Raw genomic sequence first — 60948 nt, 5'->3', positions numbered from 1 at the left:
TCTTTAGACCTCTAGTTCAATAAATCTAGTTTGTCTTTTAGTTTGAGTTGGTTATCAGTGACTATTTTTATAAAAACATTTTTATGTCTTTCTCTTTGTCTCACCTACTGAGACCCCTGTAATAGGGATTTTCTTTCTCTTTAGATCACCCCAGTGGGCTCTTACATTATCTTCCTTTTTATTTTTTATTTATATTTTCATCTATGTAATTTTTTTCCTCTTTGTTGTCTATGTTTTCTGATATTGTGCTGTCAAGGTCACTAATTCTCTCCATTGTTTCCATTTGTTTGCTGCTGATGCCTCCTTGCATTTTTTAATTTAGACTTCTCTGGGTATTTTGTTTGTTTTATTGTTGTTGTTTTGCCCTAGCATTTATGATACGTTCTTCTCTCCATTCTTAGTTTTTATGAACTGTAATAGGGATAGACTTTCACATTGCTGCCTGAGTCTCTTCATAGAAGAGGCCATTTCATGATCAATTTTATATATTTGGAAACTCAGATTCAAGTCAGTAATCCTCATTCTACATCCCTGCTTCTATAGCTTCCCCAGTCATACACACCTCTGTTTTAGATGTCAACTCATATATCCTCTTATCCAGCACAGTGACAGATCTCCAAATTCCCCCAGGTGGGCATGTGCCCAAATCAACAATAGGATAAGCTCCTTAGAGCAGCTGCCCTTCCCTTTTGTTAGTTAGATTGCCCTCATTACTACACGGTTCAATTAAAGTTTTTCGTACCCCTTTCTACCAGACCATTGCTCCTGGTGTATCCTGTACTCATCTATTCATATTTCAGGGATTGTTACTTGGTTCAATTACAATATAGTTGTAAATATATGGAGGTGAGCCTGGCATCTTTACTCTGACATCATCTTTCAGACTCCAAGCAAGACTTATTTTAATGGACCTTTATTACACAGATTCCAACAAAATGCTGTGAAGTACTAGATGCAGAGTTTATCACCACAACTTATACAATGACCATTTCTTATTTTCATTTTTTTAAATCTTTCTCAAGGTTTAGGAAACCTGACATAATGAGAGCAAGAACTGCATTACCATTAGTGTGGAAAAGGCAAGTGACCTTAGAAAGGATGTGTGTGTGTGTTGGGGTCCCTGGGAGCAGTAAAATGTAGACTACTTTGTTCTAAGGACTGAGGAAATCAGATGTTGAAAAATTTACTTTATCACATCTGTTCAATCTTATCTTACATAAAAAATAACTCTCTTCACTTTCACTTTCCCTTTTTCTCTGTTTGCCCAAGCTCTTAGGTTCTATACCTATTATGAATTTGTAAAAGACTGGGTTAGGAGGTTGGAAACAATGCTGAGTAGTGGTGAGTGTACTCAACAATGAAATGCTAATTTTAATTCATCAAATCTATTACCTTGAATTGTAATAATACTGTGTGAGGTGTTGGAATGAATACCCTAATTCACAGAAAGGAAATATAAATAGACAATACACTGAAAAATTTGATGATTTACTTTAAAAGTCTTTAAGGGCCTCCCTGGTGACCCAAGAAGTTAAGAAGAGCACTATGAAGCTATCCATAGCCTTTGCAGCACGAGTTCAATCCCAGGCCGGCCAGGGAGCTGCCCACATGGTGCAGCAGACCTCTCCTGTCTCTCCCACTGCTCCCCTCAGCAGTGTATTTTAGTGAGGCTGCCTGTTTTGTTCCCCACTCTGTCTCTGGTGAATCCTCTCACCCTCCTCCCCACACCTCTGGCCTGTACCCCAGTTCTTGTATGTATAAATAAATAAATCTTAAAAAAAGTCTTTAAAATATCCATGCATCATAACCTCTTAATTTTATTTTTAAGATGCACTTCTTCTTGAGGGCATAGTATGAAGTACAGACAAATTATGAAGAATGCATATAGTGGTGCTATTTATAGTGATAACAATTCAATAATTTAGTAAGTTAATAGTTAAAGGACTTTCAAATAAGTTTAAATGGCTTTACAAGGTTAGTTTTTATTACTAAGACAAAAAGCTAGCCTAAAATAGTACATGCCTATAAAATATGATTCTAATTATGTAAAAATGTCCATAGATAAAAAGGCTTACAGTATACTCCTCAATGTATTATACTTATTTCTAATGGAAGGAGTTTTGATGTTATTTCTTTGTCATTTTTATATTGTCAACTTTAGTAAATATATATTACTTTATAATTTTTTAATTATCTATTTCTCAAAGTCCCTTATATGTCATAATAGTTTATTTAAAATCTGTACCTCATCTTCAGTTATGTTCTAACATTCACAAATGTAGATGATAGCCATTGTGATCTGGTTAAACTAGTTGATTTCTATAAAATCTTTGTTTAAAATGGTATCTGTCATCTCTAAGTATTATTTTACAAGATTTATTTTCCTGAATTTCACTCAAGGAACATTTTAATATAGGTTTCCCCGCCCCTCTTTTAAACTGTTTTTCACAAATGATTTGAAGAAACCAGGGAATACAAGTGAATTTTTTACTTAATGAAGCATAAAATAAAAATTAAACATGGTTTAAATATGTAAGAGAAAGAGAAGGGGAGGGAGGGAAGAAGGAGGAAGGCAGGCAGAATTGGCAAACTTACATAGCCTTGCTGATACCAATGCTAGCAGCCACTATCTTGTAATACTTCCTGCAGCTTACTGGAAGTGATCCCCAACACAGCTAAGCTGGACTGACAGTCCCATCCACAATAACATCCAGACTTTAGAGGTGTGCAGTTACAACCCACACAGGGGAAGTACCTTGAGCACTTACAGTAGCACTAGTTTATCAGAGTGGAGGTATACCACACGGATGACCATATTTTGGGGTGGAAGGAAGCACAGTCTACTAAGAAAAATCCACTTGAAGAAAGAAAAAACTCGGTGAGGAATCATTTACACCTAAAAAGTATTAGTCAACTCCTTTTTTTTGAAGTCAGTAATGAAAACCAAACAGAAACCTTACATTGACTCAAAGCCTCTTTTTTTTTAAGCTTTATTTATTTATAAAAGAACGGGGTACAGGCCAGAGGCGCAGGAGGGTGAGAGGATTCACCAGAGACAGAGCCGGGAACAGAACAGGCAGACTGACTGAAATACACTGCTGAGGGGAGCAGCGGGCGAGACAGGAGAGGTCTGCGCACCATGTGGGACCCTCGCCGGCCGGCGGGGATTGAACCAGCGCTGTAGAAGCTGTGGACAGCTTCACAGCACTGCGCTCAATCACCTGCGCCACTATACCACTGTCTGTACATTCTATACAGCTGTCTGTATTGCTGAGGATAAACTCCAGGTGGGCTGGGGAGCAGAAAGAGGCAGAGGGCCACATAAAATGAGAGAATGATCTTATCACCATACATTGAATGTCACCTGAGGGATTTTTTATTATTATTTTTATTTTTTACATCATTGTTCATTTTTAAACAATATTTGCTTCCCCCCAACCCCTCAGGTGTAGTCCCCATAGAGTTTCCTTCACCAATGCACCCGTGCACCATCACCACAGTGCCCTGTGCTCCTCCCTCCCTCCCTCTGATCCCTCGCCCTCCTCCTCCCCTGCAGTATGTCTCTGATTTATAATTGTCCGTTGTTGCTTTGTTGTGTTTTGTACTGTTTTTGTTTTTTTACACTGATGTCTTATTTGGTTCTCCTGTATTCCTGCTATAAGTGAAACCATGTGATATTTTTCTTTTTCCTTTGGGCTTGTTTCACTGAGCATAATTCCTTCTAGCTCCATCACGTTGCTGCAAATCACCTGAGGTTTTCTGTGATTAAATAAAGTCAGTCAGCACTTAACTGTGTGGCAATGAAGTGGTGAAAGAACATAAAGGATGTAGATTCAGCTATCTGCAAACAGGTAGCTGTTTTAAGACTCTAACATGGCTGGAATAATGTTTTCATTTCCCTTTATAAATAATGTGAAACCTATTTACTGACCTTTTAAACCTGGGTTTGGTATAGATAATCAATTTTTTTGTTTAAAGTCTCAAATTAAACATAGAAAATAAAGTAGTGTTACAGCTCTTTGAGAGCCTTGGGGCCCTGGTCCTATGTAGATTCTTGGTAATAAGGTATTAAAAAAAATCACACATTCAATGAAAGTGAGAAATCAAATAATGATGCAGTATTAAAAAGTTTGTCTGAAAAATCCAGTTGGGATTGATTAAGTGAATCTGACAGTGTTTATACATAGGTCATTTATTATCAAAGGAGAAATAGTATCCAAAGTAAGCAATTTGTAATACTGTATGAAAATATTTTTATATACAGATATAGTGTCAATATTAAATACATACATTCCATTAATTAAAAAGCCATCATATATTATTCTCTGAAAAATATACTTCCCAAATTGCAAACTCATTTAGACAAGTTGTATTATACATAAATGACAAAAGTAACTCAGTACTATGGTTCCGCATCCTTAGAAGAAGTGATTTTCTATTTAGTGAAATGATTCCTTATCTTCATTTTAAAGTATTTGCTATACCATTTAAGAGGCACTGTGTTATACAATCAGGTTTAATTATATCCCTTGATATGTCTTAAGTATCTTGGACTCCTTTATGCTGTTGCTTCTTGAAAGAATGTGACTCTTGTTCTCATAGTCATTATCCATATCTCCCTGTTAACTCTAAAAGCATTCCAGCACAGAAGATGACAATTTCCATTCTTATCTCAGTTCATTGATGAATAGTGGGGCCACAAAATTATTTTGATAATAAAGCAATTATTTGCTTTCTAGTCTTAGCAATTTAGTTTTTAGTCTTTGTACCTTTATATGCTTCACAGATTTGATGTATTTTCCTGAAAACTTTAAACAGGTTTAAGTATTATTGCAAATGATGTTAAGTGAATTTTCTTATAAAAATCAGCACAGAATTAATACCGATGAATGTATGTCCACATACCAATGAAACAGTTTGTTGATTGCAGCATTCCATTTCCATTCTTTATGTTCATCTTTCAAGATTACATTGTAGATTTTTCAATTGCTATTAGCCATTTTTATCAGGATGCATTCAGTAACTTGTAGGAACCATTCTTACCCTCAAAATTGCATGAACAGATAAATTCCTAGAGGATATAAGTTCACATGGTTTAATATTGCTGCTCCATAATTTTCAGTGCATTTTAGTGTTCCCTCAAAATTTTATTCCAACAAGTTTTTATCTTTTGTAGTAGGATCTTTAGGAAACACTTCTGTTTATTCTGTTCCTTTAAATGTCTGTTCTCATCCTAAAGAAATATATATAAAAAAATTAAGTTCACATTTTTATAAAGATGCATATTGCAATATTCAATCTTTAATTTCCATCATCATAAGTTATATTGAAAATTTGTGCAATGAAAAAGAATTTTCCATCATATTTTTTAAACTATGATTTTTAACTATAATGGTGATAATTGACATAAAAAATTCAAGGTTGTTGTAGTTTAAGATATAGGATTAATTGAAGTGTTGTCAGATGGCTACCATTTCCACTACTGTGGCAGTGGCTATAATGCTGTTTAAACTTTTGGGGGAAAGAGATTTCTAGATTACTCAATTGAAGTTTATAATATAGAAAAAGGTATTTTCTGTGAAAGGAATAATGAACAATGAAAATATTCAGATTATTTTGGCAAATTTTGGTAGCATGGAAGATACCACCTCATAAACTAGCTTGCTGGCCCTTATGAGAATCTTTAAAAAGCCTACCGCAGAAAGTGGAGAAAGAGATACTTCACATGGAATAGACATATAAGGGAGTATATAAACCCTCCGATCTGGAAAATGAAATAATCACTGAGTTGAGCAATTCTTCATTTCGATAACTAGCAATTATTGGGTGTTTTCTAGGTCTGGTAATGTGCACAGACTCCATTTTTATCTAAAAATTCAATGAAATTGATCATTTCATCTCATTTTTTCATATGAGGAAGCTGAGCTGGAAAGAGGATAAGCTGCCATTTATCCAGGTATTAGTAATAACACATATCCTTTAAATAATACATTTAAAAGATTAAACAATAAATTTCAAAGATAAATTTGAAGGAGAATTTCTCATTTCTTTTTTTTAATAAAAGCCTCAGACATATTTCAAAAGTCAAAATCAAAGTGTACTTGACTAAGCAGATTTGAAATACATAGAAGTGAAAACTTCATGACATTTCCTGACAGTCCAAGACTGAGCATGTACCGAAAAGACAAAAATAGCCATGATTTACCTCATAATCCTTGGGAACATAAAAGTTATCTTGCTTTTCTAAATTTCTTTTCTACATTTTCTCAGCAGAGCGCTCAATGTATTTATATTTCTCGTGTATTTCACCTCTTTCTACTTTCACCTCTTCTACTTCAGGTGGAATCTGAATGGTTCACTGAGCCTCACATGTTGAGACTCATCCTGCTTCTCTAAGAGCAGTAAGGAATATCCATGCTCCCATACACTGATTGGCCAAACAGCATTATAATACTTATGGGTCCTCCTGGTGGCACACGGGGTTAAGCATGACACTGTGAAGTTATCAGCAGCCACTGTAGCACAGGTTCGGTCCACCGCCAGGGAGCAACACACATGGTGCAGCAGAACTCTCCTGACTTGCCCACTGCTCCCCTCAGCAGTGTATTTCAGTCAGTCTGCCTGTTCTGCTCCCCACTCTGTCTGGTGTATCCGCTTACCCCCACCCCGCAACTCTGACCTGTACCCCAGTTCTTGTATGCATAAATTAATAAATCTTTATAATACTTAAAAGTGTGAAGGAACCAATCACTCTCATAACATGATGCATTATTTTCCATGTCTCATCCTAGTTAATATGTCATTTTAAATACTTAATCAGACTAATCAAGTATTCTTTTTTTTTGAAGATTTATTTATTTCTGCATATAAGAACTGGGGTGCAGGACAGAGGTGTGAGGGGTGAGAGGATTCACCAGAAACAGAGTGGGGTGCAGAACCAGCAGATAAACTGAAATACATTGCTGAGGGGAGCAGTGGGGGTCTGCTGTGCCATGTGGGTAGCTCTCTGGCCAGGGATTGAACTCATGCTGCAGTGGCTGCTGATAGCTTCACAGACTGCATCTTAACACCCTGCGCCACCAGGGAGGCCCCTAATGAAGTATTCTGACTTATTCATTTATATTATCTAATTGCTATATAAATAGATACAAGATATAAGGATGTATCTATACTAGTAAACAGATAGAAAATAGATTCACTTTGGATTTGTTTACTATCTAGCCAGATGGACTTCTTTCTTCATATACTTGTTTTCTATATAAATGATATTTGTCCATATTTTTCCCTATTACATAACGATGTTTTATTTTTATTGCTTTTATTTTAAAAATGTGTGTTCTGTTATTTTCCTTAGCTTTCTTTTTATATTGAAAAATGCAGTTTAAAGGATCCAATTTCTAAGTAATACCTTCTTTCTCCTTTTGTTAACATTATAATGAATATTTTCAAAATCCAACATAAAAACAAAACAAAGAGAAAAACATTAAGTAATTCGTTGTATAAAAAGCTGATAAAGAAGAAAGCTATACAATTACTCTCACCAAATTCTTAGTGGATTGGGCTTCACCCTGCGAAGGTAGTTTTTTTCCTTTTACCTTAAAAAAAAAAGTCATATTTGAAACATTGAATATTACTCTTTTTTTGCATGTCACTTTAATGTAGTCACTAATTTTCACATTATTATCAGTTCATGTAACATATTTGAGAATCTGTTTTAAATTCTCCATTGTCAATGTGGCAGAGTACAAATATAAGGGAAAAGAAAGAAACAAGAGAAGTTAGTTTTCTGAATATTCCTGATATGTAAATTTTGCAGGTATGCCCAGCAATGTATTAATTACTATGAAGTATGAAACTCTATTCTAATCAGGACAAAACTAGACTTTAAATCAACATTGAAAATTGAGTTAACATTAAGCTCTTAAAAATCCTAAAAATAAATTCTGTTAAGTTTTATTCATCAGAAGCAAACAACAGTAAAAGGCTAGTAGCATGCCTGGTTTATGAAGAAAATTCAGTATAGCTGACTGTCTTTAATATCTTGATTTATCATTTCAAGAAAAAGGTAGACTCTATCACATTAGCTAATTTTGTAACAATTTTTATTTAATTTCAAGATCCGATGATTAGTGTTTTTTTTTTTTCTTTCTCTACAATTAGTTTATTTTGGAACATGATGATCCATACAAATCATACAAATCCATACAAATCACAACACTTGAGAGAAGTAATGGAAAGTATATACCAAACCTATAACTCTTACCCCTTCATAAGCCAGGAGGTCATTCTGCAATCTTTTCAATTGAGCCCTGACTTGAGGCTTATACTCAACATAGTGTTTCCAACAATTCTAAGCAACTGGATGTATATAAGTAACATGAAAACTATCCGCCTTTCTGCATTAGCTATAAATAAGGATTATTTTAAGATCACTTTTGTATACTTTAGGTGATAGGCTAGAATATGAAATCTTCATGAGTCTTGAACTTGACTATGAAAAATGCATAGAACAGGATAGATCAGAATTATAGAAAAGTGATAAACAGAAAGGTCATATAAAGGACTAGTTATCTAAATATGGAAATAATCCAGGACCCCAAGAGACTGACTGGTATCAAATAGATAATGTAAGGTTAATAATGTGGTCCAATTTCTATTATCTTTGTTTTCATCATGGCCAACAGGGCTCAAAGATAATCTTATCATTTTACCTCTGTGGACAATTATTGGCATTAAAAAACAAAATCACTTTTCCAACATAAAAATGTTAAAGATTTCTTTTAAAATGCATAAAAAAATTTTTGTTTTAGGTGGCACCCAGTAAATCTTTGAAGGTGGACAGTAACAGTATTAATAATAGCATTTATAGAAATCATTTTAGAACTAACCATTTTACATAAATTATAACATTTATGATATTTCAATATCCTACAATGTTTATAATACTATGATTATGATTTTACTCCATTTTGTCAATGGAGAAACTGTTGTCTAGTCTTCAAATGATGTCTTTCAAATTTTGTTTTGTTATTCACATTTCATAATTATGTAAACACATTGAAAAATTTTCTGGGATCCCACCCCTGATATACCAGGTAAAAGAGCAAAATTATCTTCACAGCCTCCATTCCATATGCAGAAATTTGCTGTCCAATAATAAAAATCAGTTTCAGCTTAAAAAAAAAAAAGGTTTAACAATGGGTACCCTACTTTGCATCTCTACAGTGAATGCATTAGCAAGGGAAAAAAAAATTAAATCTTGCATTGCTTTCCTATAACATCAGTATATCTTTAGGTCAATACAATTTAGATTATAAGCCGCTTCTATCAAGAATAATTATATACTTAATGTCAATGATTCACTGATTCCTACCTACATCAACTAAATTCAGACTTACATTTATTGTGACAGTTCTCACAGAGTAAATCTGTTGAACTGCTTCCTGGGCCATAATCCACACTTTTATTATCTAATAAACTCTTTGTCTAACTATTGTTGAGACTTTATTTTCAGTTAAAAACAGCTAGCAAAGAAGTAGAGAAAAAAATCTGTATAAAGATTATATTTATGTATAAAGAATACTAAAACAAAAAAATAAATTAACTGTAGGATAAACACAAGCACACCGACTTTTAACATACATAGTTGTTAAATATACTTGATTACCTGTTTTATTGTCTTGAGTTCTTATAAATACATATATAAATTATAAAGAGATAAAAATTTATTCCCCCCCCTTATCACAATAGACTCCTTGAAAGCTGTTATCCACAAAGAAATATGTACTCATTTGTTTTTACTTCTTTTTCATAAACTGTTTATTTCCCTTAGCAAAAACATGAATGGGTACACTTCAAGAGAAGACATTACTCTTCTAGAGGTGAGTGAAGGTATTTCAACTTTAAATTACAGTAAGAAATTAGAAGTCTATGATAATGGAGATGATCTCAGAGAACAGTAGTGTACTATAAGACAGCAGTTTGTATTTTTGTTCAAACTAGTTCTCTTCCCACCACCATCTTCCCTCTCCCATAGCCTCAATTCTGCAGTCAGATTTCTAGGGTTTGGGGTGAGCATGGGGATCAAAAAGGGAAGGGGGCCCAATGGACTATGGTGGAAGATTATGGGTGCTTTGGGGTGGCAGTGGTGTGGTGACATATAATTGAAGAGGTGTGAACCTGTAACTCTGAAGCATACACAGTATCATAAAACAACTTTATCTCAATAACAATATACAATGGAAGGGCGGGAGGGAAGACATGTAAATTAAACAAAACGAAAACAAAGGAAGCATTCCTCAGCTTACCTCTGAATCACTTCACTTTTGTAAACTGTTCGATTAAAAATACAGTGAAAAGGAAGGAGGGAGGAAGTATAGGAGGAAGGAGGGAAACGTAAGTGAAATAAAACAAAAGAAAAACAGTAAACGGTCCTCAGCATACCTTGGTGCAGTTCAACAGTTTTAATGTGCCTTGTGAAACTCTTGATAAATGGACTTGGAAATCCTCGTCGTCATTTATTTTAGGCAATTGCTTCAACTTCCGAGCAGCACGATTTAGAAACGTAGCTTCCTATTACAGGAAAAAGTCAGATGAGCTATGGTTCAAATAAAATAGTAAGAAATGATAAGCTTTCTTATTAAGAAGTCTAAAGTCAGAGCTGCATTGCTAAATAATGCCCCACCTCCACCCCAGCTTTCTGTTCCAGTTAATCACATGACTAACAAGTAACTAGATTGCACCCATTTAGTTCCTAGGTGAAAGCACCAAGTGCCTAGAACATGGTTTAATGATTATCTGACTTTTAAAATAGCTTTTCTCTGGTACATATGCACGATCTTATCACTTATGGGTGAACACATGACAAGCTTATTCAATTTTAAACAAGATAACCAAAGGAAAGGACTTCTGGAATCAACAGTAATGAAAGGTATGTGTAATTTGATTTATTATTATTTTTGTATTTTTTAAGCCATGGATGAATAACTGACAGTGTGCAAGTGAAAGGCTATATTCACATGTTTTTCAACAATTTAAATTAAAAAATGTAAAAAATTTATGTGGATATACTATAAGATGCCATGAGGTTAACTCTGTAATCTACTGTTTTGTAAAGTGCACCAATTAGAAGTGGTAGTGGTTTGAAGATAAGCAAACAGTGAAAAAAAAACTTTCAAAGTACCTACAACTCAGTTATGTCCATAACTTACGTTTATGTGCGAGCAAGCAATCACTCTAACAAGCATTTTTCCTACATAAGAATTTCAAAAATAATAGATATGTGGTCTTTGAATTCAGCAGTTATATTAATAGTTTCAAGGTAAAAAATAAAATGCTAAAATAGACTATCAAACCTAGGGCTATTTGTAAAATGAAAGTATAAAAGAAGACCATAGTGTAAATTAATAGATCATTGGGAATTGTCTAGCTAGAACTAAAACAGTAGGTTAGCAATATAATCAATATAATTATGTAACAGATACAAATATACACTTCTATGAAATCAAGCTCAAATGACATATAAACTCCAAACAATTATCATTACCTTATTATCATCACATGAATGTTTTTTAAAAAAGTTAGAATCATTATTCAGGCAATTGCTATCAATTTCTAGCATGCTGTCCTGTAATAAACAATATAAAATAATATGGTTAAACTGGGGACTTTTCTAATATGTAGTAATTACAAAAATAACAATATTATTATAATACTTGGTATTTGTATGTGCATTTTAAGAAAAATAACTTTAACCTGGCTCAGCTGGCTAGGCATGAAAAAAAGTTTGCTGTGCTTGAAGTATAAACAAGTCTATACACAAATCCTTACATATTTAGAGTCCCTTTCTCTCTGAGACTCCATGATTTAAACCTAGAAATCCTTGACAGAATCTGGCTTATTTGAGAAAATAAAAAGTACCTATTTTAGAAGTTATATAGACAAGGCATTATACATTTTGAAATCATAAAGATGAGATGCATTTTTAAGAGGTTATTTCGTCCAATTTTCTGCCACAAACACATAGCGACAAAGGGAATATACTAGAATGAGGGAAAGCCTTTTGACAGAGTAAAGTTCAAATTTTTCATTCTACAACTTCTTTAACAATTTATTTGTCTGGATGTTTGAGGCACTATTTTGCTGAGAAACAATGGGATTGAAAGTGTGTGTATCAAAATGTAAGAATGGAAGGTCAGGCAGGAAAATGCTTATTTTTCATTTCTATGGAATTCTGTTCATTTTCAACGATTCAGGTGGGGATTACTTCATTTAGTTGACCTGTTAGGAAGAAGTTCTCAAGGATTCAGATTCTCTAATGCACAAGGTCATTCTATTTCTGTCTAACGAATAAGCAATTCCATGCTATCAGAGGTTCTAGAAGGACTTCAAGAATTTTAGACTATATGATGTCAACAAAGAATGGGGATAAGGGACAGAGTAATGATAGGATTTAGTCATGTGTTTCTAATCTTCATCTGCCCTTGAGGAAAGTGTTTGTCACCTGTGAAAAACATAAATGATCTCAGGGTTTATCCTGACCTAAATGCATATACTGTTTACCTGAAGGAATTAGTGTCTGAAAACATTCATTTAACCATTCAGCACTTACTATGGGCCAATGTGCAAGGTCCTCTGCCAAGCCCTATGGGAAAAGAAAGATAAGAAAACAGAGTCCCAGTTTCTCATGTCATTTAATATCAAGGGGGTAGATATTATATCCCTTGGACAAATTTATATCACTTCTGATCTTTGTAAATCGAAGATTTGTGTTGCCAAGTACCTCCATCATATAACAAATATCACAAATTATTTTTTATAACTACCTTATGTTGCCATTATATTCATTGCTGAAAAGCAGATGGAGAAATAATATTTGCCTATTCCATAATTGTCTTGCTAACTTCCATTTAATCCCAAGAAGGACAATGAAGTATATATATTTTTTAGTTTGATAAAACAAAAAGCATTTCATTTTTGTCCTGCCCCCCCCAAAAAAAAGATGGACAAATATGCAGTTTATCTCATGATAATTTCCAATTTACCAAAAATATTTCATGAAAGTATGTCACAGAATTAGTACCCATTTCTTGGAGCATTCTAACCATTGTGTGACATGTGAATATTTGAATGGTGTATTCTTTGGTACAAAGAAGATGTTATGTCAGTTGATTTGTTTGTTCAAATGCTTGACACAGTACACAAAGATATTACTATACACTTAAAAGTTTAACTCCTGTAGAAGTCACCATTAATACTGACTTGACTTCAGTGCATTTTATAGATATATTTAACATAGAAGTACATGAATGCCAATCACATTTTTTGAAACTGTTTTCATTCCAGCCCTAGGGATGGATCAGATTATGATTTACAGAATCACATAGTTGGAAAGAATATTAGGGATTCATCTCTCAATTTGACAAATAGAATTATTTTTATCAAACAGTTTCTTACAGGTATATTGACATGTTTGAAGATGTCTTCATATTTATTATAAATATTGAGAATCATGCAGCTTTTCCCAGTACAAAACATGATGTTAAATAATTTGTTTTGAAAATATACAAAGTCCTTTCACTTTATAGAGTTACATCTTCTTTCATTTCAGCATGTATTTTTTTCTCATAATTTACCAGTAGAATTAATTTACCAATAGATTACCAATAGATTTTTTTCTATTGCATTTTTAACACTCCTCTTCAGAAATACTAATTGTAATACAGTGGATTTTTATATCACTTTTTGTTTTACATATTTTCTTTGATTTAAAAATATTCATTTTGTGTGGTTTTCGCCATTATTTCTTCAACATGTCTGTTCTAATGTACTCATTTTTGGCTTTTATTTTATTCTTTTATTACCCTATATTTAAAGGGATCATCTTTTTTTTTTTTTTTCTGTTATCACTTCTCTGACATTATATTTAGCTTTCTACTTTGGTTTCTTAGTTTTAAAAAGAAAATTTTTGATATTTTCTACTGCATTAATCTGTATTTTTCATTTTTGTTACATGTACCAATTTGCTAGTGAATGTTTTTAGTCATATATTTGTTTTATGGTAGAATCAATGCATGTTTTCCTTTGATTTTCTGGTTATTTTTTGGAAAGAATGATAAGGTAGATTAGATTGTTGCTCAGTCAGTTTCAATTTCTTCTCCTATCTCAAGACAGAATGCATTCATTTCCTAGGATTGCTGTGACAGATTACCAAAAGCTTAATTGTTCAAAACAACATAGGTTTATATTCTCAAAGTTCTAGAGGCAAGAAATCCATACAAAGGATGTCAGCAGGAGACTCTACAGAATTACTTTTTGTCTCTTCCATCTTTTGGTGGCTGCCTGTATTCTTTGGTGTTTCTTGGCTTGTGGCCACACCAGTCCAGTCTGTTCTCATCTTCATCACCTTCTCTATGTGTGTGTCAAGTCATTTTCTGCTTTTCTCTTTTAAGGACACTTGTTATGGCATGTGGAGTCCATATTGATAATACAGAATAATCTTCCCACATCAAAATCCTTAATTTAATCACATGTGCCAAAGACCCCCTTTTCATTATAAATTCCCAGAGATTAGAACCTGATGTCTTTGGGTGGCAATTATTTAGCTTACTCAGAGCAGTATTTTTCTGTCCATTGATGTTGAGTTTCATCAAAACTCTGCTTTGGGGCCTCCCTGGTGGTGCAAGGGGTTAAGATGTGGCACTGTGAAGCTATCTGCAGCCACTGCAACTCAAGTTCGATCCCCGGCTGGGGAGGTGACCCACATGGCTCAGCAGACCTCTCCTGACTTGCCCACTGCTCCCCTCAAGCAGTGTATTTCAGTCAGTCTGCCTGTTCTGTTCCCCACTCTGCCTCTGGTGAATCCTCTCCCCCCCACACACACCTCTGGTCTGTATCCCAGGTCTTGTATGCATAAATAAATAAACCTTAAAAAAAAAAAAACTGCTTTGGGGAGTGGATATTAGCAGACTAAACAAGAGGAGAGGCTTGAGTATACCTGCATAATTATGTCTGGTCCCTTGACCTCTGGTCTTTCAATATGAGGAGAGTAAGCCTCTGAAAATAGCCTGTGTTCATTATCATTTATGCATAGTAACTTCATCACAAAGTTTAGTAGTTTAAAATGACAGACATTTATCATTCTGCAGGTTCTTTCAGTTAAGAATTCGGGAAGAGCTTAACTGGGTGCTTCTGACTCTGGATCTTCTATTTAAATAGTTTGATAGTTGATCAACACTTTCTATTCCTTTTGTAAAAACATAATTACCAGTACCCAAAGCAAAACAAACACTGTCAACCAGTAGCCTAATACACTTACATATTTGCTCTCATTATCTGAATTGCATATTTACTAAGTTAATTCCTTAACACTAAGTTATACATAGATATTCTTATATCACTTAAATACTATGTAAGCCAAAAAAATATTACTATGAAAGCAGAATTGCTTGGAGGACTTTCAGTTTCCAGTCTGGAATTTAAGGAGCTTAATAGTCACCAATTCCATCTTAACAACAAGGAAAAAGCTGAACGAACTGACAAAACCAGCAACTCTTATATCCATCAGAGAAGTGAGGTCATAGGGCAAACTACTATCCCAGAAATTGGAAAGACAAGCAGATACAAATAATCACTTTTTTTTATAGGAGCAGATATGCAATTCAGATAGTGAGAGCAAATATATAAGTGTATTAGGCTACTAGTTGACAGTGTTTGGTTTGCTGTGGGTAATGGACATTATGTTTTCCCTTCATGGGAATCAGTGCTGGGTTAGGAAAACCTGAATGGTAATTTACAAGTATTGAATGGGAATTAAAACTCCAAGGGATGAGGGAGCCTCTCTGGGGGCATAAGGGTTAAGTCTCAGCACTAATACCACTGCAGCTTGAGTTTGATCTCTGGCCAGGGAGCTAACCCACTTATGGCGCAGCAGACCTCTCCTGTCTGGCCTACTGCTCCCCTCAGCAGTGTATTTCAGTAAATCTGCCTGTTCTGCTTCCTACTCTGTCTATTGTGAATACTTTCACCTCCCCCACCTCTGGCCTACACCGCATTTCTTCTATGCATAAATAAATAAAATAAATCTTAAAAATAACAACGAACTCCCAGAGGACCCTGTCATCAGGGAGTTCCAGTTTCTGAAACTTTTCTCCAGGAGGTCTGAGATTCTCACAGTGAATATGTAAGAAAATTACCTCATGATTCTGGCAGAGAGAGAGAGTAATAGGTATCATTTTGAATAGCCAGAGCATTATTTCCTTCTGAACAAGGTTTGTCCTCAATAGAAACCAGTCAACCAGAACTTAACCTGCTGGGGTTTTACTAGATAATAACTTCTCTGGGGTAACAGAAATGCCCTCTTCCAGGCCCTTGTAGCCATCTTGTGTCATTTAGGGTAGATGCACAATGAAAAGCACTAGTAAAATGTACATTCTAGGAACACAGACTCATCAAACTACTGAGACCTAATCATAGGATTATAAAATATTCTCTTCCCTCCAATCTCACTACTACACTACTACAAGTCCATTTACCACAGTTCCTTTTATCCAGTATATCATGTCTACCTTTTAACAAAAACCTAAAACTTCAAGGCATATTAAAAGATAAGAAACACAATTTGAGGAGACAAAGAAAACATCAGAAAGAGTCAGATCTGGCAGAGACAGATTTGCTAAGGATTTTAATGGACAAAGTTGATGGCATGTCAGAACAATGGATAATATAAGCAGAAAGATGGAAATTCTAATAAAGAACATAAAATGTGATAGATAAAACCAAATTAGACTAGACATAGTAAGGAAATAGTCTCTGAACTTGAGAATATGACAAAAGAAACTTCTAAACCATATAGAAAAAAATTAAAATTGGGCCTCCCTCCTGGCACAAGGGGTTAAGCACAGCACTAGGAAGCTGTTCACAGACTCTGCAGCTTGAGTTCAATCCCCCGCTAGCCAGAGAGCTGTTTACATGTCACAGCAGACCTCTCCTGTCTTGCCTGCAGATCCCCTCAGTGTATTTCAGTCAGTCTGTCCGTTCTGTTCCCCACTCTGTCTCTGGTGAATCCTCTTACCCCTGCACCTCTGGCCTGTACCCCAGTTCTTGTATGCATAAATAAATAAATCTTTAAAATAATTAAAATACAAGAAGGCAGAATGGAATATCCAAGAACTGTTAACAACTAACAGATATGTAAAATATGTATAATGGAAATATCAGAAGGAGAAAAGAGAAAAGAAAGAAGAAACACATGAACAATAATGACTGAGAATGTCTCTTAAATTAACGCCAGACACCAAATCACAGGTCGAGGAAGCTCACAGATCTCCAAGGATAAATGCCTCAATACCATACCCAAATTCATATTCAAATTTTCCATTATCAAAAATAAAGAAAAAATTTTGAAAAAAGCCAAGGGGGGAGAGGAACAATCTTATTTATAATGGAACAAAGATAAGAAAATCACACCCAACTTCTCTGAAATGATGCAAAGAGGAAGAGTGAAATATATAAAATTTTGAGAGAAAAAAATCCACCAACTTCAAATTCTGTATCCTGATAAATTTTCCTTCAAAAAGGAAGAAGAAATAAAAATGTCCTCAGACAAAAACTGAATAATTTGATGCCTGCAGATGTGCCTCAAAAGGAATGTTTTCAAAAAGTTATTCAGAGAGAAGAAAATGATATAGGCCAGAAACAGATCTGCATAAAGGAAGTGTATCAGAGAATGAATAAATATAGATAAAATCAAAAATTATTTTCTTATTCTTAATTGATCTAACAGTTTGTTCAAAATAATAGCAACAAAGTATTTAAACATATATAACATATATATGAAATGAAAGAAAGCAATGATATAAAGGACAGAAACGTGGCCTAAAGATATTATTTTAAGGTACTTGTACTATTAGTGAAATTGTGTAGTTTTATTTGAAATTACTTGAAATTTATTTGAATTACTATAAGTAATTCCAGCAAACTCTAATGCAACAATTTCTAAAACTAACAAGTATAATTCTATGCTTAGGTAAGAAAATGGAGTCATATAAAATATCAAAGCTACAAAAGGTGAAAAAAGAAATAATCATGGAAGACAGAAATACAAAGAATAATCACAAAATATAGAAAACAATATGGTATATTAATCAATTATATAAAAATCATTTAAAATGTCAGTGGTCTAAATACAGTAATAAAAAAACAAAGATTATCAGAATGGATTAAAAACCAGACCCAACTATATATTGTCTCAAAGGTACCTACTTTAAATATAAAGGCATGTAGATTAAAGTAAAGTGATACCATGCTAACACTAATAAAAGAAAGCAAAGAGTAGCTATGTTGAAATTAGAATATACAAACTTCAGAGCAAGGGAAGTTATCAGGGTTAAAAGTGTTCAATAAATGTGTGCATGTGTGTGATGTCCTTTTAAATTAATGTCTGCATTTCTGTAAATGGTTCCCAAAATTGAGATTTGCTGCAGAAAATGACATTTTCATTCTTTACATGATTCACATTTCTACCAGCAAATAAAGGAACCCATTTTGTCACATTCTTGCTAGCACCAGATGTCAACCTTTAACATTTTTCCAATCTTAATATATGAAAACTTGTGTCTCATTATAGGTTAAATTTGCATTTCCATCACAACTAGAAGATTAGTATAATTTTGTGTTAACAATTTGCATTTTCTTTTCTATAAATAGCCTTTTCTTATCCACTCTTTTTTTAAAGATTTTATTTATTTTTGCGTAGAAGAACTGGGGTGTAGGCCAGAGGTGCAAGGGGTGAGAGGAATCTCCCAAAACAGAGTGGGGAGTAGAACAGGCAGGTTCACTGAAATACTCTGCTGAGGGGAGCAGCAGGTGAGACAGGAGAGGTCTGCTGTGCTATGTGGGTTAGCTCCCTGGCCGGGGATTGAACTCAGGCTGTAGTAGGGAGGCCCCCCTTTTCTTAACCACTCTCTTAGGCTGTTTTCTTTTTATTGATCAGTTTATACATTTTATATTAGGATTTTTGAAAAAAAATGCTGTAATGTATCAGATGTATCTCTCATAAAATGCATTTCAGGTGAATCTCTCATATAATCCATATCATACAACTAGTCTTAATTTCAAAGTTTAAAATAATTGATGCTATTTGTCAGGTCTGCATTCATATTATCACTTCCTTGTGCCTATTTTCATTTGTTCAGTCATTTTAGTATGTAAAAATTTTGATATGTAAAATTTTGGTAGTATAATGGGTAATAAAGAGTAGTAACTAGATAAGAAATGCAAACTGGGAGAAGATTATGCTACCCAAATGCCCAAATAAGGTATTAGTCCTGGTTTCATAGACAATGAGTAAGCTATGGAAAGCCATTGAGCAGGGGTATGGTATGATTTCAACTCTGCTTTATGAAAATAAACACATGTTGGGAAGTATTCATAGTGTACTGCTCATGTAACACTTATCTACTTTGGCTGGGGAAGCAAATTAGATGGCCTATGGAATAAATTATAGGAGAAATACAGGGTGAGGAGTAATAAAAGCAGAAGTATCTAGGATTATAAGAATTCTGTCTCACTGGAATAAATTCAGCTGAATCAAGGTACTGACTCCAAATTGGAAATATCAGATTAGGTAAACAGACATTCTTTAGCTTGGAATAGTCATTGAAACAAGCCATAAATTAATCAATTCCAAACAGATAATCATATTCTACATTTTCTACCCCAAAGTGAGATATTTGTAGCACTGTTTTCCTGCCTAATATTTTGAAGATCTAATATTTTGAAGATCTCTTCAAAATATTCATGCTCAATGTACAGATTTTGAGAAAATAACAGATACTAATTCTTTGCAAAGGCTAAGAACATAAAATTGTATTCCCTGCCATGCCTTCTTCTGCTGCCCAGCTTGGTTAGGTTAACAAAGGGGGAAAAAGAATAGCTGAATTTTTTTGGTTTCAGCATACTTTGTTATGACAATGAATATATGTATTAATTATGCTCAGGTATTACAGACACAGGCAAGAGTTAACATACTGTTAGTAGCTAAAAGGTGTTTCCTTCTAAATTTTATGCTGAAATTCTAAGGTGAAGTAAAGAACTGTTGTTAAATTAATCAAAGTTCTCTGGCTGCCGAAGTGTGCGTATGTTAATTCCCCAGTCCTTCCTATGACTAAAAGTAGCTCAACTAAAGCAATCCCAATGAAATTTATTGTCAACTTGCACTCATAAAAGAGCATATTTTATATTGCTTGTTTCCACCGCACATAAAATTCCAGAAATACAAAGTCTTTCAGAAATTAATGGTAATCCACTGTTGAGAACATGCTAGGAATAAAAACAAAGACTATCAGTCAAAATAACATTGAAAATGACTATATTCTCAAACTTGTGTTTTAAAATAACACCCAAAAGGTTTTTGTTTATTAAGAGTGAGAAAAAAAAATGTGATTATGAGTTTCAACATATGAAAATACCTCTATATTTTTAATGAGGCTCAATTTAAGAAAAATCAAACATAAAATTTATTAGAAACATGGTATTATGACTATAAAACAAAGAGGACTATCACAAAACTGTAACAAATATATCTTAGTTGCTAAACCCATCCTTTAACTTTAGTAAATTTGTATATGCATTAGTTGTCTGTATATTTCTGCAGGCCTATATGTTTGTTTTTTTCTATTCATGGGTTGTCTTTTTAACACTACCGATGTATACGTGGTGTTAGATAAATAACGTGCTGTTTTGTTCATTTGTGTTAATGTGTGGTTGTGTAAGTTTGGGAATGAGAAATGGTGTACCGGGACTTGTATGATTCAAAATTGGCAGGTTTTCCTAAATATCATTGTTTATGTCAAACACTGCACAATTATTGAAACCTGTATCTCCTATTCTTGGTACAGTGTCATAGATCACAAAATTATGCATTTCCTACTCTGGGTATGTAGAAATGTTATTATGAGATAAATATAAAAATTGTATCAAGGGTTTCCACTCTGTGTTTCTTCTAAATAGATTATAATCCTACATCAGTGCAGTGGAAAGAACACTGACAAAAGCCACAAGCAGATATGTGGATAACTGTGTCCTGATATTTCCACTGTTGGTATTCAGTAATTTTTCAAAAGTCATGGACCTCAGAGATTATACAAGCCAAAATTCTAACTATGAATTAGAAAAGTGAGACTCTACAATAATTAACTTGTCTAAAGTCTCAAAGCCAAAGTGGCAAAGCTGGTTCTTTTTTTCTTTTTTTTTTTAAAGATTTATTTATTTATTTATACAAGCACTGGGCACAGTCAGAAGCGCGGGAGGGTGAGAGAATTCACCAGAGCCAGAGCGGGGAGCAGAGCAGGCAGAAGGACCGAAGTGCACTGCTGAGGGGAGCAGCGGGTGGCAGGAGAGGTCTGCGGTGGCCGGGGAGCAGCCGGGGATCGAACAGGCGCTGCAGAGGCTGCGGGCAGCTTCGCAACCCAGCGCTCAACCGCTGCGCCACCGGGGAGGCCCAAAGCTGGTTCATTTTCATTTCCAGACCAGTAATCTTGCTATAGTACTGTGACATGATGTAGTAGCGTCTCCTTGAGGTTCCTCGACTGTAGAATCTGATGTTAAACTTGAACAGTAGTTTTGACACACCATGTCCTGTGTAATCTTGAAAGTCCACAAGGTAGCCACAAGGTGACTCAGAATAGTTAGGCCTTACAGCCTTATTGGAGTTCTGCATAGAGTTTATTTGAGAAAAATGAATACTCATGGATAAATAAGCATTTGCAAGCTATGGTTGTCAACATATTTCTAATTTATATAAATGCAAAATCATCTTATATTCATATATATATATATTTTTTTTTAGAAAGCCCACTTTATATATTTTTTTAAGATTTATTTATTTATTATTTATAGAAGCACTGAGTACAGTCAGAAGCGCGGGAGGGTGAGAGAATTCACCAGAGCCAGAGCAGGGAGTAGAGCAGGCAGAAGGACCGAAGTACACTGCTGAGGGGAGCAGCGGGCGGCAGGAGAGGTCTGCTCGCCATGTGGGACCCTCCTCCAGTGGCCGGGGAGCAGCCGGGGATCGAACCGGCGCTGCAGAGGCCGCGGGCAGCTTCGCAACCCAGCGCTCAACCGCTGCGCCACCGGGGAGGCCCTAATATTCATATTTTAATAGAATTCCAATCTCATAAATCAAGCAATTTGTAGTTATGTAAAAATATTGTAGCTTTTTATTTGCTTCTGTTCTTAAGGATGCGAAATAGGAAATTTAAAAGGCATTGTTGCAGACACAGTAATTCTAACATGAATAATAGCATAAGAGCCATCACTTGTTGAATGGTAACTTAGTTCTAAGCACTTTTCAGGAGATTTACATATATTAATCCATTTAATCCTTATCATAACTCTATCATGGGTATTTATTTTAATTGCATTTTAGAATTATGAAAAATAAAGTAGGAAAAGATTAATTTATCGAACATCACAGAGCTAGCAAGTAGCTGATTAAAAGTTGGATATTCACACAGGATCCACAGGATCATGACATAAATAGGTTCATTATATACTGCTCACGCTCAGGTTAAATATATCTGTAGTCTTTTTGGTGCACAGAAGCCCTTTATTCTATAATTTAATTTCTAACATCATAGCCTGCAACACCTGTGTAGATCACTGAATTACGAACTGCATAAATAATCACCATTAATAGAGCTACAGCATCTTGACTGATTATCTGACTGAGATTCACTTTTAAATGCATATGTAAAGAAACCAGTTTAGACAGAACTTAAAATATTGCTAAACTTCATTATGACATAAATCTGGGATCAAAAAAGTTACCAATATAGTAATTCTCATAAAACAGTTATTAAAGCATGTGAGTATTAGGTCCTCCCCGGTGGCCTGGGGGTTAAGTCTAGTGCTACTACCGCCAAGGCCTGAGTTTGATCTCCAGCCAAGGAGCTAATCCCCTAAAGCACAGCAGGCCTCTCCTGTCTTGCCCGTAGCTCCCCTTAGTAGTGTATTTCAGTAAATCTGCCTGTTCTGCTCTCCACTCTGTCTCTGGTGTACCCTTTCACCTCCCCCACCCCCACGCCTCTAGTTTACACCACAGTTCTACGCAAAAAAACCAAAAAACCAAACAAAAAATTGTGAGTATTAGAATCACTATTGTTCTCAAAGATAAATACACTGACTTAATCATGGCTAGGAATGAGTAAGTCACTCCTATAAAATAATAGGCATCTATCAAAAGATAATTCTGAAGCAGGAACTACTCCATTACCATGTAAGTATAGTACCGCTCTAGCATTCATCTCATTGCCCCTAATTAGGAAAAACCTTTTATACTCCCCAGCTGGGAGGAGTTGCTCATTTACCATTAATTTAGTATTTATTGCTTTTTACTTAGCAGATTTTCCATTGCATTCTCATGTGATATAAAAAATACTCATTGGATGACAATATCACAAGTTAAGCACCCAAATTTGCATAGGATAGTAGCTGCCATCTGTAAGGTTTACTACAGTTTTTTAAAAAAGTAGCATGCCCTTTCCATTAATGACTCTACTAAAGTGTGAATGCTGAGATAACTTATTCTGAGATAACTTACGCTTTCCATCTCCAACTTATTTTATAGGTTATTAAACTCAGATATAATCCTACAATTCTGAAGTTTAGAAAGACTTCAATGGCCCTCCAATATTTTGTCTTAGAAAATCAAGTTTATATTCCTCAGTGTGACAATTAAGGCATTCCAAAATCTGATCATAGCCTAACTTTTAAACTTTCTACACTCAAATCTCCACCTAATCTCAAGCCATGGGACTATTGACTTTAAAGTGAAACTCCTAAATTCCCACATTGAATTAGTTGCTATCTCTAAACATTTTTTATTGTAATTATCAACATTATTCCACTGTATTCAAGAATCAGTTTTCCTTCAAACTGAAAATCACAGGACTAGGACCCAGTGTAGTAAACTGATCTTTTTTACACCTGGAGGCAACAAGTATAAACAGTTGTTTTGTAACCATGAGCCGGCATTTTACAAATTGTGTGTAAAATTGCACTGAAAATCCTGGATTTCAAGCACAACCAGTCCTATCTGATGAAATGGCATTCCCTTTCATTTTTGTTTCCTCAAGACTTACCCATTAAAACTGTAATTCATCCTTCAGTCACTAGAGTTCTTAAAGAGAAATCATATCGTTCATCTCTGAATTGTCAAATCACAATTAGCACATGCATAATACATATTTAACTGAACCATTAAGAAATAGAAATTGATATTTTTATGGCGATCTGGAAGAACTGACTGTGAACCTAACAATTTATGCACATTGACAATTTGAGGAGATTTTAATCACTTAGCAGTCTTAAGGTTCATATGCAGTAATGGTTATATACTACCTTACAAGTATGGCAATCTAGTGAGCAATAAATAACTGTGAAATATGAATTTATAATCACCGGTGTTTTAATACTCTACTTTCTAACCTCCTTACTACTTGCCTGATCTTTGTATGCTACTTTCAACTACAGGATCCATAGGCTTTTATTAATGAGAGAATTGCCAAGTATCAGAAAGAATATATTCAAAGATTCTGGTGAGTTTATGTTGGGTAGGCACAGAACAAAGATAAAAATTCACGAAGAAAATGTCAATCAAAGCAGTATAATAAAGAATAGTAGACCAAACTATCAAGCAGAATCAGAGGGAGTGCTTTCCCCGAAAACATAACTATAAACACTGCCTGGACCAACAATAAGCAAGACATTAAGTAGGTAACACGTACTCACATAGGTAGCACATAGACCAAATTAGTGGTGAAAAGTCATGGATATAGCCAATATGGTAAAAACTATGTCATATAAATTTTCCCAATATTACTTGTGTGTGTACATTAACATCTTTGTAATTTAAAAATATTTTAACTTTCTAATATAAATGTAGTAAAGCATGTTAATTCAGTCAGTCAATAAAATGCTTGAGGATCTACTCAGTGCCAGGTAATGTTCTAGATGCTGCGGATACAGTGATTAACAAGATAGTCTCTCCCCTCACACATAGGAAAACTCAGACAGAAGAGCCTTTAAGAAAATAAAATATATATTGCACACAGAAGAGGCCACTTTTTTTCTTGAAGGAAGTGAATTTGATACTCATCAATTGACTTTTCATTGCAAAATCTGCATTTTTCTCCAAGCGATTGGATTTTTGTGGTTAGTACTTTTTCTTTATTTCCTTGTTCAAGAAAAGGCTTGTGAGAATTGTGTCCCCTACATTTTGACATTGATGTATAATTTTTCTGTTTGTGCACTGGATGTTCAAATAATAACTTGGCTACTGATAAAATTCTTCAGTCACATTTTATTTCCCACAGAATTTTATCACTATTATTTCATTATCCTTTTGCATGTAGGTGTGGAAAGTCTGAAGCCTCTCTGATTCCCTCCACCCCCTAAAAAATGACTTGCCATTTCTGTTTGAATGCTGAATTATTCTTTTATCTTGCAGTTCAGATATTTTACCAAGAAGCAGTTTATAACCATTTTGTATCAAGTTTGTTATATATCATCTGCCCTTTTATTGTTATTCCTAAATTTTTCAGGAAAAATTTTCCTTTACCATAGATTTTTTTTTTTACTCTCCCACTTGATATATTCTCTTTTGTAGGAACAATTACCCGTGAATTGGTTTATTAAGGTCTATGTATTGTGATCTAGGGAATTTTAGTATGGTTGTTAAATAGTTTATGTGTTAATTTGAAAATGAGACTTTTTTTTTTTACATTTGAAAAGCACAGGTTTATTAGGAAAAGGAGAAAAAGAGAGGAGCCTGCTTAGTTGCAGGTGGGCAGGAAAGCTTCCTGCCAATGAGCTATTCTATGATATTTATTTGACTCCATATCTCATGATGTACTTCTCACCAACCATTTTATGGCCTCTTCTCAGCACTTCTAAGTGGGGTCTTGGTAATGTTTATTCTGTCTGCGCTTATTAAACCTAGAAACACAGGGTTGATAGAAAAAAGTGTGTGGAGGTGGCACTGGGGGAGAGTGGATTTGTCGTCAGCTCTGCTGGTAAAGACTGCACAATTTTTAGCAATTTATTTTTTTAAGTTCACTTTGAAGTTTAATGAGATTCCTGCCATGAGGAGAGTGTAGTGATGTGGTCTTCAAAATTTCTTTTCAATTATGATGAGACTATGATATTCAAATACTCATTAACCCATTTCACTACCCTTTCCTCTGCAACATTTCTCTTGCAACACTATTTCACTCCAAGGTGGAGTGCTTGTGAATTTTAGAATTTTGTCAGCTTTTGTCACCCTGTATATGAGTTTTCTATGGTTGCCACAACAAATTTCCACAATCTGAATGCCTTAACAAACAGAAACTTGTCTCACAGTTCTGTGAATCAGAAGACTGAACCCAAGGCGTTGGCAGGTCTCCATGTTCTCCTAGCTCTTAGAAGTGCAGGAATCCTTTGTCTTCCTTGGTTTATAACTGCATAATTGCTATCTCTGCCTCTGTCTTCACATGGTCTTTCCTTCTGTGTGTCTTCTCTGCTCTGCATTTCTCAGAATATTTGTCATTGAAGTTAGGACCCACCTATTCCGAGATAACTTTATCTAGAGATTCTGATATCATGGAATCTAATCTCAAAAATAAGGTGTAATGTTCTTAATCTAATGTTCCAGGTAGCTGTATACAGAAATCTATTTCCTCTTAGTACTAGTGCACACCGAGGGAAGTTGAATTTGGAGAACTATGTAACCATGAAGTAAATATTGTTTGTACCCTTTCATTTTTAAATTATTTTACGTTTAATTTCATTATTAATATTTTTACATTTTTGAATATATTATTTCTTAAATTTTTATGTATATATTTTTTACATTGTTGTTCACTTTTGTACAAGTTTGATTTTCTCCTCTCAGGTGTAATCCCCATAAAATTACCACCACGGGGCCTCCCCCCTGGTGCAGCAGGTTGAGCACAGCGCTGTGAAGCTGTCCGCAGCACGGGTTCGATTCCCAGCTGGCCAGGGAGATGCCCACATGGCACAGGAGACCTCTCCTGTCTCGCCCGCTGCTCCCCTCAGCAGTGTATTTCATCAGTCTGCCTGTTCTGCTCCCTGCTCTGTCTCTGGTGAATTCTCTGACCCTCCCACGCCTCTGGTCTGTACCCCAGCTCTTGTATAAAAATAAATAAATCTTTAAAAAAAAAAAAGTCATAGTCTTAAAAAAATGACCACCACCAAGACACCTGTAAACATCACCATAGTCTCTTATGTTCTTCCCTCTCCTGTTTTGCTCCCTCTCCCTACTCTCCTTCTTCCTGCCCCCTCGCCCTGAATGTCTCTTATTTACAGTTTGCCTGCTAGTTTTTGTCTTTTTTGTCTTCTTTTTTTTCTAATCCCATGTATGGTTTCCAAATGTTCCTCCTATAAGTGAAACCATCCAATATTTTCATTTTCCCTTTTGCCTTATTTCACTGAACATAATCCCTTCCAGCGCCATCCATGTTGCTGCAAATGGCATGAGTTTATCTTTTTTGATTGCTGAATAGTATTTCATGTGTACCCCAGTTCTTGTATAAAAAATAAATAAATCTTTTAAAAAAAAAGTACTATAAGTTTCTGTGAGTTTTGCAAATGCAATGTATAATGTAATATATCCACCATTACTCTTTCACATAAAATAGTTCCATTGCTTTTAAGTAACCGTGGGCACTGCCTATTCATCCTGATCGTCCCACTCCGTAACCCCTGATCACCACTGATCTTTTCACTCTCGCCAACTTTTGTCACTTCTAGAATGTCAAATGGTTGAAATCATGCATTAGGTAGCTCTTTAAGACTGTTTTTTTTCCCCCACGCAATCTGCATTTAACATACTCCATGTCCTTCTGTGGCTTGAGAGCACTGCTGATTTTTTAGCATTGATCATATTTCACTGAAAGATAAACTGTAACGCAGTTTATCTGTTCACTGGTTAAAGGAACTCCTGTTTGCTTCCATCTCTGACAATTACAAATAAATAAAACTTCAATGAGCATTAGTGAGGAGATCAGTTTTTAATTCATTTGGTTAGATATCTATAAGCATGATTGCATGATATGACTATGTTAGCTTTGTAAGGAACTGCCAAACTGGTTGTTCTATTTTGCAGTCCCACTGACAACAAATGAGAGTACCTGTTTGCTTCATATCTTTGCTAGCATTTTGTTGTGTTTTAGATATTAGTCATTCACTAGGGGTGCAGCATTATTTAACTTTAATTTCCAATTCCCTAATGACATAATCTTGAGCACCGTTTCATGGGATTATATACTATGTATACATATATACACACATATATACACATGTACATATACATATATACATACATATACATATATACATATGTACATGCACACACAGAGACACACACACATATATATTTGGTGAGGTGTTTGTTCAGGCCATTGTCCATTTTTTTTAATTGGATTGTTTCTCTAGCGATTGTTCAATTTTTACTCTTCTTTGCATATTTTGACTACACAAATCTTTTATTAGATATGTGTGCAAGTATTTTCTTCCAGTCTTCTTAGCAATGTCTTTCTCAGAGCACATCTTAATTTTCATGAAGTACATCTCCATTTCTTTCATACATTGTACTACTGGGTGTTGTATCTAAATGTGATTAGTTCTGTATGTGTTCATGATGTGCCACAGTACATCTGAGTAGAGATTTCTAGTTTATGTTTGAATTAAATGGGTCCAACGTTCATGGAAGAGGTGTAAACAGGAAGGTATCTGAGACCTATCTATGGAAAGAAGGAAGTTGAATCTTTGAGGGCCCTAGAAAATAGATAGACAGAGTTAAAGATATTGGAAACTGTAAAAGCCAAAACCCATTAGTCATTAGATCTTATAACATCATTATATAATAAGGAACATTGCTTCATGTGCCTGTAATTAGACTGAGTCATTCCTAGAAAGTATTTGGCCATCTCTAGCAGCTTTATATCTTTCACTAGTCTCTGTTCTGGTGACTAAGGGTTACATACTTCAGTCATGAGTCATGTTTAAGCAAAATGATTTTTATGGATAAAATAATATTGTATAACCTCCAAAGCTAGTTCATACTGAATGTCAGAAAAGGACTGATATTTGATTCTTAACAAATTTCCAAGGAAGTAAATGTTCAAGGATAATAGACTTCTTAGTCTATTATAAACAAGTTCTGGGTTCTCACTAGATTTAAAATTCATATATTATTTGTCATACATGAAGGTACCATGCTGAGTATCTGAGGGATACAAAGATGAATTAAACATAAACTGTATGATTGTTATAGACCAACAAAAGGTAAGTATATAAGGAGAACAAAGTTAAAACTCAGACAATTTTAAAATAAAATTAAGAAAACAGCCTCATTTATAATAACAAAAAAGACACATGGTATACTTAGGAATAAATTTAACAAAAATAAGTTCAAAGTTTGCAGTCTGAAAGTACCAAACAGCTGAAATTAAAGAAGATCTAAATAAGGGCATAAGGGTATTACAGACAATCAAAATAATTGATAGTTTAGAAATAAACCCACATGTTTGTGTATCAAGAAAATCCGCAGCCACTGCAGCATGAGTTCGATCCCCGGCCAGGGTTACCATTTCCTACCCACGTGGTGCAGCAGACCTCTCCTGACTCACTTGCTGCTCCGTTCAGCAGTATATTTCAGTCAGTCAGCAGTGTATTTCAGTCAGTCAGATTTGTTCCCCAGTCTGCCTGGTGAATCCTCTCACCCCCCCCCACACACCTCTGGCCTGTCCCCCAGTTCTTGTATGCATAAATAAATAAATCTTTAAAAAAAAGAAAATTCAATGTGGGGAAAGCAGTATTTTCAACAAAAGCTTAAGGAAGAACAACTAGAAAATAATAAGGTTGGATCCCTACCTCATAGCATATGCAAAACTAACTCAAAATATTTCAAAACCCTAAATATAAGAGCCAAAGGTATAAATTTTTTTGAACAAAATATACTTATAAAAATTTGTTCTTTGAATCAGGTAATTTATTCTTACATACGACACAAAAACATGATACCAATGAAGAAAAGGATAGAAAATAAATTGAATTTCATGAAAATAAGTTTGTGCTTCATAAGACATTATAAAGAAAGTGAAAAGACAACCCACAGGATCAGAGGAAATGTTTGCAAATTATATTTTTTATAAGGGTTTGGTCCAACATTTATTAAAAACCTACAACAAAAAGACAAACAACACAATTTAAAAGTAAGCAAAGGATTTGAAGAAACATTTACTTGAAGACATTACACAAATGGCCAGTAGTAGTGACCAACAATTAAATATGCTTGACATCAGATGCACTGATATCAGCCCTCAGGAAAATGCAAATCCAAAGAACCTCAGATACCATTTCCTACCCCTAGGATAACTGGAGTAAAAAATTCAGGAAACAAATTTTGGTGAGGATATGGAGAAAATCAAACTTTCATACTCTGCAGGCGGGAATATGAGTGTAGTCACTTTGGATACCATTTTGACATTTTTTTAACAGTAAAATATATAGTTACCATATGATCCAGCAATTCTACTTGTAGGTAAATATCTAAGAGGATTGCACAAAAACTTACATACTAACCTTCTAAGCAGCGTTACTCTTAATAGCCAAATAGTAGAAACAGCTTAAGTGTCTCTCAACTGATAAATGGATAAACAAAATGCAATAATTACCATATAACAGAAAATTATTGAGCTATAAGAAGAAATGAAGTAGATTCATGCATAATATGGATGAATCTTAAAACATGCAAAAAGTAAAAGAAACACAACACAAAGATTACATATTGTGTGATTCTATTTATACGAAAAGCTCAGAAAGAGCAGATCCATAAAGACAGAAAGTAGATTAGTGACTACCAGGGTTTCTGGTGATTTGGAATGAAAACTTACTGCTAATGGTTTTCATCACTCTTTTTTAGGTGATGGAAGTGTTCTGGGAGTAAATAATGGTAATGATAACCAAAACTTGTGAATTTGCTAAAAGTCACTAAGTTGCAATACTTGAAAAGGTAGACTGAATTTTATCTCAATGCAAAGATAATTAACAAAGAAAAACAAAAATGATGATAAAAACACAAAATGCACTATCACTAGAAATTAAAGAAATGTAAATTAAAATGTAAATGTAGATATAAATTAAAGCAAGAGTTTATCTTCTACATTGGCACTTTTGTAAATAAAAATATGCAACGCTGACAAGAATGATGACCTAATCTTTTGCTGTAAGAACCATAATGGATCCCTCTCTTCCAGACCATAATTTAGAGATACATGTAAGGGAAGTTAAAATGCTGATTCCATTTAACTTAGTCATCTCAATTATGGGAACCTGTAGTCCATATTTTGCAGACCATATAGAAAGAGAAATTATTTGTTATAAACCTCATAAATCTGATTTTGGTAGAAAATTTGAGTCTTACACCTACCGTGGGCCAAGTTAAATCCATGTAAATACTTCTTATCATTTCTATTTTCATATATCTACAGCTTGGATCCAGTTTATTGATCTGATTTGAATGATTTGGGTAGTTTGCAAAACATCTGTTCAGTTCACAGTCTTCTTTTCCTAAAATTCAACCAGCCCAGTCACCATCTACATGTTCCTGGTACCTCTCTGTGCTTATGGTATCATTGCAACTCTCTAGTTAATGTTCTCCCTCAAAGAAACAGGCTATTACCTGCTTTGCCTTGCAATAATGAGGGCATTTTCTGCAACCATATTGCTTGGGTTTAAATTCTAGCATTGACACTTGCCAGTGATCTGAGTCTCAGTTTTTTAATTACATAGCTACTGTAAGAATTATATAAATTAGTGCCTAGGGCAGTATTGGTTTATAGTGACCCATTAATTTGCGTTATTATTGTTGTTTTTGTTTTTATTATATCCTCATAGAGATACTATAATAATTTCACAGATATATGAAACTGTATTGTATTGTACTGCTGTCCTCATTTTGTATTAGACTGGTATGTGTATCCCTCATCCTTATAGATTATAGAAGAGCAAAGACTATTATTTATTTTTATATGTCCCAAATTGCAAATAGAAAATGCTAGGCCTCCCCGGTGGCGCAGCGGTTGAGCGCTGGGTTGCGAAGCTGCCCGCAGCCTCTGCAGCACCTGTTCGATCCCTGGCTGCTCCCCAGCCACTGGAGGAGGGTCCTGCATGGTGCGCAGACCTCTCCTGCCGCCCGCTGCTCCCCTCAGCAGTATACTTCAGTCTGCCTGCTCTGCTCCCCGCTCTGGCTCTGGTGAATTCTCTCGCCCTCCTGCGCTTCTGACTGTACCCAGTGCTTGTATAAATAAATAAAAATAAATCTCTAAAAAAAAATTTAAAAAAAATGCTCACACATTTGTATTTTAATTAAATGTTACTTTATGATTAAATCACTGTTGACTTTTGGTGATCTTTTGAATAAAATCTAAATACCATGAAATCAATATAATTCATGGTCTCACTATAACATACAGATCTACTGGAAACTTTTCCTTCTAGTGGTGTCCAAGTAGAGTCCACAATGGAAAATCCACAGCAGTATAGGAGGAAAATTTACAAATTCTATTTACATTTAATTTTTATCTTATCCTGTGTAAATTTTCAGTTTTTGTATGTATCATTATTCATACAAAAATTACTATGAAAATGCTAGATATGTAAATAAATGCTAAATGTATACTGGAAGGGTAGGCTCAAAAATTGTTTTCTAAAGGGGCGTACTGTCTAAAAATTCTGGAGATCAGTTCTGTATCTGCAACATGGTCTATGAGCTAATGCCAATCTAATCTACTCAACTCCTTGAACACCATTTCAATTTCTTTATTTCCAAGCCTGGCTTACAATCAGGCTGTTCTTTTTTTTTTTTTTCCTTTCAACTTATGTTTTTTTTAATATTTTATTTTATATAATTCTTACATCATTTTTCATTTTTGCACAGTGTATGCATTTTCATTTTGATTATATTCCCCATACAGTCGCACACCCCCCCTTATTTTGACCTTAATCCTTCCTCTTCCCCCTCCCCTGTAGTGTGTCTCTGGTTTATAGTTATTTGTTGATTTTGATTTTCACTTTGTATTAATTAGTCTTTTTCCTGGTCCCTTATTTAGGTATTCTAAATTCCTGTTATGAGTGAGGCCATCCGGTATTTTTCTTTTTTTTCTGACTTATTTTGCTGAGTATGATCCCTTCTAGCTCCATCCATGTTGCTGCAAACTGCATGTGTTTATCTTTTTGGATTGCTGAGTAATATTCCATTGTGTATATGTACCACATCTTCTTGATCCAGTCATCTATTTCTGGGCATTTGGGTTGTTTCCATAGCTTAGCTATTGTAAATAGTGCTGCTATAAACATAGGGGTGCAGGTGCCCTTTGGAAATGCAAATGGCCAACAGGCATATGAAAAAATGTTCAAGATCACTTGTAATCAGGGAAATGCAAATCAAAACTACAATGAGATACCATCTTACACCAGTGAGAATGGCACGTATTAAAAAAACTAGCAACAACAAATATTGGTGAGGTTGTGGAGAAAAAGGAACACTCCTGCACTGCTGGTGGGAGTGCAAACTCGTCCAACCACTATGGAGAACTGTGTGGAGATTCCTCAACCTAGTAAAGATAGAGCTTCCATATGATCCAGCAATTCCACTCCTAGGCATTTACCCAAATGACACAGAAACATTAATTCCGAAGGACAGGCTGTTCTTTTTTAATGACAGTTTCGCAGCCTCTCTTCCTCCTTGTCAAGTTGCCACTTGCATTTTCAAACCAAGGCTTAAGCATCACCAAGTGTAAGGTACTTAAAAGATCGTGTATACCCTCATATACATACAACCACACCTCCCAAAAGGGTTTGCCACAATAACTGGCATATAGCCAGCTTCAAATAAATGTTTGTTGAGTGATAAGTTAACACAGAGATTGCTAGTGGGAGGTCCTGACTAGCTAGCAACAGAGGCTCAAATCCTGGCTCCATCACTTACAAGTTGAGCAACCCCAAGCCTGCCTTTGTGCAATGAAGTTATAAAAAGTGCTCTCTCCTATAGGTGAAGGTTGAACAAGTTTCCTGAAAATCACTTAGTGCATAACAAGAACTTCATAATGTTAGCATTATGGTGTCCCTAAGATTTAAACACAGTCATGTCTGCAAAGCATCTACTAACTCACTAAGTGAATAAGGAACTAAATCTCTGCCAGTCAGTCATCTTGATAGGAACAATTATTTGTGACTTTCTTTCTCCTTTCCTCAAATGTATCACTTCATACTGACACACAACTTTCTTGAGGCTATCACAGCATTATTCTCTTGGATTGATGAGATCCTGTATTCTTTGCTGTTTTGTGAATTAATCTCAGTAAGAAGAGTAGTTTTGCTTTGTTTGAGTAGTATCACTGTTGCTGCTTCTGTTCTTGCTGCTCCTGTGCATTTTCATGAAATAAACTCCTCTCTATTTACAGAAAAATTGTGTTATGAATCTGGTAAATAAAACTTTCTTACTTTTCTTGGGCCTCCCCGGTGGCGCAGCGGTTGAGCACTGTATTGCGAAGCTGCCCACAACCTCTGCAGCGCCGGTTTGATTCCCGGCTGCTCCCCGGCCACCGAAGGAGGGTCCCATATGGCGAGCAGACCTCTCCTGCTGCCCGCTGCTCCCCTCAGCAGTGTACCTTGGTCCTTCTGCCTGCTCTGCTCCCCGCTCTGGCTCTAGTGAATTCTCTCACCCTCCCGCGCTTCTAACTGTACCCAGTGCTTGTATAAATAAATAAATAAATAATCAATCAATCAATCAATAAATCTTTAAAAAAAACTCTCTTACTTTTCTATTGCCAATAACATTTTTCGCAGAATTTTGCACACATATGGTTACTTACACTTATTGTAGAACTAACAATTTTTCATTCACTACCCAGATAACAAAATTAAATTTTAAAAAATCTTGATTTTAACTTCAAAAGATGAATTTGATAGCATTTTTAATGCAAAAAAATCTGAAATATGTATGAAATGTAAAATGGAGGTATCTGCCCTTTGCTGTTCACTTATTTTTCTAGTCAGTGGTCAAAATCAAGAGATTTCCATGGTATTGTAATTAATATCACCTTGAATTTCCAATATACCACCAAGGGGTGTAACATGGAGTCGTGACTTAAGTGTTAGTATGCAGAAAGTCAGTGGAATGGAAGGACAATATTAGACAATTCCCCCCATCTTATGAACATTTAAGTTTTCCTTTACCATTTGGGATTTTAAGGACTTAATGCCTATTAATAAAAAATCCCATTAAAATAAGAAAATTCTTAAACTAAAAAAAAATTAACTTTTGTAGATGATGTAATTGTCTTTGTAGAAAATCCCAAAGAATCATTATCATCACTTACTCAAATGAGTAATCAATTATAACAAGGTTAGAGGATACAAAGTGAATATACAAAAGTAATTTGTTTTCAGGTATACTGGCAGTGAACAACTGAAATTTGAAATGCAAAACACAGCAACATTTACATTGGTATCAAAAAGAAATACTTAAGCATAGATCTAGAAAATATGAAATGGATCTAAGCCAGGAAAAGTACAAAACTTTGATGAAAGGAAATCAGGGAAAGATCTAAATAAATGGAAAGATATTCCATAATCATGGATAATAAGATTCAGTATTTTCAACATGTCAATTAAGATGTTAGTTCAGGTACCTCACCCAAGAAGATATGTCGATGGCAACAGATAACTGAATAGATGCTTAACATCGCATGTCATTTAGGAGTTGCAAATTTTAACAATAAGATACAATGGCACACTTATTAGAATGACCAAAACTCAAAACACTAACAATATCAAATGCTGGCGAGATTGTGAGGCATCAGGAACTCTCAGTCACTACTGATGAAAATGCAAAATGGTATAATCACTTTGGAAAACAATGGGAAGTTTAATACAAATTTAAACATAGTCTTACTATGGGATCCTGAATTACATTTCTACATATTTACCCAAATGAATTGAAAAAGTATGTTTAAACAAAACCCTTCACATGAATATTCATAGGCGCTTTCTTTATAATTGCCAAAAATCAGAATCCACCTTCAATCGGTGAATTTGTTACCTCTATTCAGTGGACTATTATTTGGCAATAAAAAGAAATGAGCCATCAAGTCATAAAAATTCAGGGAGGAATCTTACATACAATTTGTCAAGTGAAAGAATCCAGTCTAAAAAATTATATAATACAGAATTCCAACTATATGACATTCCAGAAAAATAAAAAATAAAGACATCATAAATAGATCAATGGTTGCTATGGATTCAGGGGGAGGAAGAAAGAGATATATAAAGAGAAATAGTGGATACATGACATGATGCTTTTGTCAAACCTTACAGGACTGTGCAAAGAGTGAACCCTAATGTCATTTATGGCCTTTAATTAATAATTATATATTAATATTGGTTCATCAATTGTAACAAATATACCAAAAATGCAAGATTCTAACAATAGGGAAAATGGGAGATGGAGATCAGATATGGGAATTCTTTACTTTCTCTCAAGTTTTCTGTAAAACTAAACTGCTCTTAAAAAGGAAATCTATGAATTAAAAGAATATTCATAGCAAATATAAAAAAATTAGCTTATAGCAAATTACATATAAATACGCATACATAAATATACAGACACATATATGTATATACATACAATTTGATAAAATAAAATAATTATGCAGCTCTTTTCATGATAATTTTAAAATGTTAATTTATTCTACTCTAATGCTTTTATAGGAATTGTCAGCAGGAGGTAAGGAAATACAGTTATGTTAAATTATAAAGTATGAAAATTTATTAGTGAAGGACATTGGTACTGAAATGAATACTTGCAGGAGTTTTAAGCTCTAGGAAAGACTTATTTTTAAAGAATATAATAATAGTAACTATATAATAATAGTAACTATAAAAATGTATAGATATTAGTTTATTAAATTGTATTCTTTAGTTGTTATACCTTATTTTCAAGGAATATAGATGGCTAATTGAATATAAAACTGCATACCAACAGTACATATCAATTTTTCCCAAAAAGTTAAAATGTAAGAACAACAAAACAAGAACATACCAAGTAATTGATGCTGATCATTAAAACATTCTCATATTCTTTGCCTTCTTTACCGTCAATTTCACAATCAGATGATGCTACTGGCAACAGAACAAGGATCAGGGGTGGAATTCCAAAAATATACCTAAAAGAAACTAAATTCAACAGTAGTAAGAGTAAGCTAAATGTCATAAATAATGTTATATTTGATTGTGGTGATCAATTGACCTGATCACTTGTATCTAATAATTAAATAGTGTATCCCAGTTTTTGGATAGTGTGGGAAGGACCCTAAATATAGATAATATGCAATGAGCAAAGTGAGACAACATTATAAAGTTTCTTTCCTTTTTTTACCCGAAGAATATTCTTTGGGAAAGTGCAGACCAAATACGATGAGAGTAGATTATCCTTCCTTCTGAAAAAATAATCTCTGGTATAAATACAGTTTATTCAATTTCTATATCTACAGGTAAATAGGTAAGCAGGTAAGCTACAGGTTAAAAAGTTACAGAGTTCTAAAATGTTATGTCCTGTGGCATGTGATTATATATTTATGTAAAGGTTGATCATTATCCAAGTGTCCAGTCCCTTCTAGAGGTAGCATTTTAAGTTTATCTCCATAGTACAGCATTCTGCTATTTCTTTTTAATAATAGAGCTTTAAGCATTGACTCCTTTCAGAATTTTGACAATTATGTCAAAGTTGGCATCTATAATTTGAGAGTCCTTTTCCTATCTTTTCAATATTTTCTGTTTCCAGATGCCCAGAGACTCATATTCTTTTCAAATACTGTTTTGTCCAGCTCCTTGACATGTAAAAAAATAAAAAAACAAACCAGTGAGTGAATTCAAAACCTGTTAAAATGATTTATATTTGTTATTGATAAGCTTTTTTATTTAGAAGCAACTGTCTAGTGAAAAGGAATAAAGTTCTAAATGGTATCATTTGTGGCAGCAATAATACATTAGGTGGAAAGTCAGTGACGCTCAGAGAAGCTAAAGTTTGGTTTACTTTGGGAACTATTTTTTCATGAGCCTCCCATAGTGTCATCTTTGCATTTTTCTACACACTTCTGAGTATGATATATATATATTTCCTGTGAATTTCCCAAATGAACCTCAACTGCACTTGTTGAGTGCAAGTATGTCACAGGTGTGCCTTCTCTGATTAAAAGTCTAAATATCACTCCTTGAAACCCAAGGAACTAATATTGTGACAATGACCCAAAGACTGTTAAGTATATCAAAAATCACCAATAACACTCATCTATTATTTTATTATCTGCCATATAAAAACCAGTAGCATTCCCCCCAAAAAGAATATGCTATTAGTGACCTATATTTTTATAAATATAGAAATAAGCTGGGTAACATATATGGGAATAAACATAAATCCTACATCTTATTTTCATATGTCACTGACACTTTATAAGGTAAGAGAAATGAAAATCCAGGCCTATGACATGGAATCTGTGCATAGGTCTGCCACTAAGTGTCTACATTCATGGTGAATAAGACTTCACTTAGGAGATGAATAATCGTTATGATACTAGTTGCCTTTAATTTAATTATCTACCACGTGCCAGACACTGTTATGTGCCTAATACCTATCATTTCTAAAATCAAGAGTCCTGCAAGTAAACAACTTTTAAAAAAATATTTAGTTATGCATACAAGAACTGGGGTGTAGGCCAGAGGGGTAGGGGGTGAAAGGATTAAGCAGAGACAGAGTGGGGAGCAGAACAGGCAGATCTACTGAATCACACTGCTGATGGGGAGCAGCAGGCAAGATAGGAGAGGTCTGCAGCACATGTGGGATAGTTCTCTGGCCAGGAATCGAACTCATGCCTCAGTGTCAGTGGCTGGTGATAGCTTGATAACACTGAGACTTCAACCCCTGCACCACCAGGAAAGCACTGCAAATTAATAACTTTGCAAAACAGATAATAAGTGCCATGTCTGTATTCTAACCTGAGTTTGCTGCCTCACCACGATTTGATCAGAAATAGCCATAAACCTTTAATAATATGTACTCACATTCTTCTTAGGAAAAAACCTCTTCCATGTAATAGACAGCTCTGCCTCTGTCTTCTGCGACTATTCCTTCATCCTGAAGATCCTCAGTGATCAACTGCTATATTTACTGGGTTGTAACTTTGTAATCGGGTTTGTGCATATTGTATAAAAGCAAACATATATATTCTTTGTCATTTTATAGATGTTCAAGCATATACTTTGGGAGGAGTAGATTATAAAGGAAAAGTTACACAAGATATAATTTGAAGTGAGCTTTATGGATGATGTAATAAAATACTGGAATGAAAGGGAGACATTCTTACCACTATACATAGATGTTATTCCAAAGAGTCATCATTTATCTTTTAATAAAGGAAGTTAGTTTATTTCCTATGAGCTCTATCTGTTGTATCCTCTTCCCCTCAATTTTCAATAATTAGTCTCAAAATTCACATCAACCAATTCATTGGATGGCATTTTATCACTATTTTCAAATGATAGTGGAAAATTCAGTCTTCTCTGTGTGTATCACAACTAGTTTTTCAATCCTAAAACACAGTCTGTCTTGCCCTTAAGGTATGTCTTTTGTTGCCATCAATGCTACTAAATGAGCAAACCTATGCTAGGCAAAGACAATGCAAAAGCACCAACGGTTTGGAGTAAGATACTCAGGTTTTCTGCATTGGTATGAAATATGTGATTGAGTGACTGACAGAGGTTTTTAAGCTTCACACAGCAGATTTATGAAATGAGAACTTATTTTCCCTTCTAGCTCTTAAGTTCCTCAATTCTAAGATTCTACCAATCCAGATACATTATATTATATATGTAATACTTATACAAATAGAGTATATACCCAAATACAGTATACAGTAACTCTTTGGATTTGAAATAACCTCAAGGAGAAGCCCCAAGACCGAGGGATTCACATCTTACAGATTCCTAGATTCACATCTTATAGATTTCTAGATTGCTCATTAACAACCTGTAGTTTGGTCAGCAATTGCAGTCTTTTCTCCATAGCACATTAAGAGTAGCATGTTAGTATCGCCGAGTTTGAGTGTGCTTTTGATACCGTTATCACAATGGGAAAAGAACTCTGCTTTTTGTTTGGTTTCAGATTATACATAGACATCTACCCTTCCCCCACCCTGAACTTTTCATTAAGTTACAGAGAAGACAAACCATAAAGATGGACTTGTCTTTATATCTCCTGAAGGGATTGAAATTGGAGAATTTGTTTTCAGTAGGGATTTTGGTTAAACCAGAATGATGACTGTTCAAAAAATTCTTGTTGGTTTTTTACTTTAAGCCAAATAATACATTCAGTTCTCAGCTGTGTAAGTTATGGGGTCAAAGTGAACATAAATAAATTAGTTTTCATAGTCCATCAAATCCAATTGTTCACCAGTTGTTAAGATCAATAAGTGTTTATTCAATGCTCATTATAAACATTACATATGCCTATTTTTGCTGGGAATTTAAAAATATAAATATCAAAATAATTTTAGAATAGATTGGAAGACATTATCTGAATGTATAAAACTTGTCTTTAACATGACCAATTGGCACAGCAAATGGATGAATGAAGAAAAAGCCAAATTATTAAGTTGTAGAAAAATAACCATTGCTGTATAGAAACCTGCTTTTAAAGATTACAAACAGAAGTCTGAGTATGCTCACATAAAGAAATCTAACATTGTTCACAACCAATATTAAAGTTGAACTGTAAATTCTATCCACAAATACTATGATAAACAAATGTATTTTGACAGTCATTTTGTAATATTTTATACATTCTTTCATTTAATCTCACAGCCTCTTCATGAGGTAACTACTACTAATTATTCACAATTTTGCAGATGGAGAGTGAGTCTGGGACTCAAAGAAATTTTTTTCACACATAATATGTGTCTAGTAAAGCCAAGAATCAATTCCATATTTGTTGGGTTGAAGAGTCTAGAAACTCAGGTTTCAGTCGCTGAACTACATTGCTTTCTAAAAAATAAATACATATGTGTAGTCAAGGGGAATGAACAAAGACCCAACTCCCTCTAAAGTATAGGAACTTCACTCCGATACTTCCTGGCCAAGCTCTGAAACACTGAATCATGCACTTATTTCATTAAAAAAAAAAAAAAAAGACACTAAACATTTGCTCTTATTACACTAGGTTCTATGTCAGAAGTAAGACCAGGAAAAAATAATCTCATGTGAACATGACATATAAGTGACATATATATGACATACAATGAAATACATTTTCCAGTTTAAGCTGTTTAAACAACGTTTAAACATTGATGTCATACCATGTGTAAATCTCCTTTAGACCTATTCAGACTTTGTAATCTTTCTCAGTTCTCTTTTTATTATTATCCTGTTTTTTCAGTCCTGAAATATTATTAAATTCCCTAAACCAGAAAGCACAAACGACGGTCATATAGTAGATCCTCAACTAGTTCAACTCTCAAAAGAAGTGGAAAAGAATTAAAGTAGAGAGCAACTAGTGAAATATTTTGGAACCAAATGCAGAAACCCATTCATTATAATCATCATTACTAGAAGTTTAGAATTCTTTCATATATATATATATCACATATATATATTCCACACACGCACATATATTCTTTCTCATATATATAATTAGAATTCTTTCATATAGAGAGATAGATAGATAGATAGATAGATAGATAGATAGATAGATAGCTGATAACAATTTATGGCACACAATTACCATGGATGTACTTCAAGCAGTAAGTTCCCTTGTTAATAATATTCATCTTAGCTTCCTTTTCTTATTTTACCACTCCACTTTAGATCAGAGGTGATGCAAGGATTAGAATCGGGAGCTATCCAGGCAGCAATGCAGAGATGGGCATTGTTAGGAGAGCAGGAGTTTACGCAATACATAATTCTATATTAAACTCCTGCAGAAGCCCATTGTAAATCTTCCATAATTGCTCCCACGCTCTAAAACCCCCTTTTATTTTGTCATTGATTTGCTTACTCATTAGCTATGTCAATTCTTGATTCTTCAATACCTATGAGAAGGGAAAGAGCTCCACTCATCTAAAGGTGTCTCTAGGAAAGCTCTCAGAGCAGCTATCACAGGCAAAACCAGTCCGCGCTCTTCCTGCACCCTCCCTCACCTTCATTGGCTTGAGGCAGTATTGACGAGAAATTATTCCCATTTCTCGCAGTAGATTTTCTCCGCTCGCATCTCTTTCCCCTCTTATTTCTTCCACTAAAATTTTCGGGTCTTTACATTGGCAATATCGCCGCCAACAGAGTCTAACTGGCCTCAATTCTGCCCTTGTCCATTTTAAGTCCGTATTCCGCACAAGTAAAATACATTAGCTCTTCGATGGGGTCTTTAAGGTAGAGCTTTGTTTATTTGTTCCCGCCTTCATCAAGGAGCACCCGTATAGGAAAACAACAACAACAACAACACCCCAACAACCCTGAACTGGCTTTTCTCGGTGCCAGTCGGAGGGCCTGGGTTCCCAGCTAAAAGAGAAGGTGCAGCCCCTGTCGGAAACTCCGTCTCACTGAGGGGGATTAAAGGGGTTTTCCAAAGACCTGTCCCTTAGGGTTTAAAACCGCGTTCCCGTGGGAGCTTCGCTTTCGCTTCTCTAGGGAGTTGGGAGCTGCATTATCACCCCGGGCCGGTGAGTAAGTTGGGGCGGCCAGGAGAACCGGGAGGTGGGTTGGGCGCCGGGATGACAGAGGGCAACTCTGGCTGGGGAAGAGTGAGACCCTGATTTCGGGCTGCCAACGCCGAGCGGCGCAGAGGCTGCAGCACTCGGTCTCGGGGCGCAAAGCCGGCGCTGGGATTGCTCGCAGCCGCCTGCCAGGCGCAGCAGCCCCAGGTGCAAGTGGCTGCCCGCCAGGCTACTGCGGGGCGGCGGACTGCTGCCCGTGGGAGAGCCAGGGCTCTCCGCAGGTCCAAAGTGCAAGGCCGGGCAGTTCCCGGACGCGGGGCCCCGCTGCGCTTTCCGCAGTCCCCCGGCGTGCCCGGCGCGCGAACTTTTGCGCCCGGGACAGGAGCGCTTACCATGGAACATGGTCTGCGGGAGGCGGGCGTGGTCATGATGACCGCAACTGCAGCAGGAGCGAGCTCTCACCGCCCATAGTCACTCCCAGGACCCTGGTCTTCCCGCGGAGTTGCCCGGTGTCTGTGCTGGGTAGGGCAGTCTCTGCAGCTGGCTCTTCTCACCCACGCCGCGCCTGATGTTTCATCCATCCCAAGGGGGGCGGCACACACCACAGCCCGGCTCGGCGCTTTGCCTTTCCCATAACTTCCGTAGGATCTGCCGGCAGTGTACTTTCAGTTTCTACTTTGCGCTTGGTAGCAGGTTCGATCTCTGGGTTCATCAAGGGGGCGCCTTCACTGCCCCCCCTCCACCCCGCCTTCCAAGCACCTGCCTCCTCCCGCCCTTAGGGCTTCCTGCGCAGCTGGACCTGGACCAGAGGAGGACGCGAATTCCCAAAGCACCGCGGGAGAAAGAAGCTGGTCTCCTGAATCGGAGCAATTGGAGGCAAAAGACTTTCCAGATGACCTCTAGCCGCCTTGGCAAAGCCAGGCCACTGAGCTCTAAAAGCATCGGTTGCTAATGTGTCCACGGAAGCCACAGATATGTGGGAAGAAAGCTGGGCTATCGCAAACGCACGCCATGGAGGAGGCGTCGCAGCTCTTGCCGCGGATGTGGTGGAGGATGCCAAGTCGTCTTGCAAAAAAAAGGAAGTAAAAAATGATTAAGAGGGTCACGCCCTCAGTCCCTCCAACCTCTGCGAGCAAGCAGTCTCTTTCTGCTCTGTCTTTTAAACATGTACCTGCTCAGGTGAGACCTCAAAGAAAAATAAACTTGTGGGTCCATCTCATGTGGTAACTGGTGTTTTGGGACCCCAAAACCAAAGCCCAAAGTAAGTGGAAGAAATGAAAACTAGTAATAGTTAATAATTATGGCTTCCGTGAGCATATTTATCCGAATTAGTTAATAAATCTCACCCGTTTTGGCTGTTACTGAGGTGTTAATTTTTTTCTAGGCCTGCCTGAATTATTTAGGTATTTCCTGATTTAGTTTCGTTCCTAAAACTTTTCAGAAACCCTGTTTAGATGAAGATGAATAATGTAAAGCAATAACAATGAATAATAATGGCTATCATTTACCTAGCCTTTGATCTGTGTTAGTATTGTGCTAAGCATTTTACATATGTAATTTCATGCAAAAACTTCTGAGGTAGGCAGTTTTCTTATCTGCCCTTTATGTGTGAGAACTGAGACCTGGAGTTCACTTAGCCATTTAGTAACAGAGCTTGGACATAAACCTGCTGGATTCTGGCTCTAGAGTCGACGCTTGGAAACCCTGTGTGGGAAGTCCTTGTGAATAATGCAATACTGTAGAAATTGATGCCAGGAGTAAAACAGCTATGGTGTCACATGGTTGTACCTTTGGCCCAATGTAGGGACCTCAGGAAATGTTTCTGGAGTTTGTGACTTCTAAATTGAGATGGGTTAGCAGGAACTAACCCTATGCATGGTGAAGAGATTTCCAGATTCTGTTACAGTGTGAACAAAAATAAAGAGGAAAAAGAGGGTGGGGTAGAGAAAAAGGAAAAGCATAACAATGAAATCGAGTGAGACTGTTGCTAGCGGCTGAAGCTAGGATCTCTGATTCCTCTTTTAGGCTCACTTCCCACAACCCATCCATAGGCAAGTTCTGTCAACTCTACCTCAAAAATAAATCCTGCATGGAATGTGTCCACTCTATGTATTGCCAGCGGGCCAATCATTTAAAAACCTGCTGTCTAAGGGATCTTCAGGCTTTCATTCTTGCCCACAACTCTATTCTTCTAGAGCAAATTTACATTTGCACCCTCTGTGACCACACTCTGGCACCTCACCTCAGTGTGCCAGGTCTTCCAAGGTGCTGTGTGAGCTGCACCGACTTGCCCTCTCAGACTCCCTGGCACTATACTCACTGCACTCACACACACTGGCCTTTTTCTTAGATGTGTCCAGCCCAGCTTACTTCCACTTAGAACAGTATCTAGCACATAGGCATTCAGAGCATTGCTGAATGACAGTTGGAGAGGGAATGATGGAGGGAGAATATATGAATGAGAATATGTGAGGAAGAAAGTATGTGAAGGCTAAACAGAAATAGAAGAAAAGGGGAAGAAAATGAGGGAAGTAAATAAGAGCAAGGGACAGCATAAAGTGGGGAAAACCTATTATTTCCATGTGACTGGAACATAAAGAGGGAATGGGGAGTAGACTAGAGTGATTTTTAAAGATGAATTCTGTACCCAAACACAGCTAGATAGGTGACTATTTAAAGCCTGATAGCAGCATTGGGGAGTGTCTTTTCACATATCCTGCCCTTAAAAAACAAACAAACAAACAAACAAACAAACAAAGCCTTTCAGGAACAGATAAAAGAACATCAATAAATAACTGTTCAAGAGGAAATCCAGCTGTCTTTTTTAATGCAATCACCATAAAACCTGACAGAATAAGGACTTGTGCATAAGAAAACTTTCAGAAGCATGAGAGGAGATTATTCAGAACTTTAGGAGAGGAGAAGCAAATTCCTTCCTGGACTCCGAACCCAAATGAGAACCCATAAGAGAAAAATCTTCTTGAAGAAAATATCCATGAAGCTACTTGGATGTGTATTGTTATATGAAAATGAACCTATTCTAACTATCAAGTTATCATTATTTTGTACACGAAAGAATTAATACCATGTGGAAAAAAATTCCAAAATAAAATCTCTGAAGAAATGGTGGTTGTTTTGGTAAGCCAAACACTATTGTTATTGAGACAGATGCACAGGAGAAAATGGCTGTTAAATTTTTATATACTAATGTTTTATGCCTAGAGAAATGGAGTGCTTTTTATTATCTTCACTGATAGACTCAATGATGTACCAAAAAAATCAAGATGCAAAGAAAATAGTATATAAAGTTTATGAATAGTAGTCAGTACTGAGAAGACACCACTGATTGGTTAGTGCAAGCCCAGGGACGCTCCCTGCATGGGTCCAGTGGCCCAGCCACACCCAACAGAAGCCCCATCACTGCTGCCGATGCCACCATCCCCACGCATGTCGTGGGGGCCCAACCATGTCCAGTGAAAGACCACTGATATAAATGCATTCCTGGGTAGATAGCCAGGACTGGAATTGCTGGTTATATGAAAGATTCTTTTTTAATCTTTTGAAAAGCCTCCATACTAGTTTCCATAGGGGCTGGACCAGTCTACATTCCCACAGTGTATTACAGTTCGTTTTTTTTCACACCTTCACCAGCACTCATTGTTTCTGATCTGTGTGGTAGAGGCCGTTCTCACAGGTGTGAGGTGGTATCTTATTGTGATGTGAATTTGCATTTCTCTGAAGATAAGTGCTGATGAAACTTTTTTTCATGGCCTGTTGGCCTTTTGTATGTCTGTTTTGGAGAAGTGCCTGTTTAAATCATCTGCCAATTTTTTGATTGAGTTCTTTGTTTTCTTTTGTTGAGTTGTATGAGAGATCTTTGTTGATCTTTAATATCAGCCGCTTGTCAGGTGAATGGTATGCAAATATTTTCTCCCGTGCAATAAGATGTCATTTTGCTTTAATAGTGCAGAAACTTCAAGTCTGATGTAATCCCAATAGTTTATATTCTCTTTTCCTTGCTGTTGGAGATGAATCCACAAAGACGTTTCTGAACCCTATGTCATGGAGTGTTTTGCCTATGTTTTCTTCTTTTATAGTTTCAGGTCTTACACACAAGTCTTTTATCCATTATGAGTTGATATTTTTGAGCATGGTGTCAGAGAGTGGTCTGTTTTCATTATCTTGCATGTGACTGTCCAATTTTCCTAGCACCATTTATTGAAGAGACTTTTTTTTTTTGCTCTTGTTTTTTTAATCTCCTCTATTAGTGTTTTACAGCTGTGTTGATGTTCTTTTCTTATTTAAAAATTCAATTTCAAACTTCTATTTGTTAATTTTATTTCTTAGGACATACATTTGTTTTTCCGCATTGGTTTTTTTTTTAATTTTTTGATCAGCATACCTGTGTTTTTTCTATTTTCTTCCATTGCTTTGAATTTATGATGTCAATTTTGAGCTCTGTATCTGATAAGAAGAATAGATCTTCCATGTATTTGTGACTGAGTTCTAGAGATTTGTTCTCTCTCTCTCTCTCTCTCTCTCTCTCTCTCTCTGTGTGTGTGTGTGTGTGTGTGTGTGTGTGTGTGTGTTGCAGTATTCCCCTGAGGACTCAGGTTGCCATTTGTTGTATTCACCCATTATTTGCTTTTGGGGAATGCATTTTTATCAGTGGTCTTTCACTGGGCATGGTTGGGCCCCCACATCATGCGTGGGGATGGTGGCATCAGCAGCAGTGATGGGGCTTCCGTTGGGTGTGGCTGGGCCCCAGGACCCATGCAGGGAGCTGTCCTGGGCTTGCACTAACCAATATATTTTAATGTTCTACAATCTTCAATTAAACTAATCAGTTATTAGTTAGCTGAAAATATTTTCTTTCTTTCTTTTTTTTAAAGATTCATTTATTTATGCATACAAGAACTGGGGTACAGGCCAGAGGTGTGGGAGGTGAGAGAATTCACCAGAGACAGACCGGCAACAGAATAGGCAGATCGACTGAAATACACTATTGAAGGGAGCAGCGGGTGAGCCAGGAGAGGTCTGCCGTGCCACGTGGGTATTTTCCTGGTGGGGGATTGACCCCACGCTGCAGTGACTGCGAACAGCCTCATAGGTTGCATCTTAACCCCCTTGTGCCACCAGGAAGGCCCTGAAAATATTTTTTTGATTAATTATCTGAACTATTTTTCCCAACTTAATGTGGCTATAGGTTGAGATCTGAATGTTGACTATCTTTCTATCAATACTTTTGACATTCCTGTGACTAAACACAGGACCTGTGCTTAGAAGGACTCCATTCTTGATTTAATGTTCTGCTGTCACTATCTTGAAATTTTTAATTATTTTTGGGTACAAGGGCTCTAGTTTTCTTCTTCTTTTTTTTTAGATTTATTTGTTTATTTATACAAGAACCAGGCTATAGGCCAGATTCGCAGGAGGGTAAGAGGATTCACCAGAGACAGAGTGGGGAACAGCATAGGCAAACTGACGAAATACACTGTAGAGGGGAGCAGCGGGTGAGACAGGAGAGATCTACCACAGCATGTGGGCCCCTCACTGGCGGACCGGGATCGAACTGGCACTGCCGAGGCTGCAGACAGCTTCATAGCAAGGTGCTCAACTGCCTGCACCGCCAAGGCAGACCCAAGGACTCTAGTTTTCACTTTGCACTCAGTGCTGCAAATTCGCCCAGTGGCCACTCATTTACACATATCTAGTTACACATTGTGGGTGGCAATGCATGTCTTCAAGGTGGTTTCAGTCTGGTAGGGACTTAACATTGATGCTAAATGTGTAATTTAAAGGATAAAGAATATCATTTTAAAAATGATGAGATGTATTTAAACCACTGGTTTAAGACAGTATAAATTTATCTGATCAGTGGAAAAACAGTTGTAAGTGTGTGACCTATAATTTTAAGTCAGATTTGTTCTACATTTAAACTGGTATTCGAGGATGAATATTAAGTTTTATCAAATAACTGCTTAGCAATTATTTACATAGTCATTTTTTATGCTGCATTCCTAAATAAATCACAAATTTGCAGTAATGTTAAATTCAAGTTGCTAATATTTAGCCAAATATGTTATGTCTGTTTTCACAATTAGTATTATGCTCCATTGAGCTTGGGCTATTTTTGTTAGATTTTCTTAGCTTCATAGAAGGATTTGGGGATTCTGTTGTTTTCTGAAATTGTACCCACTTGAGCATTATATATACAATTTTTTTCTGGATGACTAATTAGCATTCAGCTATAAAACATACTTAGTTTCATGGGATGAAGACCAGGGATAGGATAAGACTACTAGTTTGACCATTACAAGAGTGAAAATAAAAAGCTTTGTCCTGAAGGCTGAATCAAAACAGCCGCAGTTAAAATACTCTGGAGATGTGACTGTCAGTATATTGATAATTACTAGAGCTTGGAAATGTATAAAATTACCCAACCCGAAGCTTAGAAGAGAGGAGAGAGAAAGAGCTAATGCCAAAAGGAAACTTGAAACATGAAAGTTAAGTAGTAAGTGGAGAAATGGGTGGTCCCCAATAAATCAACAAATAGTGGGCAGAAACATGGAGAGCAGGTGGCACAAAAGCAAAGAAGGATAGATTTTCAAAATAGATTTACAGTCAGTATTTTCAGATGTCAGAAAGAGACTATACAAGATGAGGACTGAAAAGCATGTCCAGGGCCTCCCTGGTGGCACAGGGGTTTAAGTCTCAGCACTATCAAGCTATCACCAGCCTCTATGGCATGAGTTTGATCCCCGGCCAGGGAGCTAACTCATATGGCACAGCAGACCTCTCCTGTCTCGCCCACTGCTCCCCTCAGCAGTGTATTTCAGTGGATCTGTCTGTTCTGCTCCCCACTCTGTCTCTGGTGAATCCTCTCAACCCTGGCACCTCTGGCCTACACTCCAGTTCTTGTATGTATACATAAATAAAATTAAATCTTAAAAAAGGAAAGTGTATCCACTGATTTTGGCAGGGTAAGATTGTTCATGGTCCTCATGACAACAGTTTGGGAAGAGTAATATAGATAGAAGCAATATTCCAGTTTGTGGGGTGTAAGAGAAGGAGCAAACGTAGTGAGAGGGAATCACTTTTTAAAGGTGTTTGGCAAAAATAAAATGATGGATAATAGTTTGAAGGACATGTAAAGCACAATGGAAATTTCTCTTTTCAAATATGAGAGGTATAAGAGCATATTTGTTTATTAGTCAATAAAATTTGGTTCCTTTGAGGAAAGAGGAATGAATGGAATCAAGAAACCAAGGTAGGGCCTCCCCGGTGGCGCAGCGGTTGAACGCTGGGTTGCAAAGCTGCTCGCAGTCTCTGCAGCGCCGGTTCGATCCCCGGCTGCTCCCGGGCCACCGAAGGAGGGTCCCACATGGTGCGCAGACCTCTCCTGCCACCCGCTGCTCCCCTCAGCAGTGTACTTCGGTCCTTCTGCCTGCTCTGCTCCCCGCTCTGGCTCTGGTGAATTCTCTCACCCTCCCGTGCTTCTAACTGTACCCAGTGCTTGTATAAATAAATAAATAAATCTTAAAAAAAAAAAGTGGCTACTTTAAAAAAAAATAAAAAAGAAACCAAGGTAACTTAATTATTTTTCTTATGTTCTGGTTGTGTCTCTCTTCTCTTTCATCTCATCCTTATAGTCTATAATAATATTATGTATAATCTAATTCTAAGCAGTCTGAATCAACTACAAATCTGGTATCTCTTCTTATGTTCCTTGTTGGGATGTTCCTTAACAGAGTCACGTGTCTACTTCTGGATTAGCATTGGCTCATCTAAGAGAAAAACATTTCCCAAATTGCCTTACAGAGGGAGCAGCTGTAGTTTATGTTGTTTGTGTTATCCAGTCTTTTGGTTGGATGTGTTGTTGGCAATCAGAAGTTTCTTTTATACACAAAATTTTGCACTCTGTGCTTTTATCTACTGTCTTTAGAGAAGTTCCACCTGTGACAGTTTTATTCATGGAAATCGCTTAAAAAGGAAAAGCATTTTCCTTTACTGACTTAAACCTAGCCAGTTTTCCTGAATATTATCCAATCACTATATAAGGATGTTGAGTTGTTCTTATGAACTCTTGGACAACAGTGATAGTGTCTTGTTCAACCTGCAATTCCCTAAGGCCAAAAGAATTCCTTTTACTTTATAAATTTGACCCATGTAACTTCTTCAACAGTAAGGTATCAGATTTGCACAGGTCTTGACATACTTTTTTTTCAAATTATTGGTATTCTTGGTGAACTTGTGTTAACATCTGAAAATGTTATAATACCAGGAACTACTGACTGACATTGCTATGTCTAAGGTTCTGATAAGCTTGTTCAAATATCCTATTTCTATTTCTTTATATATTTATATATATATTTATATTTAGATATACAGATATCTAAATATGTAGATATTTAAATATTAGATATATATATTAGATATTTAAATATTTAAATATTAGCTTTTTAGCTATATCTATATCTATATAGATATATAAATCTATACAGCTATAGATTTATATTTCTTTAACATGGAGGACTTGTGTCCTATTTAAGTCTTTTAATGTTAAATTAGAAAATTTGTTCAATCTGTCTTTTCTTCAGGCAGACCACGTTTGTTCTAGCATTAACTGTGATCTGACTCTCAGAACATCCATTAACTCATCTATGACATGGAATGATTAAGCATATTATTTACTCAAGTCAATGAATAGCAATCTTAAAAGATCTTGACCCTCCCTAAATTCCTAAGGTATCAGTCAATGCTCTGTGCAAATAATGTGTCATTAATTGGCATCTCCAAAGCCTACAGCTACCATTAACATGCTCACCTAAAAATTTAACACATGAGCTATCAGTGACATATAAACTTCAGTGATAAAACAACAATAATTCAAATTTTCAAGCACTGTTGAATTTAATCTATGAGATAGATTATTTCACATAATGAAGTGCAGTGTCATGTTTTTTCAATAACATGCCTTATGAAATGGCAGGTACATGCTTTGGTTTTCTTGTTTATTTTACTATACTAGCAATTCCCCCATACTAATAACATTTCTAATCATGTCTTCCTGGTTAGATTTTTTTGATCAAACATTATTTCCTGATCTGTCCTAGATTGGATATTGTTTTTACCAGTGAAATGCAGTATTTTCAATATCTTGTTATTTTCCTCTTTTTTTAAAAAAAAGATTTATTTATGCATAAAAGAACTGGGGTCCATGCTAGAGGTGTGAGGGGTGAGAGAATTCAACAGAGACAGAGTGAGGAACAAAACAGGCAGATTGACTGAAACACACTGCTGAGGGGAGCAGCAGGCGAGTCAGGAGAGGTCTGCTGCGCCATGTGTGTCTCCTCCCTGGCCAGGGATTGAACTCTTGCTTCAGTGGCTGCGGATAGCTTCATAAACCATGTCTTAAACCCTTGCACCACGAGGGAGGACCTATTTTCCTCTCTTTGAAAATACATTCTTTTTTGTTTTCACTCTCTGAGACCTCTAAACTTTTATTCAAATTAGAAATGTCAGGTGTCTTGTGGGTCTGCTACTGCTAAACAGCCTGTTTGGTCACCATTTTGTTACCTGCAGTTCTGCATTCCTATACAAGGTCAGAACTGCCAGTCAATCAGTCATAGCTAAACCTTACAAGGTGCCTTTCAAATCAATTAAGAGCAGAAAGCTTGATCACCCTGGAATGGCAATGCATTGTGAGGTATGACTGGGAACACCTAGGAGGTTGAGGACCAATGATGCATAAGCTTACTGCTGACTTATACATCATGAGGTATGACTGGGAACACCCAAGGGGGGGAAGCAGGTGAGGACTGATTTATGACAAGGGACCAGTAGAACACCTTGTTGATAAGATTGAAACCTAGGCTGGAGATCTAGTGTTGATCTTAATTATGATACTGAGTCATCAAACTGATGAGAAGTTCCTGGAGGGGAGACTCACAAGCCCTGATACTATAGATGACAGCACATTTTCTAGTTTCACCCCTCCCTTTCTTTCTGTCCTCGTTCTCTTTACAACTGATGCTGTTTGATTATTCTATCAATGAAAAGGCCAGGATCTTGTTATTTAGCAGCATCCTGCATTGTGTAGACTGTTCCATGACTCCTTTTTCTTGATCAGTGTGGTGTTGCTGATGCAAAGGTGACTCTGATTCTAATTCTAAACTAATGGCTAGCTCATTTGGTAGAAAATTAAAAGTATCAGTATTAAAAGATTAAAAGTATCAGACTTTTAATCTTAGAGTCCAGGTTTCAAATCCCTGTTCAGGCAGAGATGAATTAATTCCTATTATAGGTTTTTTTAAATTATAAAGTAAATTTTGTGAAATTATAGTTGCTTTCCTAATTAAAATGTATCCCTGAGTATTGAAACATTTTAATATCCTTTAAACTCATCATTATATGTTTTTTGTTTTATTTACTCAGTCTAAGTGTTTGACTTGGCTATCCAAAAATCAAAGTTTGTTTTATTTAAGAATAATCTTCAGATTCTAGAGGTTTTGCAGGCATTCTCCAATAATAGCCAGATTTAAATCTGTGACTTTAAAGTAAAATCCAAAGCCAATCAAAACAAAACAGTAAAACTGAAGACTTTCAAGAACCACAGATCACTATATCAAAACCAAGAAAGATTAAAGGCTGAGAGAAATCTCAGGAGGTTAGTTTTTAAACAGTGCTAGAAAATATGGAGCAGATCAAATTCATAGTATTGCTATTGTTTTTCTCAATCTTTAAAAAAAATTTATTTTATATATATTTTACATCATTCTTTCTTTTGGTACAATGTTTGCTTTCTCCTCTCAGGTGCAGTCCCTGCAAAATTCCCATCACCAGTTCACCCATGCACCATCACCACAGTCCCTTGTGTAAGAACTTAACTGAGGTTACTATCTTTATGAGTTTAATTTTCTCTGGGTTTTTGGACGCCCTTAATAAATATTTGTTTTGTTGACTTGAATTCAACATAATACAATTCTTTTCTTCCTCTTGAGAAATCTTTATTAAATATTAAACTGTAAATGGAAACAAATCAATCTGTTTACACATAAATATCTTTGTCAGATATTTTTTCTTTCTTTTCTTTTTCTTTTTCTTTTTTTTTTTTTTTTTTTTTTTTTTGCAGAGTTGGGAGGATTAGGAGCTGTACTTTTCTCATTACTTAGATGCAGCTAATTTAACACACTGTATCAGTATATGGAATTTACTGGGACTTTTCATTCCATTATAGCAAGTACCAACTCAAACAGTGCATGTTTCTGAAAAGTATTGATGCCAAAGCAATGAGTTTCTTTGACTGAAAATAGACCAACAAATTGTTGTGTAGTTGTTTACCCAATTAGGCCAAATAGTAAAGGCATGGGATTGTACCTAATGGTAATTAGTTTCATTCTTTATTGGGTCTATAACATGTCTTGAAAAATTTTTATCTATCTATCTATCTATCCATCTATTTATCTTTATATAGAGCATACTGTACAAGCTGTAGGAAGATACAAAGGGAATCTCATAACTATTACTTCCATCATCCTGAACTTCATTAATCAGGTTTATCTTTCTTCTGGGGAATAGTCAAAGTCACCACATGATTGTGCTCAAATTTCTTCTAATCCTATATAATGTTCCTTTAATTTGATACATTGTAATCATTTAAATTATGTGCCATACCTCATTCTAGATGCTTAGGCTATATCACTGTTCAAAACAGACAAAAATAATTTGCATTAATTTGAATTTGCATTCTAGTGGATGAGATAGACAATAAATACTAACAGAATAGAAATTTTTTAAATATTAGAAATTTAGTAAGTTCTATGAAAAAAGAGTAGGATCATCTTAGGGTATTTTTGAATGTAGTAGGGAGACTGGGGTGGGAAAGTGTGTTGTCATTTTAGATAGACTTCATTTAGAAGGTGACATTTGAACAAAGACTTGAAGGAGGTGATTTATTTATTTTTATTTCTTTAAGATTTTTTTATTTATGTATAGAAGAAATGGGGTGTAGACCAGAGGTGTGGGGGAGAAGGGAGGGGAGAGGATTCACCAGAGACAGAGTGGGGAGCAGAATAGGCAAATTTACTAAAACACACCACTGAGGGGAGCACCAAGATGTAACAGACACAAGCTATATTTGAAAAATTAAAATTCCACCAAACTATCGTGCTTTTCATGATCATGTTGTTAATACTATGCTGCTTGTATTTCTCTCTACACATAGAAATGTGTACATAGATATGTATTTTTAACAAAAAATGAGATTTTACAGTACATACTGTTCTGCAAATTGCTTTATTTTTTAGCTATCTATCTCTACCTTTATGTTTCAGTGAATTTTTGTCCAATACCCAGGTACTAAAATTTCTAATATTGACCCCAAACATCCATGACATTAGAATTCTGGTTTCTCTTAGTAGGTGTTACTAGGTGAGTATACTGGAACCCACGATCTTAGTGCTTGACGAGCTCATTACTCCTAGACAATCACAGTGGTCATTACTGGAACAACTCTTAGAATGGATTGTTCCTACTAGTTTTTTTTTTTTTTTAAAGATTTATTTATTTATTTATTTATTTATTTATCTATCTATTTATCTATCTATTTATTTATATTTATACAAGAACCGGGGTACAGGCCAGATGTACGGGAGGGCGAGAGGATTCACCAGAGACAGAGCGGGGAACAGAGCATGCTGACTGACGAAGCAGTGGGTGAGACAGGAGAGGTCTGCCAGGCCATGTGGGACCCTCCCCAGCTGGCTGGGATCGAACAGGCGCTGCAGAGGCTGTGGACAGCTTCACAGCGCTGCGCTCAACCGCCTGCGCCACCAGGGGAGGCCATCCAACTAGTTTTTATTAGTTCAACTCTTCAAATTAATAATATGGAATATAAAGTAACTAAATTAATAGTCAGATAAAGACAAGCTAAAACTAAACCATAAGAGCTGAGTACAGAATTGAAGTGCCAAGCAGGGGGTTGGATAAGAAGAAAGATGGAAGGAAGCACAAGGGTCTATGGTGGTGAAATATGGGTGAGGTAAGGGTGGGTGTACTATGGTGGTAATAGCTGATGGGGGGGGTACTCCAAAATTACCTCAGCTAAAAAAAAGTAGTTAAATCAATCAATTTAGAATGTGACTTGTTTTCTCTTAAAATACAGACTCCTAATATCATTAACTTAATTACTTATTTTAACAAAATATATTTATGAATGCACAAGTATTTGTAATATGAATATTAAACAATATAACTTGTAAGGGAAGTTTAAACCGTCTTAATAGTTCTTTCTGTTCCTTAAGTGCATCCCACCAGAACATGTATAACATCAAAATGTTATATTCTCCAAGCACTTAACAATAAATCTTTTCAAACCACAAATATTTTCTAGTCATAAATCTTTTTTGTTTGTGGTCAGTTGACTAACTTGATATGGTAGGTTCAGTTGTATCCTATGATAATTTTTTTAAAATTTAGCTATGTAGAAAAGCACACCACAGAAGTTCTGCATGGTAAATTATATCTCTTTCAACTTCTACCCTTTTTTCTCTACCCCCAATAGATAAATATTTTCTCCATAACAGAACATAGAGACCTTTTTTTTGGTAACAGCTGCATTATATATACAAGACTCATACTTTTTTCAACCAATATTCTGTACTAGCTACTTGGTTTGGATACAGTCTTGAAAAAACACTTTGGAAACATTCACCGCTTAGTTTACTTGCTATTTCAGAAGCATTGGACATTTAACCACTTTAACCCTTGGACTTTTTTCTCTCTTATATTTACACTGACATCATTCTCTTATTTTTTTAATTTTTATATTCCCCATACAATTGCACCCCCCTTATTTTGACCCCAATTCCTCCTTTCCCCACCCTTTCCCCACCCTGTCTCTGGTTTATAGTTGTTTGTTGATTTTGATTTTTTCTTTCTTATGGTTATTCTTTTTCCTGGTCCCTTATTTAGGTTTTCTAGATTCCTGCTATGAGTGAGACCATCCGGTATTTTTCTTTTTCTTTCATTCTCTTAATTTTTGTTTTACAGACTTAAAATCTTTCCATCTTATTCTTTGCTTTCCTTCCTTTTCCTGTCTATTGTAACATTTATATTCCATATGGTTCTGCTCTTGGCTTGCTGCTCTCCTGTTGCACTCACTTCCTGAGAGTCACCTAAGCACTCTGATGTTTGAACCACCACTTAATACTCAATGTTCACATATTATATATCCATGACCTTAAAATCCAACCCTGCTACCTAACTGACTATGCTACATCTTTGTCTGAGTTTCTCAAAGATATCTCAAACTCAACACATATAAAATCAAACATATTTTCTACCTCATTCTTCCTACTCTATCTCCTTCTAGATTATATGCTTTAATCATACATTTTATTGAGCAGGCCAGAAATCTAGGAATAAAAAAATGTAATCACTAAATCTTATTTGATATCACTTGCTTGCTAGTAATTATCCCCTTTTCCCATTCCTGATGCATTTATTTTGGGTCCTCTTTCTATTTCTCCTTGACCGCAGACCTTTTTAAAAGATGTTTTTGAAAAAGTCAACTCTCTTGCTCCCTACTTGAAGGTTTTCAGTGGCTTCCTGTTTCCGAAGAGCAGTGTCCATTGACTACATGGAAAATAAGGTTCTTCGTGACATTTTGTCACCGTCCTGGATCCGACCACTTAGGTCTCATGCCAGCAACAGGAACTATCAAGTCATTCCTCTGTACATACTGTCCTTTCAGCCTCATGTGCCCCTCCCCTCACCCTTCAAGTTTGATTTTCTTTGGAATGTTATATCTAACATCACTTGTATGAATCAAGTTCTTACACTGTCAAATGTTTGTCAGCTATATTGTGCTTATTTTGATAATTTCCTCCTCACAATGTGAAATCTTAAAGGCACAACTTCTCTCTCTTTTTTTTTATGTTGTCCTTTGAGTTTCATGCAGGTTCTACCTTACCTTAACTTACTGTGTTGTATGTGTGTTGAGGTAGTGGGTGGCTACTTCTGTTGTTGTGTCTGGCACAATTCTTGAGAGCAGACACCGATTCTGGATTTGTGTCTCGTTTGTGGTTTTATTTCCAATGCTTAGCAAAATGCTTGGGTAGCCACTCAGTAAAAATGTAGCTGTTATCATACTAGAGGAAGATGGATGCATTCATGCTGGTATATTTATGCATCACCTGATATTTAAGATATGGAATAATGGGAACACCTCAGAGAGACTCTATCTTTGAACACATTTCATTTTGTCATATATTTGAACAACAAACCTGCTGTTATGATTACAACACATGTCTCTGATATCAACAGTGATTTCTAGTACATCAATGACTATGTTAAGGATGTTGTACAAGGGACAGATCCTATCCTGAGAAGTGTAACATTCAAAAGCCTCATATAATCTAGATAGAACAACATTACAAAATGCAATAATGCTTTTTCAGTAAAAAAAAAAAAAAGTCTCCAGATGACTTCAATGTAGTATTAATACATATGTATATGTTTGTCTATATTGGTAGTATTATAGATAATGCTTAGTTTACTTTAAATTACTTCAAACATAATGTAATATAGGTTAATGTTACATTGTGTTACATTAAACATAACATTAATGTGATATGTTGCACATATGAATTTTGTGTACTTATATCTGTTTTATAGCTGAAAAATAAACATAAGGAAGTAGCAAAATGAAGGGGAAGAGACTCAGATAAATGTGAAAGTTTCCTAAGTCAAACATTCCTTATTTAAACATTTCCATTTAAACAATACTATGAAATTGAAAATGTTATAGTTGTAAGGTCTTTTTTTAGTTATGTTACTCTCTTATTCCTTCCCCTATACAAGCAAATAAACCAAACATTTAAAAATAAGGAGACTGGGTCTAGAAATCGTTCCAGAATCACTTGTTTTTATTTGTAACATTTAGTTTACAGGAATTATTTGGTTATAGAAGTATTTATGATGACTAATAGTGGTTTCTAGGCAGCATTGCAAATAGAATTTTGTAAGATGTGTCTTGGCAGATGGAAGGTGATGTTGCGTAAATTGAATCCATAAAATATGTTTTATAAACTAATGCAGGTGTTGGTTTTGCTCTTTATATTTATTTTGGAATTGTGAACTGAAAAAGGAAACAACTCTACCTGAACTGTATGGACATTAATTTGATAATCTTCACATAACATTCACTTATGTATAGATGGTTACATTCATTTGTAACAAATCAAATCCCCTCCATAGTGACATACATATTTTCAAGATACATTTTCTTTTCAAAGTCTAAAATATCACTTATATTTCATTATGTTTTTGTAATGCTGATAGCGTGAGGGTGATTATAAGAAAAAACTGTACTCTAAAGTTAATAATTTGTGTTGAAATAGACATACGTTGAACAATATTAGATAGTTTAATATTAGTATACAATATAACATAGTATTATATTATATATCTCAATTATCAGTACAAGGTATTATCAACATTCAATAGTGTGTTGGAAAAGAATACATTTGTATCATTTACTGATATACTCTTCCATGTGACAGAAATACTCTGACCATAGCTGACTTCTAGCAACCAACATGATGTCAATACACAGCAATTCACAAGGTATAATGAGAATTTTAGCATTGGAAATTTTGCTTGTTGATGGCTTTTCTCCTATGAAAGTGGCTACCTTGTGAATTTATGTACCTATTTTATACTCATGATACTGTTCCTCAAAATGTATTTTGGAAACTCCTTGTAAAGTATTAGGTTTCTAAGATATTATCTTTTAAAATTTGTGTTTGATTATGGATTTGATTTTCAGAAATGTGAAAATTTTCATAATCAAAAAGAATTATGAAATTTTTGAAAAATTAATTATTAATTATTTTGGCAGAATCATGCATTTGGTGACTACAGGGGCCAGTTAGGTAATGTAAACTGAGAGTAGACAGCTACTAGGGATTGAGTAACAGCCTGGAAATTCAGGCTTTATCTAATGGATGCTAGAATGCAGAGTTAATATTGCGTGGTTTTCTAGTCTTCCAGAGAAGGTGAAAAATTGCTTATTTATTGGATCTTCTCAATTATAAAATGTTCACTCAGTTATTTTGAACACTAGATTTGCAATCTCTACTTTACAACATATCTTCGTGGTGTTTATACTTTATATATGCTTTTAAATATTTCATAAATTCAACTTTTTTCACACCAATGATTTTCCTTTCTAATTTATCAATAATATTGTGTGATAGCAGAGAAGAAATATATTACATGGTCTTATCAGTGAGGCTTACCACATATACAATAACAACCCCCCTGTACCTCTTCTCCATGTATTTTCTCCATATCATTTATCAAAATTTGGCAGATTATATATTTACTTGTTTGCTCATTGCCTCTTCATTTTCTCTATACCATAAACTCTTTGAAGACATCTTTTGTTTACTGATGTATACATAGTTCCTAAATAGTAGGTCTTTAATAAATATTCATTTTTTCCATTCATTGTCATGATTTCTATAGCAATCCTTATGCATACTTTCAGATCTCTATTTTCATCCAAATCCCATTTTTGTGTTGGTGCTATTACTACTAATACTACAAATAATAATAATAAAAGCAAACATTGAAATAACTTTTATTACATGCCAACCACTGTTCTAATATATTTATTGCCAGAATAATGTTGTATAACAAACCATTCTAAAACTTAAAAATGTAAAAAAAATTGCAATAATAGCAATTTATTATTTTTTACATCACTGTTTTTTTCTGATTTAGATTAAGCACCAAAGACATTGGCTTGGCTCTCTCACCAGAAGTTTGTTGTTTAGTTGAATGGGACTTCAATTGGATAGCTCAGAGAAACCACCTTGGCCCTTTTCTGTATGGTCTCTGATTTTTCATAGGTTTCTTCCCACGGCCAGAGAAAAGTTAAAGGAAAGCAAGAGTAGAAAAATGCAATCCCTCTTGAAATTTAAGCACAGACTGGATCCTATCACTTCCCACATATTCTATTGGACAAATCAAGTTAAAACACTAGTCCAGGTTCAAAAGTGGGGAACAGACCTTACATCTTGATGGGAAGAACTGTAATAGTAATTACACTAAAGAA

The 60948-nt window shown here is 35.6% G+C and overlaps 1 protein-coding gene and 1 long non-coding RNA gene across 3 annotated transcripts; one reads left to right on the top strand and one right to left on the bottom strand.

Annotated features, from left to right (window-relative positions):
• Positions 1 to 4265: 4265 nt before the first annotated feature.
• Positions 4266 to 43578, bottom strand: IL7 (interleukin 7). Of its 2 annotated transcripts, XM_054692171.1 has the most exons (6): positions 43217 to 43578; positions 37166 to 37299; positions 11546 to 11626; positions 10444 to 10572; positions 7542 to 7595; positions 4266 to 5233 (listed from the first exon to the last, which is right to left on the bottom strand). In XM_054692171.1, the coding sequence occupies exons 1-6, from the start codon at positions 43224 to 43226 to the stop codon at positions 5129 to 5131; spliced, it is 513 nt and encodes a 170-aa protein (XP_054548146.1). In that variant the 5' UTR covers positions 43227 to 43578; the 3' UTR covers positions 4266 to 5128. The 2 variants fall into 2 exon arrangements, with proteins under 2 accessions (XP_054548146.1, XP_037360891.1); XM_037504994.2 differs by lacking the exon at positions 11546 to 11626 and having other exon boundaries at positions 43217 to 43246.
• Positions 5920 to 10892, top strand: LOC129145295 (uncharacterized). The gene is made up of 3 exons (XR_008550629.1): positions 5920 to 5956; positions 9833 to 9881; positions 10814 to 10892. It is a non-coding gene; the product is annotated as an uncharacterized LOC129145295 (long non-coding RNA).
• Positions 43579 to 60948: the final 17370 nt, after the last annotated feature.

Source organism: Talpa occidentalis, unplaced genomic scaffold (genome assembly GCF_014898055.3).
Source record: "Talpa occidentalis isolate TD23 unplaced genomic scaffold, MPIMG_talOcc4v2.1, whole genome shotgun sequence".
In the NCBI taxonomy this organism is placed as follows: domain Eukaryota; kingdom Metazoa; phylum Chordata; class Mammalia; order Eulipotyphla; family Talpidae; genus Talpa; species Talpa occidentalis.
The sequence above is the reverse complement of the archived record's forward strand: the minus strand, read 5'-3'. Positions and strand labels throughout refer to the sequence as shown.

Bases quoted from the DNA above. Each gene is read 5' to 3' on its own strand.
- IL7 (XM_054692171.1), bottom strand. The intron at 10,573-11,545 runs GTAATGATAATT...TTCCTGTAATAG, and splicing joins ATTCATGTGATGATAATAAG to GAAGCTACGTTTCTAAATCG. The intron at 7,596-10,443 runs GTATGCTGAGGA...TTTTTTTTTAAG, and splicing joins AACTGTTGAACTGCACCAAG to GTAAAAGGAAAAAAACTACC.